The sequence below is a fragment of the Staurois parvus genome, unplaced genomic scaffold, assembly GCF_062004578.1.
Source record: "Staurois parvus isolate SC_StPar_1 unplaced genomic scaffold, SC_StPar_1.0 ptg000151l, whole genome shotgun sequence".
In the NCBI taxonomy this organism is placed as follows: domain Eukaryota; kingdom Metazoa; phylum Chordata; class Amphibia; order Anura; family Ranidae; genus Staurois; species Staurois parvus.
The window spans coordinates 23,691,254-23,743,476 of NW_028317947.1; the positions used below are offsets into that span (position 1 = coordinate 23,691,254).

The 52,223-nt window shown below is 44.8% G+C and overlaps 1 protein-coding gene across 2 annotated transcripts; it reads right to left on the reverse strand.

The window, feature by feature from the left end:
• Nucleotides 1-6,365: 6,365 nt before the first annotated feature.
• MAP3K3 (mitogen-activated protein kinase kinase kinase 3) lies at nucleotides 6,366-47,473 on the reverse strand. 2 transcript variants are annotated; one of them, XM_089674677.1, is made up of 16 exons: nucleotides 47,312-47,473; nucleotides 37,918-38,036; nucleotides 35,052-35,092; nucleotides 29,343-29,442; nucleotides 28,804-28,917; nucleotides 27,843-27,960; nucleotides 27,123-27,256; nucleotides 26,837-26,910; nucleotides 26,680-26,747; nucleotides 26,498-26,590; nucleotides 23,980-24,171; nucleotides 21,946-22,094; nucleotides 18,005-18,136; nucleotides 17,788-17,917; nucleotides 14,501-14,678; nucleotides 6,366-12,666 (listed from the first exon to the last, which is right to left on the reverse strand). In XM_089674677.1, the coding sequence occupies exons 1-16, from the start codon at nucleotides 47,463-47,465 to the stop codon at nucleotides 12,438-12,440; spliced, it is 2,025 nt and encodes a 674-aa protein (XP_089530803.1). In that variant the 5' UTR covers nucleotides 47,466-47,473; the 3' UTR covers nucleotides 6,366-12,437. The 2 variants fall into 2 exon arrangements, with proteins under 2 accessions (XP_089530803.1, XP_089530802.1); XM_089674676.1 differs by having other exon boundaries at nucleotides 26,498-26,593.
• Between the last annotated feature and the right edge of the window lie 4,750 nt (nucleotides 47,474-52,223).

A 52,223-nucleotide genomic window follows, 5' to 3' on the forward strand; every position in this document is an offset into this window, starting at 1 on the left:
TGAGATCCGATTCTGGTGCGGACAAAAAAAAGGGTCCTGCACTGTTTTGATGCGGTGTAATTTGAGCCATATACAAATGTAGGGCTTAAATTGCACCACCCAGAAATTTCATGTGATTTGCACAGGAAGGTGATGTGGTTCCTGTACAAATCACATGCGATGTGCCGCATCGCATCAGTGTGAACCAGTGCTGAAACCCAATTGTAGGAAAAAATGAAATTTAATTAGTGTATTAATGACCTTACTCCTCAGTCTTGATTTGCAGACACCTCTTCCAAAGCCATCCAGCATTGTAATGGATCAAATGCACAATTTCCTTTATGAGCCAAGCTAATTTCCTGCCCTGGAGACCAGACATTTGTTCCTGCTTGTTATCTTCTTGGGCACTGGTCCCCTCACTGACCCTCTGAGCTCTCCTGCCTGTGGAGTCTGGGAGATATGAGAGGACCCAGCCACTAGAAGTGATGCCTCCACTAATAGGAACTGTTCACATCCAAGCAGGCAGTGATGTGAACAGCTGAAGAAAAAAAAAACACATGCAGGAAGTAAACAGAAAAGGAGAATCATCATGTGTGAGTAAAATTGGTATTTTGAGAGTTTTTTGGGATGGGTGAAGAGAGGGAGTTGCTGATATCCTGGAGCTGGGCTTGAAGTAGAACAATGGTTTAATGTTTATTATACACTGCATTATTAGCTCAAATACAGGCTTGTAGCTGCAAAATTAACAAAAAAATATTTGGACGTCTCTTAATTAACACAGTAATTATACATACATACTGGTTTTCAGTAATGGGGAAGGCAATCCCTTAGTGGTGAAAGAGAGGCACAGTAGAGGCTTTCCTGACAAGTAGATGGGAACCTTCCCTAACTGGAATTTAGGGTATGTATACAGAACTGGTTTTCATCTATGTCAGTGATCACATGATTTCCACTGAACGTCTATTAACATTTTTTCTTTCTGATCATGTGCCCAGTCACATACATGATCTCCACAGGGTTCTTCATCTTATCGATCACATGACCGATGCCATGACCAGCTAGGTGACTGCGCACGTGATCTCCACTGGGTTCCTAATCATACTTAATCTTTTTGATCACATGACCAATCATGTGATTCACTGGGTTCCTAATACTTTCTCTTTCCAATCACATGACCGATCATATGACTATGATATCTTTGCAAGTATGTAACCTGTCACATGCCCAATCACGATTGTCAATAGGTTTACAGGACTGGCTGCGTGATTGCAAAGATAACAAGATGTGACTCTTACATGGGAGAGATCATCCTACTGGAGAAATCTAGGTTGGCCTTCTGATTCAAGGAGCACAGTCACCTGTGGGGAGCATTTCCTAATCTATTGTGGAGAGATAAAGATACTACAAGTTTTATAGACTTATGCAGGACATAGACAGGTTGTTTATCGGCCAATATTCACGGCGGTAGTGGGGCAATGCCGTTGGCCGTTTTTCGCGGATCTTCTCGTTTCTTTTTATCGGTCATGCTGGAAAATCCATGAAAAACAGCCGTTTTTCGTGAGCATTGGTGGCAGCATCCATGGTGGCAACGACTGATTTTTCGTTTATCGCCCGACAAACGGCCCGCCTATGGCCACCGAATGTATAGCTTTGGAGATTCCCTGAATCAGACACTTAATAGATTGCTGGGTAAAAGGGGCATGGTACTTCAGTCATTAATGTTTGTATTTTTAGAGTAGAACATACCTGCACAGCCTTTTGTATCCAACAGAAGAGTACAAGTGGACGGGACAATGCATTGTGCATATACAAGGATGTCCATGGCAAGAGTACTAGGTACTATATTAAACAAAAGCTGCAACAATAAAAAGCTCACCTAGATGTGTCATTCATTCTTCTACCATCATGGCAGAGGGACTCAATACACCAGAAATGGGTGCGACATCACCGCCATTGCAGTCCACTGATTCTTCCTTCAACCCCATGACTGAAGGTGCGGACCTGCGGCTGGAGGAATATCAGCAAGAGCATTGCATCCACAACTGCAGTTGCAAGGTTTTACAGACGTAAATACAAAACAATGAATTAATATTCAATATGGGTGCAAGTTCCAAGGAGTTTTTTTTTTTGCAAAAGGCCTTCAAGCATCTTCAAAAACCACACTGTAGTTATAATGTAAAGTACAATCTTAGGCACAAAGCATGCTGGGAAAACAGATGGACTTGTTCAAGGTTCAATTTCCCCCGTAACATTTTTATTGCCCTCTGTTATTTTACACTGGATATTGATCATGGAAGCACCTTTAAGCGGAGCTTCACCCAAAAGGGGAAGTTCCACTTTAAGCCTTTGTCCCCCCACTCCCCATTAAGGATTGGCATCTTTGGGGAGCGGGTACCTAAACTTGACAGATACCTACTTCCACTGATCACCAGTAGAAGCTGTCGTCCTCCCCGTGGTCTTCTGGGACACGTGACAGGTCCCAGAAGACTACGGGGCCATTCAGGAAACGCAGCACTTCTCGCACATGCGCATTGGGCCCCTGGCTGTGAAGCCGCAAGCTGTCACAGCCGGGTGCCCACACTGAAAAGGCCGGCACCAGGAAGAGAAGATGGCTGGTGAAACCAGCAGCGGTGAAGAGACCGAGGGACAGGTAAGTGTCTGTATTTTAAAAGTCAGCAGTTACAGTGTTTGTAGCTGCTGACTTTTATTTTTTTTTTTTTAGGTGGAACTCCGCTTTAAGGTCACAGCTTCATATAAAAGGTTACCATCAAGTGGTAATATAAACAGCTGCAGCAGAGGAGAGGTTTGGTTTTCGTTTTGGATAGAGGGGCGAGGGATTAGAACACCTGTCAAGATCTTACTCCTGGCGGTGCGCCCGTTAGGAAGATTCCCCCTCTCTATTTCTCCTGTTACCATTATCATTGAAAGTAAAAGAAAATCCCACATTTTGGATTTTCCCCAGAAAAGTAATAGAGGGGAAATCTTCCAATGAGGAAATTTTGTTCTGGTGTCCTCAAAGGATTCCTCTAATTTGCAGGAATTTTCTCTCACTTCCTGTTTGGCTATGGGACAGGAAGTGAAGGTGAATCTTCCCAATGGAACACAGATGGAAAAAAAAAAATCTGACAGGGGTTATAACCTTTCCTCTGTCCAAAATGGAAATAAAGTTTTGCCTATAGTTCTACCTGAAGGTAAGGTCCGTTTACAGGTTACCATTTTCTACTATGTCCTGTGCCCATCCCCAGGTTTGAGTATTGCCTGCTCTCTTTTGTTCGGTCTTGAACTCAATACGAAGTCTGGATTGGCACTGTTCTATAACGAAGGGCAATGAATGAACTATTCCACAACTGAATGCCATTTAAAAGAGTGCCGATATAAAAGGTAGACTTCAGCATGTCATATTACCTTCTCACAGTATCCTGCACAGCAGAAATTTGACTGGGAAGGGGATGTCCGCATCATAACTGCACTGCACTTTAGCCTGCTGGTAGCCCTACACAACAGCACAGCTGAATAGAGGGGCTTTCTCCTGCCGCATAGTGTGTCAGGATTGTGTGAATCACAATGGGGACTAAAAAACATCACAGATATGTCATCCTATGTGGATTTCCAGTATGCAGCAGCTCAGCTGTAGCTCTTCAATGAATACCTTTTTTTGGTGTTACTTCTCTTCTTGCACTGCATCTCCTTTTGTAGGCGGTAATGAGCTGCACTGTGCATCACTGCAAAACAAGATCAGGTTAGTGGGATTTTCAGCAACTGTTTTTGATGTGCATGGTAGCATATGTGTCTTGTAATGGCTGTCAGACAAAAAGTGCACAGGAACAAGGAGGACTGAAGGCAATAGGCATTTAAAAAGGAAAGAAAGGTAATTAAAGGGCAACAAATCGTGACCATTAGAGAGGTAGATTGCAACCCTCCTGCACGGTCTTTCAGTCCAGAGCAGCAAAAAGCTGGACCTTGGAAATGAGATAGACAGTACCAGTCAGCAAGGCCCCATCCTGCCCATGCTACCAAACCAAGAGACGCATCCTCTGTGTTAAAAGTGTCGACAGGAGAATCTGGTGGAATCCGAGGGACTTGCGCTGCAGAGAAGATCCCTGGGTCCTGAAAGGGCAATAGGGGTCAGTCAGCTGTAATTACAGGTCCTCAGTCCCATGTTAAGGAAGGATTCAGCAGTTTTCTGCTGCCTAGATGCATATTTCTACTTTGATCTCTGCATTACAGACTACTGACTCCTGCAGTCAGCATTACTTACTCCTTCCCCCTTCACTACTTTCCACTGACTCCTGCACACTCTGCTGAAATCTGCACTACTTTCCTCTGACCCCTGCACACTCTGCACTACTTTCCTCTGACTCCTGCACACTCTGCACTACCTTCCTCTGACTCCTGCACACTCTGCACTACTTTCCTCTGACTCCTGCACACTCTGCCCTTACCTATTACTGACCTCTGCATTACTTATACGGGACCCCTACATCATGTGCTACATACTACTGACCCCCTGCATTCTGTATGACATACTGCGGAGTTCTTCGTTACAACTAATCACAACAATGACAGATATATGGCTGGCTGGTTTTAAAGGGCAATTCCTTTCACATCCTGTTGTGTCTCTGGGAAAGAAAGAAGTAAAGTCTCCCTAACAAGACACCACAAAAAATAGAAAGATTTCATCATTGCGTATTCAAAACCACCAAAAAAAAAAAAAAGGCTGGATGTATACTTTAATTTGCCTGCAAAATAAAAATGCAGAACAAAAATGTTATTTGTTGAGACAGTGAATGTGATGTTGTAATGGGCTGTGCGTTTACTACATAGTGATTGCAACAGAACAGCTTGAACATTACTTCCTATTACGGTTAAAGCTGAACTCCAGACTGACAGGTTCTCCTCCTACACTGAAATTACACATTGTGAGCTCCTCAAATCTCATCCAGCCCTTCCATCCCAGCCTTACTGTCCCTCAGGCTCAGCATGACATAGTATTCTGCATACAAACACCTTGCCTAGGAACACATTTCTGTGTCATTGGATTATTGGGGAATAAACTAAGAAAGAAGGCTATGAAAATACATCATCTCGTAGCAAGGGGCAGCGTAAAGTTTGTAATAGTTGCTGCTACGTGATGGGTGAGACAAACGGGTTTCCTTGGCTTATGAAGGAGGATCTGATCATAGGATGGTACTCTGGGGGAAAACTTACCCACCACTGGTAGAAACCATCACCTGAGATATGTATCATACAATTGTTCATAAATGGAACCTATTGAGACATACCATACCATACGCCTTCTTAGGTTTTCTTGGCTTATGAAGGAGGCACTGATCATAGGATGGTACTCTTTGGGGGAAAACGTACCCACCACTGGTAGAAACCATCATCTGAGATATGTATCATACAATTGTTCATAAATGGAACCTATTGAGACATACCATACCATACGCCTTCTTAAGATGGCTAAACAGGCCCCATCTATGAGTCTGAAAAACCTTTCTATGATGAATTGTAACAATAAATAACATGAGTTGGAAAACAAAGCTTGAACCTGAGCCATGAGACTGTATAGACAAATCCCACCCGTGACACTGAGAAACTGAGGGTTAAAGTAGATGTAAACACAATCAGAAAAATCTCAGATTAGTTTTCACGTTACAGAAATTCCAATATTTGTAATCTGCAGCTTCGATTAAACCTGAAAAACAATTTTGGGCTATTTGCCATCTAAAAATAAAAAAAATACCTCTAATCATGGATGCTGCTTCATTTGGTAAATCTGTTATTTCCATTCATCCTCCCCACAGTACTGTAAGCGGTAAAACGTCGAGCACAGAGACTTGTAAGTTGTGGCTGTAGTATACGGACCACGACTGGTCTCTCATTACACACCTCCTCCATTCAGCAAAAGCAATGTATTATTTTCACTGAATGCAAGGCTTTCTGTGACTGGAGGAAGGGAAAAAAAATCGCCCATCTGCCCCTCCTCTAATGTAGTCCTACCATGTAGGTCCTTGTTCACGCACTTCCTGACAAAGGTCTTCCAGTTATGGTCCTGCATTGTCACCATGTCATATACACACCTGGAGTGTATGTACACAGGAACCGGCTGCAGGAAATCAGAGGCACTGAAATGTAACAAAGGATGAAGAAAGGTGAAAAAAAAGCATTTTAGAAGAAAGAAAAAAAAAAAACACATGAAAATGGTTTAGGATACACAGTGCATTAGCAAATGAAATGTCATCCAGTTTGGGTTTCCATCTACTGCAAAGTCAATGTACCTAATACATCCAGATGACAATACACTGTAATCAGGTCCGTGCCGTTCTTGCACATCAACAAGCCAAATATCTAGATTAGGAAACATCAGGCTGTACAACACAGGATTATATTAATATAAATGACCATTTTATTGTCAATAAAAACAAATAAAAACTGGATACAATGTGAGGGCTCTGCACTGCAAGCCCCAAGTCAGTATATATATATATTTATAGAGATTTATACAGTAAATAGGATATTCCCTTTGGCACAGGTTCCCTCCACATGAAGGAACATAATATATATTCATTTAACAGTTGCACCAGCTTGTAACCCATTCTCTGCCAGGGAGGAATGTCTTGGCAGTCATACCGTTCCACACAACATGGCTGACTTACTTTACATCTCGGAGGGACCTCACCGGGGACGGTTTGTGTGCCCAGAGCCGCCAGGTTCTCCCGTTTCCCTGCATGCTGCAGAAAATGTCTATTTTCTTACGGCAAGCTAATGAGGATTGTCTTTAATACTGTTAGGTTTGTTATAAAGTGACAGGTTCTCTTTGTGCTGTCAGGCAAAAGCTTTCAAAATGAGCAGCAAACTGGATTTAGCTTCTAACTGAAAAGTTTTCATGTTTGTATGGAATGCAGCAACTGTCCGAACCCCCCTTCTCACTTCCCAGCATATACCGAGCCCTTCTGATTGTGCAACAGGGACCGGAGGACCCCGCTAATACTGCTTGTGTAAGAGGCAGGAAACCATCGAACAACGTGAAGAAGAGGGAGGACAGGGAGAGCCAGCCTGCACTGTACAAGGAAAAGACACATTCTGATTGGCTGCAAGAGAACCAGTGTGGAGTCTATAGCTTGTGGCCATGATCATGTAGGAATGCTGACAGCACACGGGTCATGTGCAGGGATACACAATAACCCCTTCCTGCAATCATCCCCCTGAACAATGCCTAGTGCTGACGGGATGGCAACCTTCATCCCTCTGACAGGTATTATTTGATTTCAGGTACTTATATATCACCATCAATTTACATATATATTGTACATTCCCATCAGTCCCTAACCCTCAAGGGGTGTACAATCTAAGGTCCCTAACTTACATTCATACATACACATACTAGGGACAATTTAGACAGAAGCCAATTAACCTATCAGCATGTCTTTGGAGTGTGGGAGGAAACCGGAGTACCCGGAGTAAACCCACGCAGGCACAGGGAGAACATGCAAACTCCAGGCAGGTGATGCCGTGGCTGGGATTCGAACCAACGACCCGAGTACTGCCAGGCGGAAGTGCTAACCATTTAGCCGAAACTGTAAACAACTGTTACCTGTTAGACCTGGCTGTACTGAACCATTTTCACCCCCACATGCAACCAATCCCAAGGAGAGCAGTGCCTGGTATTATGATCACATGTAGGCTAGAGGCTTCATCCACAAAACAGGCCTACAGGTTGCAGCCCAAAGATGGCAAAGCTTCATCTGTTTATTTGGGAAATACAAACATTTTTTATATATATATATAATTTTTTTTTTAGAAACATTATAGCCAAATTAACCAACATGTTGACTCTGCAAGCTTTGGGCATCAATCTGGTCACTGAAACATCCAGAACATTCTGACTTGCTCAGGCAAGTGCTGGTGGTGTATTCCAAACAAGCCATATTGTCTATGGTTTCCAGAACCCATATAACCTAAGAGTTATAATCCTGGGCAAATGATAAAGATGCATAATCCAGAGTTACCGGTCAGTGAGACTGCATGTTAAAAGCAACCAGTACAGGCGGAATTGTCCTGGAAAAAAACAGGCCTGGTCCAGGGGCGGACTGACCATTTGGAAGCTCGGGCACTGCCCAAGGGCCCGGGATCAGTAGGGGGCCCCATGAGATGACCCTGGTACTTTTTTCATAGGCTTTTTTGAGTTTGGCCAAGGACACAGGGGCCCCATGATCCCCTATTGCCCTGGGGGCCCCGTGAGTTGTCAGTCCGCCCCTGGCCTGGTCTCACCTCTCCCTTCCTGAATCTGCAGAGCTCTTTATTGAAGGGAACATCTGCTTATGTATTTCAGTTGTAGTACCTGGGTTTGCGGATGGTTCACTTTTTAAATAATGTATGGAAGGGTTCTCTACTAAAGATATTTCCCCTCATTTCCTATCCAGGCTATTGCTATGAACTGAACTAGTTTCTCTGGAGAATCCTCTAGGGCAGGGGTGGGCAAACTGTGGCCCTCCAGCTGTTGTGGAACTACAAGTCCCATCATGCCTCTGCAAGACATGATGCAACTGTCAGCCTTTCAATGCCTCATGGGACATGTAGTTCTATGACAGATGGAGGGCTGCAGTTGCCCATCACTGCTCTAGTACACAAGTGTCAAACTGGCGGCCCTCCAGCTGTTGTGGTACTACAAGTCCCATCATGCCTCTGCAAGACATGATGCAACAGTCAGCCTTTCAATGCCTCATGGGACATGTAGTTCTATGACAGCTGGAGGGCTGCAGTTGCCCATCACTGCTCTAGTACACAAGTGTCAAACTGGCGGCCCTCCAGCTGTTGTGGAACTACAAGTCCCATCATGCCTCTGCAAGACATGATGCAACTGTCAGCCTTTCAATGCCTCATGGGACATGTAGTTCCATGACAGCTGGAGTGCCACAGTTGCCCACTACTGCTCTAGGGCACGGGTGTCAAACTGGCGGCCCTCCAGCTGTTGCCAAACTACAAGTCCCATGAGGCATTGCAAGATTGCCAGTTACAAGCATGACTCCCAAAGGCAGAGGCATGATGGGACTTGTAATTTTACAACAGCTGGAGGGCCGCCAGTTTGACACCCCTGCTCTAGAGGCTGGGGAATGTGTGGAAAGCTCCTACTGGAAATATCCAAAAGGATATAAGGAAAATGAACTCCAAAAAGGAAAAACAAAGTTTAGTTCACAAAAATGCCTGGGGGTGTCGTCAGGACGGCAAATCTCCCCACTAGCTAACATACCAGCATAAGGATCCGTATTAAACAGATTTTAGCTTAGTCCAATGAGACTGGAAAAGGACAGTCATGTGACTAAAACACAGATCCTTATCCTTGTGTTAGAGCTTTGTGAATTGGGCCTAAAGAACCTAGCAGTCCTCTGCTCTGTCCAATGCATTTGTGTTGCAGCATACAGCTCCCTATCCTGCGTTGTGTGTGCTGTGGGGGGACTCCGGGTGTTAGGACTAAAGGCATGGACAGCAAAGAAAAAAAAGAGCAGCCTGTGAAGCCTACAGCAATCAAACATGCTGTTCCTTCAGTACTACAGACTGCAGAAAATGAATCACTGGTTGCCAACAGCAGCACAGACAGCTATTCTTTCAGGCACTTTCAACTGCCAGCTCTGCATGTATAACGTGCTTTATAGAAGGTGACTACAACAGCGAGCAGATACAACCAGCCAATCTGGGCAGGACATTGCAGGACATCCTCCAGGCTGCTCCTGCATTTACATTTCCTTCCTGGAAGACAGTGTGGAGCAGGGGTGGACTGACAACTCAAGGGGCCCCCGGGCAATAGGGTATCATGGGGCCCCTGTGTCCTTGCCCAAACTCAAAAAAGCCTATGAAAAAGGTCCCAGGAGCATCTCATGGGGCCCCCTACTGACCCCGGGCCCTCGGGCAGTGCCCGAGTTTCCAAATGGTCAGTCCGCCCCTGGTGTGGAGCCTCTTTCTTGCAAAGAACACTAGGTGATAGGAGGAGAACCCGGTCACATCACCTGTCAACATCATGGAACTTTTTTTTTTCCCCCCTCGCCATCCACTAGTCCTCATGCACACGGGACGTTTTTACAGCGGCTGTATTTGGCTTTTGAAGTTTTTTTCTACAGTCAGTAAACCCCCCCAGCATGTTCTCCTATGTGTTCATGCACACAGACTGGAATCAACGTTTTTTGGCTGGAAAAAAAACCTAGAACTAGTGGGCTTCTATAGGACTTTAGCTGTAAAAACGCTCTAACACTAAAAAACGTGGCAAAATGCCGCAAACCCGCATTTTTTGACTTTTTTTGACAATAAAAAATAATTATTTTTTGTTAAAAAAAATGCTACAAAACGCTAGAATGATTGTGGTAAAGATCTGACACTGCTTTACAAAAGGGCCTCTATATGTCCATTATAATACGAGATCCTTAGCTCTGAAAGGCTTGAGGTGCAATCCTCCACATGGACATACAGAAGACATTCTGTAATGCAGCTTGGAATAACACCCCATAAAGTACACCTATTAAAGTCACAAGGCTCTGAGCGCACAGAATGGGATTCAGTACATACACGAGCGCACAGAATGGGATTCAGCACATACATGAGAGCACAGAATGGGATTCAGTACATACACGAGCGCACAGAATGGGATTCAGCACATACATGAGAGCACAGAATGGGATTCAGTACATACATGAGAGCACAGAATGGGATTCAGTACATACACGAGTGCACAGAATGGGATTCAGCACATACACGAGAGCACAGAATGGGATTCAGCACATACACGAGAGCACAGAATGGGATTCAGTACATACACGAGAGCACAGAATGGGATTCAGTACATACACGAGTGCACAGAATAGGATTCAGTACATACACGAGTGCACAGAATGGGATTCAGTACATACACGAGCGCACAGAATGGGATTCAGTACATACTCAGAGCGCACAGAATGGGATTCAGTACATACTCAGAGCGCACAGAATGGGATTCAGTACATACTCAGAGCGCACAGTACATACTTCGAGTGCACAGAATGGGATTCAGTACATAAATCGAGCGCACAGAATGGGATTCAGTACATACACGAGCGCACAGAATGGGATTCAGCACATACACGAGAGCACAGAATGGGATTCAGCACATACACGAGAGCACAGAATGGGATTCAGCACATACACGAGAGCACAGAATGGGATTCAGTACATACTCAGAGCGCACAGAATGGGATTCAGTACATACATGAGAGCACAGAATGGGATTCAGTACATACTCAGAGCGCACAGAATGGGATTCAGTACATACATGAGAGCACAGAATGGGATTCAGTACATACTCAGAGCGCACAGAATGGGATTCAGTACATACTCAGAGCGCACAGAATGGGATTCAGTACATACTCCGAGTGCACAGAATGGCATTCAGTACATACTCAGAGCGCACAGAATGGGATTCAGTACATACTCAGAGCGCACAGAATGGGATTCAGTACATACTCAGAGCGCACAGAATGGGATTCAGTACATACATGAGAGCACAGAATGGGATTCAGTACATACATGAGAGCACAGAATGGGATTCAGTACATACATGAGAGCACAGAATGGGATTCAGTACATACATGAGAGCACAGAATGGGATTCAATACATACATGAGAGCACAGAATGGGATTCAATACATACATGAGAGCACAGAATGGGATTCAATACATACATGAGAGCACAGAATGGGATTCAATACATACATGAGAGCACAGAATGGGATTCAGTACATACTCCGAGTCAGAACACAGTGTGGAAGTTACTTAGTAGGCACTCTAGGCATATCCCTCCAAATGCACACAGGATCATGGCAACAAACTTCGTACAAGCATACTTGGAGTGGAAAGCTGCTTTGGACATTGATTCATGGATTATTAAGACCATTAAATTGCTATTAAATGGGCCTAATAAAATACTCCCTGTATACATGGCAGATGTGAGGACATCTGTGGATAATAAACACATTCAGTAAAGAAGTCAAGCCATGGGGTGGAACTAACCTTTGCAATGTACAACTTCATACATTTGGCTGAAAAGCCCATTCTAACATGGGGCCTATCCCAGGCTACGTGCTCCCTGGCTGAAGAGGTAATAAGGCACCTGTCACGGAAGAGGAAGAGAATTTGGCGCAGTCTGAACTCATCTCTAAGTCATCCCGCGTCGTCCTATTCATCTAGTTCATGTCTGCAACTTTAACCTCAAAAGTCATTTCATCGTTCCAATGAATACATTGTTCTGTCGCTTTAACACTGACGTGGAACCACCCAGACGCTGGATCTGGAACCCGCTCGTCACACAGCATAGGGGTGGAGTAATGATTGTCTTCATTCCTGATTGCACTGCTTTCCCTGACATCAACAGGTCCATCTCTCTGAAGAGTCTCTAGGCTGATGAAGGGAAAAAACGGGAAGCTTGGAGGAAATCAATACGTAAGTTGGGCAAAGGGGTGACGGAGCAGCTCTTCAGCTGACGGCCTTTGCCGTGCCTCCACCAATATCCGCTTTACAAAGTCCCGGCACTGCTCTGATGTGTTCGGAGGAAGCTGAGGGTTGGTTGGCTGGGTGGCGATTTTAAAAATGGCAGCCATGGCTTCGTACTCGGCCCAGGGAGGTTTCTCCGTCAGCATTTCCACCACTGTGCAACCCAAGCTCCTGTACAGTAGGAAGGCACAGGGACAGCAGTTACATTACAGATTCTACTGACAAGTTGCTCATATTTTAACCACTTTTACCCCCTTCCTGTCCAGGCCAATTTTCAGCTTTCAGCGCTATCACACTTTGAATGACAATTGCGCGGTCATGCAACACTGTACCCATATGAATTTTTTTAGCCTTTCTTCGTGCCAGATAAAGCTTTATTTTGGTGGTATTTATTCACCGCTGGGATTTTTATTTTTTTTTTGCTATGTAAATGAAAAAGTCCAAAAATTTTGAAAAAAAGGGTTTTTCTTATAAAATTTTGCAAATAAATATTATTTCATCATAAATCTTGGCCAAAATTTATTCCGTTATCTTTTTATTAAAAAAAAAAATAACCCAAATTAGTTTATAACCAAAAATTATAAATTTTTAAACATTTTTATTTTTTTTATATTATTAATTGTGTTTTTTTTTTTTTATACATACTGTCAACCCTAGCAGTACAGTGTCACCATGGTGACACTGTACTACTTGTGGGGAGTGATGAAGATTTTTTTTTTTTTTTACACCGATTGCTTTTACACCCATAAAGGCTGTAAAATCAATCATTTCTCATTCTCTCTAGCTGCATTCTTGCAGCCATTAAGAAATACTGTGAGAGCTGTGATTGGTCACAGCTTGTCACATGGTACAAAGCTGTTGTGAATATTCTTGTACCATGTGACCTCTGTGATCATTCACAGATGTCACACGTAGTAAGCAATGATGTCACAAGTGACATCTTACTTACTCTGCATGTAATCACTGATTGGCCAATCAGTGATCACATGATCGGGACCTTGCACAGAGGTCCCGTCCGACGATCGGTGTTCCACTGTATCCGGAGGACACAGCGGGCACCGGATCACAGTGCTGCGAGCTCCCAGGGAGTGTGCACAAGCAGGGTGTGGGGAGGCCGTTTATAAACAGCCACCCACCCCTGCACAGCCACCATCCGTTCGTTTATAAACAGCCACCCACCCCTGCACAGCCACCATCCGTTCGTTTATAAACAGCCACCCACCCCTGCACTGCCACCGTCCGGCCGTTTATAAACAGCCACCCACCCCTGCACTGCCACCGTCCGGCCGTTTATAAACAGCCACCCACCCCTGCACTGCCACCGTCCGGCCGTTTATAAACAGCCACCCACCCCTGCACTGCCACCGTCCGTTCGTTTATATACAATGGCCAGACAGAAGTGGTTAAAGTTTCTGCGAAATAAACTTGTGAATGACTATACTGACAACTGTAATGGGTTTCTACAATGCATTACATTAAAAGTGTACCTGTAGTTCAAACATTTTTTGGGAGGAATGTAAGAAGAAAGTTAAAATCCATGTGAGATTTTTTATTGCTGCTTATATTCCCAATGAGATTCACCTTCTCCATTTATCTTGGTGACCACTGTCACCAGGACAGAAAGCGAGGGGAAATCCAAAATTGTACAGTTGTCACTGGAACAGGAGGTGAGGAGAAATCTTCCACTGGGGAATCCTGCTCTGGTGGCAAATGTCTAAGATGGGACCTGCCCTTACTTGAGATTTCCTCTCACGTCCTGTTGGGTCTCCAAGACCAAGACAGGAAGGAAAAGGAAAAATCTCTAAAAGACAGAGACATCAATAAGCAGTGTATGCAGTACACACACTTGCCCTAACCTTCAAGCAGAGGACATACAATCCTGGTCTCCACAGAAGACCACCGTGTGCTGTTCAGGCTACACTAGAAGGGAGAAAGTGACCAGGTAGGACAAGCTCGCTCCCATTTTGAATCAACATGGGGTTGTGTCCAGCGATTCTCTACTTACCAGACATCTGCTTTTCTCCCATAACCCTCCCCGCTGATCACTTCTGGGCTCATCCAGTACGGCGTCCCTGTCACTGAGCGAATTCCCGTTCCTGACATACAGATTGTTTGCAGACGTTTGCTTGCACCAAAGTCACCCAACTTGACGTTCCCTGCAGAGTCTCGTAGGATGTTAGCCCCTGTGGATGAAAAAGTTATATACATAACAGGCAAAAAGCACACCGCAAGTATGGACAGAAATACACAGAAAAGTAGTATGCTGCTACTGTACTCAACTCCCATTGGTTCACAATCAGGGGCGAACTGACAACTCAAGGGGCCTCCGGGCAATAGGAGATCATGGGGCCCCTGTGTGCTCACCTACACTCAAACCACACCCCAAAAAAGCCTATGAAAGGTACCAGGGGCATCTCATGGGGCTCCTTACTGACCCCAGGCCCTCGGGCAGTGCCCGAGTTTCCGAATGGTCAGTCCACCCCTGCTCACAATGTGTAAACACAATTGAAGTTGATGTAAATAATAAGTGAATGATTTATAGTTTTGTAAAGTGTTTCGTATACTAAAAAATTTTCATTTCTTCTAATGAGGTTGTTTTTTTCATCTTTTGCTACATCTCGGTGCTGCCGATTTCCTGCAGCCTCTTTGTAGTCACTTCCTGTCTGCATGCACAACAATAGTGGCTTCATGACATTTTTCAGGGCGGGATTCCTGATGGTGACAACAGTGGACGATGTCAGTTAAAATGTGTACACATAAAACTTCAGCGCAACAAATAACTCCCCAAATTCCTGTGTATACCAGTGCTGCTGACACTGACATGCGTTTCCACACACAAAAGATATGTCATAAAAGAGTATTGCTAATATATTGCTATAACCTCGTATATGAATTAAAACATCCAGACCATGTGATTTTGCAACAATGGTGAATACACTGAATACAACTTGAATGAACTCCTGAGGAAGTCACGCGATGTAACACATAGAGTGGGCCAATGACGTCAAAAAGGAAGTTTACAAGCCGCCATCTTGGAAATTCCTGAACACATTGAAAATACATTATAACAATGTTTTTTACTGTGGTGTCCCAGCAGGACACTTTTAAATGTGAGTGCACTTTGTTTTCTTAATAAATCACGCTATATTTATATATTACACTATGGCAAGTGTTTCTGTTTACATATGTGGAGGATTTGTGGGATAAAGAGGAGACAGCACCGTTTGCAGCAGAGTGAGGAGGAAAGTGGAGTCATCTACACAGTATACCTACCCAGGTTAAAAGGGAAAGGTGGTCCCCCCTCTTCCCCTCTCTTTTCCTTTATCTTCTTTTTATTTCCTTTGTTTAAATTACTGGAATTCTAAATGTTATGATTATTCCGTTTATGCGCAACTACGGTCAAGAAGTCTGTTTACATATGTTGTCATATGGGGGCTCCCTTTGTATTTATGATCTCTTTGCTGGGTTAAAATATATATGCTGACTTACTGTTTTGTTTATTTTATTTCATGTCATTGGAAAATGTTAATAAAGATTGATTATAAAAAAAAAAAAAAAAAAAAAAAAAAAAAAAAAAGGGAAAGGTGGTATTTGACCGATGCAATTTGGGTCATAAAAGGAGGTGAGAGTATATATGTATGTCTCTGGTGGAGGAGCACCTATAGGAATATATGTGGATATAAGCAATAAAGAGCACCTGTATGGGAACAAATTATGAAGGCACGGATCAAACACATTATGAACTTTTAAGTTGTATTCGATGTATTCACTGTTGTTGCATAATCACATGGTCTGGATGCTTTAATTCATATATGAGGTTATAGAGATATATGCGTGGCACTATTTTATGACAATGTCAGTTAAAACGGCCACGTCTCAATCTGAAGCCCATGTGAAAGGGTGGCAATGCAGGAGCACTACTAAGGGACAAAGCGTTTTCACTTTGGAAAAGCAAGTACCATGACACGATCACAAGGTAATACTGCAATGAAAACTGTCACTGAAAAATACTGACAAGGTCTTTTGAACTGACGTTATTATGTTAAAGCTTCTAGAAGAACATTGTGTGATTAAATCAACCTCTCTAGATTCTCCTAAACTCGTCACCCTTTGCTGATAAACTCACAATCACTGCTGCCAGTTGCACCCCCTTTTCTGGGCCCACAAATGATAGCAGTTCTGATAAAATATTTTAAAATGATGGGGATGTTCTTACTGTCCAAAGTGTGGCCCAAAGCAGCCTATGGCCCTTACTCTCACATGTCATCAGCCTTTGGCATGGACAGACACTGAATCATTAATTATGTCATTACACTTTAGCTTGAGGAGCAAGAAGCAAACTGCTGCTAAATTCTGAAGCAACAATTTTTTGTTGTTAACCTCCCTAGCGGTCTGATTATGTCCATATTTCTGTGCTCAAAGCGGTACATTTTTTTGCATGGAAATATGTATTTTTTTTGTAGGCCTGTAATTTTTAGGAATAACTCACTGAAATCTGTCCGAACAAGAGTCTAGTAAACATCCCGGGTATGATAAAATTTGAAACACGAAATCATAAATTAGAATGTAATAAATAATAATATAATAATAATAAATTTAATTCAATAATATAATCAAACCAAAAACACTGAAATTTGAAATAGAGCGCCAAGTTCGCACATTGCGGAGCAAAGTCGCAGAATCGTTTTCAGTGTCTGATGACGAATTTCCCCACGAATCATTATCACTCAATTCTGCAAGTGGTTCTGATTTACTATCGCTGTTCTCTAGCCGGTCTAAAACCGCTTTTGACCTGAAGGGGCGCTTTTTGGACACTTCTCCGGTTCCAGGCAGAAAGAACAGTAAAAATGCAGGCAGCGCACAGGACAGCGCACAGGACAAAGCACTCGGGACAAAATGTATGTGAAATGGTTTGATACAGTAATGTTATACTATGCGATTTTAGTGAATTTAGTGAATGTCACTTTTAAAATTTTCAAATTTCCCGCCAGTTCCGTCCCCCGTACGTCCCGACGTCGCAGGGAATGGAATCCGGTAGACAGATGCCGGCATCGGCCGGAGGACATTGCAGGGGGGACATCGCAGGAGCGCAGGACAAGGTAAGTGAAGAAGAGATCCCGGAGCAACGCTGCAGGGTATTCCTGAGTGTAGCTCGGTGTTACCGCTTGTGGTGCTGAAACTTTACCCCGAGCTACACTCAGGAATACCGCCAGGGAGGTTAATGTAAGCAGAAAATATTTTGCACCTTTACAAGTGCTGTAAATGAAAAAAAAAAAAAAACACAAGAAATACCTTTGATGTCTCTGTGTACAATCATGTTGCTGTGTAGGTAAGACACGCCCTCGAGGATCTGCCGGGTATATCTACGAGTAACATTCTCCGTCAATGCTCCATAGGCTTTCAACTGATCCTTCACTGATCCCTGAGGGATGAAATGTATACTGTAAGATAAAGGGACCACCAAATATTGGAGGACTGATTATTCACTTCTTGTGCTCTGGAAGCTCACCCCAGGCATATACTCCATGAATATAGTCAGGGTCTTCTCCCCTTTGTCCCGTAAACAGCCATAATACTGCACTATCCGATCGTGATGGAGATTCTTGAGCAGCTGAATCTCACACTCCAGAGCACTAACCTCCTGTAAGAGGTGCAGAAAATAGAGTCACACAAAGCAGGTAAAGGAGATCTCCAACAAGAAAGAATAGGTCATTAAAAGAGAAATTGCTGAATACTCTTCCTTCAGTCTGAAGGTATCACCCACAGTAATTCTTTTCTGCCACAAGATGGCACTCTTCTTCTGAGTTGAAGGACGACTAGCATCATTCAACCCATATCCTCTGAGCCCAATCTTGCCATGGATCCACTGCCTAGGGCATCACCATCACTTAGATTGGGCAATGCTACTGAACTATACAGTACCCGCATATCCTTATGTGAGAGCGGTCAGTGCAGGAGTAAGGACCGCTCACCACCACTGAAGAGCATGGACTAGTTGTGTCACTGAACTAACCAGAAGACCCTTGGAGGAAAATATATTATCAGTGAGATTGTTACAGAGATGTAAAATCACCATAACGGACTACAGAAAATCATAACCTGCAAAGTCTATAAATCTCCATTACACACATATTAGAGAGCTTTGTTTTATGTCAAGTTTCCACACAAGAATAATATTGGGTGAAGGTGGGTATAAAGAAGGGGGGGGGGTTAAGTTCCTCTCTTGTATTAAAGGAGGTATAGACTCCAGAGAGAGAGATATCATATTACCCCGGTACAAATCATTAGTAACACCTCATCTGGAATATGCAGTTCAGTTTTGGGCACCAATTCACAAAAAGAACATTGGGGAACTGGAGAACGTGCAGAGGAGGGCAACCAAACTGATTAGAGGTATGGAGGAGATCAGCTATGAAGAAAGATTAGAGGAACTGAATTTATTCTCTCTTGAGAAGAGGAGATTAAGGGGGGATATGATCTCCATGTATAATACATAAGGGGGGATATGATCTCCATGTATAATACATAAGGGGGGATATGATCTCCATGTATAATACATAAGGGGGGGATATGATCACCATGTATAATACATAAGGGGGGATATGATCTCCATGTATAATACATAAGGGGGATAGGATCTCCATGTATAATACATAAGGGGGGGATATGATCTCCATGTATAATACATAAGGGGGGATATGATCACCATGTATAATACATAAGGGGGGATATGATCTCCATGTATAATACATAAGGGGATATGATCTCCATGTATAATACATAAGGGGGGATATGATCACCATGTATAATACATAAGGGGGATATGATCACCATGTATAATACATAAGGGGGGATATGGTCGCCATGTATAATACATAAGGGGGGATATGATCTCCATGAATAATACATAAGGGGGATATGATCTCCATGTATAATACATAAGGGGGGGATATGATCACCATGTATAATACATAAGGGGGGATATGATCTCCATTTATAATACATAAGGGGGGATATGATCTCCATGTATAATACATAAGGGGGATATGATCACCATGTATAATACATAAGGGGGGGATATGATCTCCATGTATAATACATAAGGGGGGGATATGATCTCCATTTATAATACATAAGGGGGGATATGATCTCCATGTATAATACATAAGGGGGGGATATGATCTCCATGTATAATACATAAGGGGGATATGATCACCATGTATAATACATAAGGGGGGATATGATCACCATGTATAATACATAAGGGGGGATATGATCTCCATGTATAATACATAAGGGGATATGATCTCCATGTATAATACATAAGGGGGGATATGATCACCATGTATAATACATAAGGGGGGGATATGATCACCATGTATAATACATAAGGGGGGATATGGTCGCCATGTATAATACATAAGGGGGGATATGATCTCCAGGTATAATACATAAGGGGGGGTATGATCTCCATGTATAATACATAAGGGGGGATATGATCTCCATGTATAATACATAAGGGGGGATATGATCTCCATGTATAATACATAAGGGGGGATATGATCTCTATGTATAATACATAAGGGGGGATATGATCACCATGTATAATACATAAGGGGGGATATGATCTCCATGTATAATACATAAGGGGGGATATGATCTCCATGTATAATACATAAGGGGGGATATGATCACCGTGTATAATACATAAGGGGGGGATATGATCTCCATGGATAATACATAAGGGGGATATGATCTCCATGTATAATACATAAGGGGGGATATGATCACCGTGTATAATACATAAGGGGGATATGATCTCCATGTATAATACATAAGGGGGGATATGATCACCGTGTATAATACATAAGGGGGGATATGATCTCCATGTATAATACATAAGGGGGGGATATGATCTCCATGTATAATACATAAGGGGGGATATGATCTCCATGTATAATACATAAGGGGGGATATGATCACCGTGTATAATACATAAGGGGGGGATATGATCTCCATGGATAATACATAAGGGGGGGATATGATCTCCATGTATAATACATAAGGGGGGGATATGATCTCCATGTATAATACATAAGGGGGATATGATCACCATGTATAATACATAAGGGGGGATATGATCACCGTGTATAATACATAAGGGGGGATATGATCTCCATGTATAATACATAAGGGGGGGATATGATCTCCATGTATAATACATAAGGGGGGGATATGATCTCCATGTATAATACATAAGGGGGGATATGATCACCGTGTATAATACATAAGGGGGGGATATGATCTCCATGTATAATACATAAGGGGGGGATATGATCTCCATGTATAATACATAAGGGGGGGATATGATCACCATGTATAATACATAAGGGGGGATATGATCACCATGTATAATACATAAGGGGGGATATGATCACCATGTATAATACATAAGGGGGGATATGATCTCCATGTATAATACATAAGGTGATATGATCTCCATGTATAATACATAAGGGGGGATATGATCACCATGTATAATACATAAGGGGGGGATATGATCACCATGTATAATACATAAGGGGGGATATGGTCTCCATGTATAATACATAAGGGGGGATATGATCTCCATGTATAATACATAAGGGGGGATATGATCTCCATGTATAATACATAAGGGGGGATATGATCTCCATGTATAATACATAAGGGGGGATATGATCACCATGTATAATACATAAGGGGGGGATATGATCACCATGTATAATACATAAGGGGGGATATGATCTCCATGTATAATACATAAGGGGGGATAAGATCTCCATGTATAATACATAAGGGGGGATATGATCTCCATGTATAATACATAAGGGGGGATATGATCTCCATGTATAATACATAAGGGGGGTATGATCTCCATGTATAATACATAAGGGGGGATATGATCTCCATGTATAATACATAAGGGGGGATATGATCACCATGTATAATACATAAGGGGGGATATGATCTCCATGTATAATACATAAGGGGGGATATGATCTCCATGTATAATACATAAGGGGGGATATGGTCTCCATGTATAATACATAAGGGGGGGATATGATCTCCATGTATAAATACATCAGTGGTTCATTTAGTGAACTCGGTGTAGAGTTATTCACCCTGAGGTCATCACAGAGGACAAGGGGGCGCTCTTTACGTCTGGAGGAAAAGAAATTTAATCTCCAAACGCGGAAAGGTTTCTTCACAGTAAGAGCTGTGAAAATGTGGAATAGACTCCCTCAAAAGTTGGTTCTGGCCAGCTCAGTGGATTGCTTTAAAAAAGTCCTCGCGTGCTCTCAGCACATACGTATTTTCTAATTGCACACAAATATGCGGGCGGTCGGCGTCAATGGGTTAACAGAACATGAATTTAGTAAACGGAAGGCAGGAAAGTACTTTATTGACCTTGCTGGTTTCAGGGCTGTCCGGATCAAACTGGACCTGTTTTGCTGCCAGTTCCCGTCCTGTGTCCACGTCATAACACAGATAAACACGACCAAACGCTCCCTGTCCCAGCAGCTTACCCCGACGCCAGTTTATGGGGGCACTTGGAGCTGGAGAAGCAAAAAAATGAAATGGTATTAAAAAACACTGTATGTGTACAGTACGTCTGCAGACAAAATTTATTAGAAGTTAGAGATAAAAGAACACAGTGACATGTATGATCTGCACATACTTTCTGGCTTTCAACTGATCAGTTATACAGAGAGATCTCATCTCTTCCCTCCCTCATCTTAAAGTGTATTTCCACTTTTGCATCCAAATTGGAAAAACACCAACTTTAACATTTCTTCAATGTTCCCATTCATATTGCACAACCTTAACCCTTTTGCAAAGTTATTTTTTACATTTTTATAAGCCTCCTAAGTGATAGCAATTTCCTGTGACAGATATCAGGGGCCCAGGGGTCTTTGGAAGGGATCAGGCAGCCACTGAACCATGGGATACCTTCCATCTGAAAGCTGGCCTGCGAAGGTTACACATTTCACAAGTGTGCATGTATAAAACTCTCCGCTGCTGCTGATGTATTACATTGGTGGCTGTTCAAGGTAGTAAAAATATTGTAAAATGAATGTTGTAAACTAGACGTGTGCATTACATGTCTGTCCTGACAAAGCGTTAAACATCTCAAGGTTTGGGTGGTACATTGTATGTTAAAGCACTGTTATACCAATCTGCCCCGAAATCTAACTCACCCCCTGCAAGTTATTCTGAATAATTCACACTGCCTACAGAGCGCTGTGTATAATCCTGCTTCAAAACATAGAAGTAAAATGGGAAGAAATAGTTTTCAAACTATTTTTAGGTATGATGTGCAAATAGAACACAAATACATAGTGTGGGATCTCAAATATGGCTGCAAGGTGCACATACATTTTAACCACTTCAATACCAGGCACTTATACCCCCTTCCTGCCCAGGCCAATTTTCAGCTTGCAGCGCTGTCGTGCTTAGAATGACAATTGTGCAGTCATGCAACACTGTAACCATATGAAATTTTATCTTTTTTTTTTCAAAATAGAGCTTTCTTTTGGTGGTATTTAAACACCACCAAGTTTTTTATTGTTTGTTACGTAAAACAAAAAACACCTGAAACTTTTGAATAAAAAAAACAAACAAAAAAAAAACAAAACACACTTTTCTCTGTTTCTGTTACAGAAATAATGTTGATATTTCTTCATAAATTTAGGCCAAAATGTATTCTGCTACATTTCTTAGGTGAAAATAATTGAATTTGTATTTTTTTTCCCCAAATGTTTCTATCATTTTTTTTTATTAAATTTTTTTTTACCATTTTATTTTTTAGCACACTGTGACCAAAGCAATACAGTGTTACCATAGTAACACTGAACTACTCTGGGCAAGTGATCAGGATTTTTTTTTTTATTTAACACATCATGATTGCTAATACCTATGTATTTCATTGATATTGCAATCATTGTTACTGAATGAAACTGATTCATTCAGTTTTTTGTTGTGATTAGCGGTGATTGGGCAAAGCTGATCACATGATACAGATGGGCTGTGATTGGCCCTGTCTGTATCATGTGACTGCCGTGACCAGTCACAGCTAACAACATAATTGTATACAATGGATGGCATGACAGGAAGCCATCCATTGTATACAATTGCCATGTGATCTGCTGTGATTGGTCACAGCGGTCACATGACACTGGCAGCGGACAGTGTAGTGATATGTCATCGGCTGTGTCCCGTGGACACAGCTGGTGACAGATCTCGCCGCTGCGCGGCCCTGTGAGCGGCTCTTTTTGACAGGACATCATATGTCGTCCAGTCACAAAACGGCAAATGTCCCGCCCGGCCGTCAATCTGATATAGGCCGGGCGAGAAGATGTTAAAAAAATACTGTCATGAAGGACCTACGGAAGGGATGAGACACAACAGTTTAGACAGCCCTACTAGAGAGCAGTGCCTTACATTTTGTGGCTATGTTCCTCTCTGGTACACTCAGTGTATTTTCGCTGTCTGCACTGCGCAGTCGGTTTCGGGTTTCTAGGTACTGTACAGTTAAACCCAGGTTCTCCCCATTGGTACTTAATGAGCGACTGGATGGCACAAGGGTGAAGAGATTGCCTTGAGGTCGCCTAATCCGTGGGAACGTTCTGCGGCCTGAAGGATAAAAGAAAAGAACAAAAACAAAAGAATGAGACACTGAATCTCACGTATGGACTGCATACATGGGAATTTGCAGCAGAATGGCTTTTCTCATAAATACAAGTCAATGAAAACAAGAAGGTTGAGGAAGCTTTCAAGAAGATCTTAACCACCTCTGAGCTAAAATACAAACTGAATACAATTGAAAAAGAGTGCTGTATGTACCCATCTACCAGCTGAGGGATATTCCTCATGCGCTTCTGCCTGCCCTAGAAGTTCAATCCGCTACTATTCCTGTCTCTGTAGCTGCTGCCATTTTCATCTAATGTTAGTACTACACTTCAGACTAAAAAACATGCAGGCCACAGTGTTCCCTGGTGGCAACCACACCCATGCATACTGGAGCAAGAGAGGGAAGTTGCACATCAAATGACTATACCAAGTGGCCACACACCAAACTATTCTAAATTCAGAATAAAGTGAACTTATCACTCTGTCCATTCAGGGAAAAGTAACAGGCTTTTTAATTATAGCCCACTCCCTCTGCTATTCATATTGTAAGCTCCCTTACTGCGCTATTTCTCTATGGGAGCCCTGAGGAAAAAGGTTTGTGTAAGCTCAGCGTCAGAGCTTTACCCAGAGCTAAGACCTTCCACCCTTCCCCATGTGACCATGCTCAGTCATTGTACTGAGCAATGCATCATGGGAGGAAGGAGTGATGGTCACATGCTCCCCCTACATACTCAGACATATCAGTATGTTCAAGGACCCCTATGGAGAATAGGGAAGGTGGGCATTAGTAGCAGAGACTTTAACCTCCCTGGAGGTCTGATTATGTTAATACTTTTGACCGTCAAAGCGGTACATTGTTTTTTATTGTAGGCCTGTAATTCTTAGGAATAGCTCACTTAAATCTGTCCAAACAAGAGTCTAGTAAACATCCCGGGTATGATAAAGTTTGAAACACTAAATCATAAATTGTAATATAATAAAAAATTATAAATAATTATAAAAATAATATAATAATATATTTAATTCAATAATGTAATCAAACCAAAACCACTGAAATGTGAAATAGAAGCACCAAGTTCGCACATCACTGAGCTCAGTTGCAGAATCGCCGTTTTCAATGTCTGATGAGGAATTTCCCCACGAATCACTATTGCTCAATTCTGCAAGCGGTTCTAATTTACTATCGCTGTTTTCTAGTCGGTCTAAAACCGCTTTTGACCTAAAGGGACGCTTTTTGGATGCCATGGACGTTCTCAAATTTCCAGGCAGAAAGAACGGTAAAAGTGCAGGCAGGGCGCCAGACAAAGCACTAGGGACAACATTTAGGTGAAATGGTTTGATACAGTAATGTAACCCTAACAGATTACAATGTATTGTGTGTATGTCATGTTTTTACTTTTTTGAATCTCCCGCCTTTTCTGCCCCCCTACGTCCTGACACTTGCAGGGAAGAGAACCCGGAAGATGGATGCTGGCATCAGCTGGAGGACATCGGGGGATCGAAGGACAAGATAAATTACACTACAGTCTAATCCCAAGTCTGGTTCGGTGCTTTTGGTGCTGAAAATTAACGCCAAGCCACACTCGGGATTACCGCTAGGAAGGTTAAAGGAGAACGTGATAACTTCACAAAGCAAAGGCAAAGTGACAGGTTTACTTTTGTGACAATGTGCACCTTTTTAAACCTTAGGAGCAGCTGCTGTGTTTCCTTAATACAGTAATACTACTTGATGCCTGCAGTCACTTTTTTGCAACCTTAAAACGAATTGTACCAATCAAAATTTGCATTCATTTTTAATACAAATATGCCAATGTAACAACTCCCAGCTCAAGAGGAAAGAAAAAAAATACTTCGACATTACCTGGCAGTACGGAAGCTGCCATTGATGACTTGTTTTTCAAGGTGCCATCATCCTGGCTTCTCTACTACTATGACGAGTCCCTGACCCGCAAAAAGTATTTGCATTTCAGGGGCCCAATACTGGCTGCATGCTTGCTGTGGGTCAGGGACTTACTGTACCAAGTTGTGAAGCTAGGAGGATAACGCCTTCAAAAACGAGCCATTAATGGCAGCTCGCATACTAACACATAACATCTCAGCTCTGGGATGTTTTGCTGGACAAACGCAGTCACAGCGGAATAATACTGTGAACACTGGAAAAAAAAAAGAAACCTAGCTCTAAAACCACAGAAACGTAACCTGTAAAGACTCTGGACTGCCTGGGAAAACAGGATTCAAAAACCTTCAGTAGCCCTCGTCAGGGATGTGCCTACTACAATTTTGGTGCAGGGCCTTGACCATAACCCGAGTCTGGGGTCATAGCACTTACCATCATTGTAATCTTTATGGTGAATGGATACATGATATCTTCGAGGGTATGTTCCTCCCTTTCCTGCTTTATCGTAGAACTGGTTCTCTCGATCTGCTATGGAAGAAATAAAGCATCAGTCAGCTGTCAGAGTGTCATCTCTTTGTGAGAAGATGGCTGAACACAAAGCTTTATTTTTGTACCTGAGAAATCTTGCCTGTTATCTGGATAGCTCTGAGCCCGGGACATCCGAGACTTTCTGAAGGAAGGACTTTGAGGAAACACACAAAAAATAAGTCAATACAACACTGGGGCAGGAATCTGTACATAATCAGGACAGCACAGAACACAACCAATTACCTGTCCTCTGACTGATCTAAAGATTGGCAACTCCCAGATATGGAATTCTCTGTACTACTCAGTGGATCCAACATCTGTATTTGAAATACAACAAAGGATGAAGATTACAATGAGAAAGACCAAGCCAGTGTATTGTGCTACTAAATGCAGCTGTTAAGAAGAAGCATCAGATGCAAGATATTTTCTCGAAAACCACCAAACCACATACACAGATAGCCACTTCCATCTAGGGATTCCTACAAAAGGTATTTTGTGAAGAAACAATTCATGCAATCTCCACACTTACACATTGGTCACTGGTCTCAGGGATGAACTCTCCCTCGCTGTTAATGCTAGTATAAGATCCCTGCCGAGCTATCCTCTGCTGCCTCTCTGGGACATAACCGGGAGGTGGAGAGCTGCGGCCTGCATTCTGTGAACCTGAGAGTAAAGAAGGTTTTAAAAAAAAAAAAAAAAGATTAAAAACAAAACAAAAAACAGATCATCATACATATATGATGCTGAATCTGAGACATATCAGAGGAACTACAGACTGCTGTAAAGCTGATTGAAAAAAAAAAAAAACCTGCATAATTGTTTCTCACCCTGGCCTTTTTTAGTTCCACTGACAGGAATAAAGACAAAAAGTGCAGTTATTGTACCCCCTCCAGGCCCCTCCTTGTAGCCCTTTAACTGGGTCTTTATGCTGGGGGACAGGATGGACTTCCTGATCATGTGATCACTGTGACTGGCTACCACGGTGCACACATGATGGGGAGCCCATCCCTTGAGATCCTGTTAATAAAAAAGATGAAACGCCGTCTCTGACTACTTGATCACTGCGCTGGGAGTGCACTTTCAGCACAGAAACTTTGGCCACCAAGGACGCATATGTGTGGCCCACCCTTTATGCCACCGTACATATTAGATTACTTGGTCAGCAAGACGTTAAAGAGATTTCTCAGGTTTGTGACAACATATTTAACACCATGATGTGAGGACCATGACAAAAGATCTCATGACTTACTGACAGACAGGTGACGGCTGCGGGACTCCGCAGGGTGGTAAGCCGTGTTAACATCTCCCAAAGACTGTGAAGCCTTTATCCGCACTTGTTTCTGCGGCCCAGAATGTGGTGATGATGACTGCAAAAAAGGACATGCGTTAATATTTGCTGACTGCTCCTATAACTCTTATGATCGCACATATGAGAGGTCCTACCTTCTAGGACAGCCTTTCTCCACCAGGGTGCCCAAGCACCCTGGAGTGCCTTGAGGTTCCTTCAGGGGTGCCTTGGCAAAATGTCTAAAAATTGCTCAAAACCTGTATACAACCCAGCAGGTGTAACAAGCCGGCCTTTTAATTACACAAAGCCACAGGTTTTTATTGTGCGCCTTTTACCCGCCGGCGTCCTGACAACCAATGACATCATCAGTTGATAAGGAGGATGTCAGTTGCCTGCACAGCATCCTAGTTTGACCCTCCCCCACCCCTCTCCATCAGTGCTGAGGTCACATTAGCTCAGTGATTGAGAAAAACTGAGGGAGAAGAGAAACACTGGAATACTAGTCAGTACCAGTGTGCAAAAGTGTATTTGCTTTGGAAGAATAAATAATCTCTAATGTTGGGTGTACTGGATGTGTGGATATTTCTGCGTTATATAAAACTATTAGAATTGTTTTTCACATTTTAGAATGGGGTGCCCATTTAAAACTGTGGACAATCTTCAGGTATCCTATTTCAGAATGGGGTGCCTGAAGACTGTCCATAACTTTAAAGGGTACCCCAGGACTGTCCATAATTTTAAAGGGTGCCTTGACTGAAAAAAGGTTGAAAAACACTGGTCTGGAGTTCAACTTTATAAGGGGAAAAAAACATTAGCCTAAATTACAAAACACATGAAATCTTTGATAATGCCAGAGATTATTATAAAATGATCCTTTGGTTGAAAAAAAAACCAAAAAAAAAACAAATGATATAGGTCTTACATTGTTCTTGTCATGAGAGATGAGGAGAATACGAAGACTTTTCATGCTGGAGCTGCGATCCAAGAGATCCACAGCTTTGTCTAGGTCATCCTGACTTCTGAGGGGGATAGAAAGCTGCAAAAAGACAGAAAGGTCAGATCCAGCACAACATGGTATATCCAGATCCTAAAACAATATGGAATAACCAGCATAACATGGAAAACATGCCGTTCTATTCCTGTGAACTGCAGAAGAACACAAACCACACTTCATGAAGTACGTTCTAATTACTGACATTATTCCCAGTCTGCTACCAATTGAATGGCTAGGTAGGAGGGCAGAGGGTGTATAGTGCACCATTGTTACCAGGAGGAAATACTGAACATTTATGAAAATCAGATCTTCTCAAGTTTATTGCACTCTGTCTCTGCAACATCTAAGGCTCACAATAAATGAATGAGGGAAACATACAAGAATTCTGAGGTCTAGCTGGCTGGAACAATTGCACTGTCTCCTGACATTGGGGGGGGGTCTGATGTTTACACTGGCAGTGCTCTCACCTCATTGTTCATGTAATGAAGGTCCATCTGCTGGCCAAACACCATCTTCACTTTCTGTTCTACATCTTCAAACTTCACAGGACGAGGAAACTGCAGGATCCTGGAAGAATAATGTCCAACATGAGAACTTCAGAAAGATAAACCCAGGAGAAGGCCTTTTCCACTGCTTCTCCATTTACATACAATGCTATTACACAGGAAAGGTCAGTACAGGAGAGGGAAGACGGTGATAAAACACAACTACACAACTGACGCTCCATCCATTGGTACATTTCTACAAAACTATATTGGAAATGAGCAAAAACAGAGCTGCTGCCCGCCACAACCATTAACGTGATGTCTAATATTTAACCCTTTCACTGCCACGGCTGTAAAGCCTGGTACACACCACTATTTTTTTTTTTTTCATTCAACCAAGGAGGCTGAACGAAAAAAAAACCTGACAGCTCAGGAGGAACCGCTGCACTAAACTATCCGATGTTAGTGCAGCGATCTCCCCCGCTGTGCTATTGTGTTCTGACAGGGGGGGATGGCTCCTCTGCCAGAACACTCTGGTCAGCGCTCTCAGCCATTGGGAGCCGATCAGCAGTCCTTCTTTGGTCATGCTCCATTCAGTCGGCTTTTGTCGGACAGTCTGCAATACACACGGGGGCCTAATGTTATTTACTTTATTTATTTCAGGTACTTGTATAGCGCCATCAATTTACGCAGCACTTTACATATATATTGTAGATTCACATCAGTCCCTAACCCTCAAGGGGCGTACAATCTAAGGTCCTTAACTCACATTCATACATACATATACTAGAGCCAATTTAGACAGGATCCAATTCACCTACCAGCATGTCTTTGGAGTGTGGGAGGAAACCGGAGTACCCGGAGGAAACCCATGCAGGCACAGGGAGAACATGCAAACTCCAGGCAGGAGGTGCCGTGGTTGGGATTCGAACCAATGACCCTAGTACTGCCAGGCGGAAGTGCTAACCATTTAGCCACTGTGCTGTCTGGTTTCTATTGAACCGGCCGATGCCACCCGATATTCAGCCCGTGTGTACTAGGCTTGTCACTGAGTTGCCCTGTTGCAGGTGTTTCTCCTGTAACCCTTAAGCCTAGTACACATGGGCCAAATGTCGGGTGGCATCGGCCGTTTCAATAGAAACCAGCCCATGTGTATGGCAGCAGGGGCGGCTTCTGTCAAAGGGGCATTACTGAAAAATGTCTGCATGGACATATGGCTGCAAGTGCGCACCTAACGGGCCTTCAAAACAAAAATATACCATAGGTCGTGCTCCAACCCTCGACGCCATGGACTGACAACCCACCGCCGGCCCAACAGCACCATTCTCCGCAGGGGCCGACACCCACCTGACCCAGCACACGAGTGAGAAAATTACCCAGGCGCAGAGAGGCCACACCCCAGCTCCACTAACGTGTCTCCGTCACCAGGAGGGACCCACGCGGAAACAGGACCGGAACTGTCCCCCCCGCCCTGCTCAAAGTGCCGCAAGCCAGATAGAATAACACGCAAACTGGCATCTGTCCCCAAATTGGCGGTAGCAACATCCGCCCCGTGGGGGGCAGAGTCCCCACCCACATAAGTAACGGACACCGCAAAAACCAAAAGAGGGAACGACACAGAAAGCGAAGAATATGGAACAAAAAACTCACCAGGCATGAATGGCAAACAAACTCAAAACAACAAACTCACACGTGTCCCACAAGACTACAGGGAGGGGGGGGGGGGGGGGGGGGGGGAGGACAACTTCTGCTTCCGATCACCTAGGCGATCGCAGCGGAAGTGGGAGAGGGTACCTGTCAATTTCGGGTACCCGCTCCCCAAAGGTGCCAATCCTTAATGGGGAGCGGGGGACTAATCTTTAAAGGGGAACTTCCCCTTTTGGGTGGAACTCCGCTTTAACGTCTTACGCATTCCCACAAATGTCATGAATAACACCCATATTTTGCCTATGTGTATTTCCTATGGTTGTCAGCTCCATCTAGTGGCCAAAATGTGGTATCTTTTTAATTGAAATGTTTCATGAAAAGCCACTAGATGGAGCTGCTGATCATAGGAAATACACATATTAGGCAAAATACATTGATGGTTTGTGACAACCCTGTGAATGTTTGAGCCAATAACACAGCAATTTTTTTTTTTAAATAGCCCCTAAAAGTTCATTTGCCAGCCACTATTTGGCCCAGGAAAGGAAAAAAAAAAAATGATACTGCTGATGAGCAAGCATCAACTAGATGTGAGGAACTGCACAACAGTTCATTTGTACTTGTGTTACATATACATTAGCTCTTTATTTCAGAGTGACAGGCCAACTCCAGAGTGATGACTCTTTTATGATCTTTGTATTAGCGTCAATTCCTCATCCCCGTAAAACATGAAGTATTCCCATCCAACTAAGTAACATGAGCGGTGTTCCTCCGGAGACACAACAGTCTGGATGCTTGCAGCCCTCGCCTGACACCAAGTTTCAGCCAGAATATTGCTGGCAGGTCCGTACAGTTTTTATCTAAAAGCCTTTCGCTGGACATCATCAACCATTCAGAAGTCTGATTAAGCCAACAACAGACACATTTCTCCGAAAGCGGAGGAAACCACATGGGACACTCCTCTACTATCCAGGGCACAGAAACCTCCAGTGTCTGCATTCACTCAGCTGAACTCTCCACCTCTAATAGGAAAGGCTCCACTCAGGTCTACATGGTCAGACAGAGAGGCCCAAGCCAGAAACAGGGAGCGATCCCTGGGCTATAAATCCTTCCTGCTCTGTCCTCAGCGATCTTACATTCTTGTGGTCAGATCTGGCAGCCACAGAGAAGCCGCGAGGCCACTTCCCGACTCCTGTCTGCAAATGTAAACCCCGTAAAAGGAGGGAAAGTCAGGTTAGAGATAGACGTGAGCCAGGGCCGGTTCACAATCAGGCCATTCATAATAACATGGGACTGGATTGGTTCTTGGACTGCGTGCGATTTGTTTTTTCTTCTAATTATATCACCGCCTCCCCACTTCTTCTTGTACATATGAATCCAAGGAAGTAATAAAATGGAATCACCAGCAAGCAGACCCCACACGAAGCAGTATTTACACCTATGCCCTGTGGTGTGGAGTCTGACTGTGAGGACCAGTTATTCCGTAATACAGCAAACGGCGTTAGGACAGGCTGCAGGTGCTCCGAGGTCAGAGGCAGAAGAGGAAACCATACATGACACAAGAGGAAACAGGAATCCCTGATTTCAATATGTCACATGGTAACCAGCAGCCCACAGCACATCTGCCTCCTAGAAAGCACTGCCATGTACACATTTGTTCCATAGTCAAGGACTAGAACCCTGACAACTGGGATCTGGTTCCTGGAGTAACAGACATGAAAAAGAAATATGTCCCTTATGATATGCTGTAAATGCAAAGACATTTTCTTCCTTTGCTCTCAGCCTCTATGTGTTTTGACAAGAAAATCTTTGGCAAATTCACAGTAGCATCAACAATAATCCACTTCAGCAGCTCTGCTCCCTCCTCCAGCAGTGACTCGGCAGCTCAGCTCCTCCTGCTCCCTCCTCCAGCAGTGATTCAGCAGCTCAGCTCCTCCTGCTCCCTCCTCAGGCAGTGATTCTGCAGCTCAGCTCCTCCTGCTCCCTCCTCAGGCAGTGATTCGGCAGCTCAGCTCCTCCTGCTCCCTCCTCAGGCAGTGATTCGGCAGCTCAGCTCCTGCTGCTCCCTCCTCCGGCAGTGATTCGGCAGTGATTCGGCAGCTCAGCTCCTGCTGCTCCCTCCTCCGGCAGTGATTCGGCAGCTCAGCTCCTGCTGCTCCCTCCTCCGGCAGTGATTTGGCAGCTCAGCTCCTCCTTCTCCCTCCTTCGGCAGTGACTCTGCATCTCAGCTTCTCCTGCTCCCTCCTCCAGCAGTGACTCTGCATCTCAGCTTCTCCTGCTCCCTCCTCCAGCAGTGACTCGGCAGCTCAGCTCCTCCTGCTCCCTCCTCCAGCAGTGACTCGGCAGCTCAGCTCCTCCTGCTCCCTCCTCAGGCAGTGACTCGGCAGCTCAGCTTCTCCTGCTCCCTTCTCCAGCAGTGACTCGGCAGCTCAGCTTCTCCTGCTCCTTCCTGCAGCAGTGACTCGACAGCTCAGCTCCTCCTGCTCCCTCCTCCAGCAGTGACTCGGCAGCTGAGCTCCTCCTGCTCCCCTCTCCCAGAAGTGACTCGGCAGCTCAGCTCTTCCTGCTCCCCTCTCCCAGAAGTGACTCAGCAGCTCAGCTACCTCCTGCTCCCCTCTCCCAGAAGTGACTCGGCTCCTACTGCTCCCCTCTCCCAGAAGTGACTCAGCTCCTACTGCTCCCCTCTCCCAGAAGTGACTCAGCTCCTACTGCTCCCCTCTCCCAGAAGTGACTCAGCTCCTACTGCTCCCCTCTCCCAGAAGTGACTCAGCTCCTACTGCTCCCCTCTCCCAGAAGTGACTTAGCTCCTACTGCTTCTCTCTCCCAGAAGTGACTCAGCTTTTACTGCTCCCCTCTTCCAGAAGTAACTCAGCAGCTCAGCTCCTCCTGCTCCCCTCTCCCAGAAGTGACTCAGCAGCTCAGCTCCTCCTGCACTCCTCTCCCAGAAGTGACTCTGCAGCTCAGTGACCTCCTGCTCCCCTATCCCAGAAGTGACTCTGCAGCTCAGCTCCTCCTGCTTTCCTCTCCCAGAAGTGACTTGGCAGCTCAGCGACCTCCTGCTCCCCCTATCCCAGAAGTGACTCAGCAGCTCAGATCCTCCTGCTTCCCTCTCCCAGAAGTGACTTCGCAGCTCAGCGACCTCCTGCTGTCCCAGAAGTGACTCAGCAGCTCAGCTCCTACTGCTCCCCTCCCCCAGCAGTGACTCGGCAGCTCAGCTACCTCCTGCTCCCCTATCCCAGAAGTGACTCAGCAGCTCAGCTCCTCCTGCTTCCCTCTCCCAGAAGTGACTCTGCAGCTCAGCGACCTCCTGTTCCCCTATCCCAGAAGTGACTCTGCAGCTCAGCTCCTACGGCTCCCCTCTCCCAGAAGTGACTCAGCAGCTCAGCGACCTCCTGCTCCCCTATCCCAGAAGTGACTCAGCAGCTCAGCTCCTCCTGCTTCCCTCTCCCAGAAGTGACTTGGCAGCTCAGCGACCTCCTGCTGTCCCAGAAGTGACTCAGCAGCTCAGCTCCTACTGCTCCCCTCCCCCAGCAGTGACTCAGCAGCTCAGCTACCTCCTGCTCCCCTCCCCCAGCAGTGACTCAGCAGCTCAGCTACCTCCTGCTCCCCTATCCCAGAAGTGACTCAGCAGCTCAGCTCCTCCTGCTCCCATCCTCCAGAAGTGACTCAGCAGCTCAGCTTTCCTGCTCTCCTCTCCCAATTCTCACTCAGCAACTCAGCCTGCAGTTTTTGTAGCGGCCGACTTTTAATTTCAGAAAACCGACTGGAGTGCCTCTTTAAAATGACAACATGGCATGTCCAATTTACCTCTAAGACTGAAACCCTCTAATCTTCAATGTCTTAAAACTGTGAATATCAACCTAGTCCATTACAATTTTCCATCCCCAGCTACCAGATCCAGTGCGTGAATCTGATTGCTACATAACTGATCATATTATTAACATAGTCAACAACAGCAAACTCTGCCCCTGTGTGAACTGGATATCAATGCTTTGATATGTCCTGGCATGATAAACATCACAACTGTTTCATTGTAATTGCACTCACCGCCTCTCTCCGCTGTGTTCAAACTTTATTCGCACGTCATTCTGCAACAGAGACATACAATTAATAGAGACTTTCACGGTTTTCACATAACAAAAAAAAAAAAAAAAAAAAAAAGAGCCACAATTTGGATATTCTAATTTATTTCAGCAAATATTTATCAAGTATCAACTGGTATGTTACCTATATTTTACCTACCGGTTAAAATGTGTATTTCCTTCACACTGCAAAGCATTAAAAAAGGCGTTTCAGAATCACTAATGGATATATTTAAAAAGCAGTGAAGGTGACATTCACTGACGGTGGACCTTCCTGGTGCAATGTGTTTTAAATTACAATGACTGATTCAACCTCAGTGAATGTGACATTCACTACTCTAGAAATATGCTCCTATAAGTGATTTTGAGAATTTTACAAACTAATGTATTTCTGTTGTTTAGATGCTTTTGTTTGCATACAATAAAATAAAACAAAAAACACCTAAAAATAAAAACACACCAAATCCTTGAAAACGCATATAATAAAAAAGATGTGAACAGACAGACTCTTGTTGCCTTTATTAGAGATGACCAAACAGCAGAAAAGTTATACCAAGTGTGGTTTGACTGAACGTTTTAACAAAAACTCGGGAACCACTGAAATTTGGAAATTCCCAACAGGAAGTTCCACTGAAATCAATGAATATCTAAATCAGGCTAACAGAAGTGTGTATTACAGAGCAGCAGAATGGTTTGGGGAGCTCCTGGCAGCCATGCAGCTCAGGAGATGATGGGGTCAAAAAACATATGAGTTGCTTCTACCAGGGATACCAAGATAGAAGTCCTGGTGGCACTGGCAGGCAAGCGAAGGGTGCTAAGAAGAAAATAAGGAGATGCAGATATAAAATGCAGGAACAGCCTTTAGAACCTCCCTCTCAGGTGGTGAAAAATAACACTGACACTTGGATTCATTCCAAGATATCCAACTTCAAGCCATTCTTGGGGATGCTACAAAAAAAAAAAGTGGCTGACTCGGTGGCCTTCTCTGTCTTTTTCTGCCATCACTTTTCTATGTTTCTATTCTCTGGGGAAAAGAAAATACTACCTCACACTGGGGCTGCCCCTGCATAGTAAGACTTACATGCTCGTTTATGTCTATGGTACCGGAAAAGGCAGTTTATTACCAGATTCCTGCTCATGGACTGTCTCTTGTTTCCTGTGCAAGGCTATGGATGTGCATTTAAAGGAAAACTAAAAACCTGAAAGGGATTATAACCTTCCCATGCTCCATCCAGAATGAGAAAATACGTTTTGCCTTTATTTTGCCTTCTGCGCCCCGCTGAGGGACTTCCCTTCACTTCCTGTGTCATAGCCAAAACAGGAAGTGAAAAGAAATTCCTACAAAGTGAGGGAAATTCCCAGCTATCACCAGGATCTGCAGATCCTAGTGTCCTCACCAGAAGATTGCCCCTTTATTGTTCTAGGATTCTCTTTTACTTTTACCATCGATTTTAGTGGTCACCAGGACAAATAGAGAGCGAAGACTCTTCCTAATGCAGGGGTGTCCAAACTATGGCCCTCCAGGTGTTGAGGGCTACAGTTACTGGACGTTAAGCCACCGCTGGTGGCCATCCTGAATATTATATGGTCCGTGATCTTTTCTATTGATTGTACCTGTCCACACCTGTTTTGTTAATAAACTAGCCTACAGTATCACACTATGTGGTGTCCCTTATTGGGCTCTCTTTACTGAGAGCCTTCATCCGCAGAACCTGCACCATAGGGAACCCTGGAAGGTGATACGTGTCTGAGCACCCTATCCTAGACGTGACCAGAAGGTGTACAGGATCCTGACCGTTACGAGGATGCAGATGACCTGATTTATACCTGGTGAACAGGCATATCTCAAAGGCGTATTATTTACGCACTTCTGGTGAGTGCGCAATCTATTTATTTCACCTCTTATCTGCCACCTCGGATCAAGTCCTCCACGCACCTATTTTAAGGATCACATCAGATCCTCACGTGGGCTTTATATTTTGGGACATTTTATCCAATAGTCACCATTGGTGACATGAGTTACTGCACTTTATACGGATATACCATCCACTAATTATTTTATGGTTGTATTGTATATTATATTTCTTTTACTTAGCGCTTCACCTATATCTATATGACTTTTTGGAAGGTTTGATTTGGTTGCCTTTTTGGTGTCCTAGCAGCTATCCCCCACTTCTCAGATAACGCTCGTATTGTCCTTTTATCTTTTAGGTGTTGAGGAACTGCAAGTCCTATGAGGCCTTGCAAGGCACTGACATCCACAGGCAAGACACCCAAAGGCAGAGGCATGATGGGACCTGTAGTACTTCAACAGCTGGAGGGCCATAGTTTGGACAACCCTGCCCTAAAGGGAACACAGACAGCAAAAAAAAAAACCTGACATGTTCTAATCCTTCTTAACTCTATCCAAAAAAAAAAGTTTTGCTATGAGGTATACTTTTACCTTTGCAGTGCGGGAGCAGCGCTACCACAAGGAAGGATTTTTAAACTTTTCCCCAGAGTTTAGCTTTCACAAAAGTTGATACAAATCTAATATCATGTGCATTTCGGGGTCAACTCCTGTAGGGCTAGAGGAAAAGGCTAAATAGCATACTACAAACAAAGAATTAAAAAACTGATCAAGCACAGAGTAAAAAATAAATAAATAATAAAAAAGGGCCCCCGCTATGTAGGCACACCACTCAGGGGGCAGGGTTTTAGGAAAGGGGGCCTGGCTCTGCCATAGCATATCCCGAGGTGAATGAACTTCTAACACTCTGAATACTCCCTTTGTACATGGCCTCACAATTCTCTACTCCAGGGAGCTCAGATTTCAGGCGACAGAGTTGTACCTGTTTGTTGGGTTGATTGCTGGCTTTGGTCTTCACCTCAATCACGGGCGTTCGATGGCGATTGCCTAGCTGCAGGGCGACCAAGTCCTTCATGATGGATTTAAGAACCTCCTGCTCATCTGTTAGAAGGCAGAAAACAGAAAATTCAGCCTAGTTACATGACCAAGTACTACAAACATTAATTATGGGATCAAATGCAGATAAATGGAATTCCTCTGAAAAATAGTGTGTTTCCTTGGCCTAGGCACTTCTGCTCTATAACCACATCTCTCTATACCTGCAGGGGTGTGGAAATGAAAAAAAAAAAAAACAAACAAAAAAAACCTACTTGTCCAATGGACTAAATCAGGGTCCCAATCTACTGGTTACATTTTTTATTTTTTTTTTTAAAGCAGAGGCCCTAGAGAATAAAAATTTGTGGGTGTTGCATTTTTTTTTATGTCACATGGTATTTGCGCTGCAGCTTTTCAAATGCAATTTTAAAAAATACACACTTGAATCTTAATGCAAAAAAAAACAAACAAAAACTTTTTGGCAAAATATAAAAGACGATGTTACAATGAGTAACCACATACCAAACATGTTACGCTTTAAAACTGCGCACACTTGTGCAGTGGCGACAAATGATGTAAATTTTACTAACCATAGGCGATGCTTTAAAAGCCTTTACAGGTTACCACTTTAGAGTTACACAGGAGGTCTGGTGCTAGAATTACTGCCCATGATCGGATGTTGGTGGTGATACCTCGCATGTGTGGAGTGATCGTTGTTTGCGTTCATGTGGGACCATTTGCCTTTATGATCGTGCCCGGGGGGGGTTGGACAGAGGATGCTTTAAAATGCTGGATACTGGTATAGGCTGGCATTATTAAAGATGAGCAAGTTGGACCTTTTCGGGTTGAAGATGGACTCAAAATCAACTCCCAAACTTACTGTCCGTTTTTAGAAGACACTTTCTTCAAGCAGTGGTACAGGAAAAAGTCTGCATCTTTCAAGACCATGATATTTATACAGGACAATGCTCCATCACATGCATCAAAGTACTCCACTGCATGGCTAACCAGTAAAGGCCATAAAGATGAAAGAATAACAACATGTCCCCCTTCCTCACCTGACCTAAACCCTATTGGGAACTTATGGGCCCTTCTTAACTGGGAGATTTATTGTGAAGGAAAACAGTACACCTCTCTGAACAGTGTCTGGGAGGCTGTGGCTGCTGCTGCACAAAACGTTGACCGTCAACAGATCAAGAAACTGACAGACTCCATGAATGGAAGGCTTATGACTGTTATTGAAAAGAAGGGTGGCTATATTGGTCACTGTTGTTTTTTTGTAATGTATATTTGTAAATTTTGAGTTAGTTTATTATTCTCACTGTCACAGATGAAAATAAACAAGTGAGATGGGAACATTTTTGTTTTTCATTTAGTTGCACGATAATTGTGCACACACAGATATTCTCCTAAGAAAGCCAAAACCTCACTTTTACTTTCTTAAATATTCAGATTTATTAACATTTTCAATTGACCGAGAGCGCTGTAGATGTTCAATAATGAAATTAATGCTCAAAAGTACAACTTGCCTAATAATTGTGCACACAGTGTAGAAAGGGGCAACTTTGACACGAGGAAGTAAAACCCTGCAACTACCAAGATGGCCGCCTTCACACAGAAAACAGGGCAGAACAAGGCATGGTAAGCCGGAGAAAAGATCAGATCCAGAGAGCAATACTGGTGACTAGTCCTTTGCCTGCCTTTTTGGGTACAGCTTCCACAGTACAGGTATTCTTTATTCGGGGCCATCAATTTACGTAGCACTTTACATACATTATATATATATATATATATATATATATATATATAGTACATTCACATCAGTCCCTAACCCTCAGGGGGCATACAATCTAAGGTCCCTAACTCACATTCATACATACACATACTAGGGACAATTTAGAGAGGAGCCAATTAACCTACCAGCATGTCTTTGGAGTATGGGTGTAAGGGATTTCCGGCAAGAAGAACTGCAATCGGGAACGCGCATGCACATAGGAATTCCCGCAGGAGAATTGCCGGTTGTGCGCATGCGCGCAGGAACGCGCGATTGCGCACATGACGACGAAGATTGGCGCCAGACGGCCCATTTAAGGAGTGCCTCAGCTCAGGTTCAGTGCTGACTGGTCTTCAGCTCCCCCCGTGTTCTGCTTGTTCCTGTACGATTCCTCCGTTTCCAACCCGGCTTGTTCCTGACCCGACTCCGATTACTCTCCTGCTACCGGTTCCTGACTTTGGCTCTGCTCCTGACCTTGGCTTTTCCTTCTGATTCTGTACCGCACTGCCCAACTGTTGATAACCCTGGCTATCCCATGACTCTGCTCCAGTCTCTTGTCCTCACTACCTACCTTGCTCTGCTGCACGTCTGGCAATCCACAGAACCTGCTCTGTTTATTATTACGGTGTCCAAATCAGAGGATGCTCTGCCTACCAAGCTCATCATCTGCAAGAGCTGCAAGCAACAACCACTGGCGCTCTTGTCCCCCTGGTCCCTAGACTCCCTCTGTTTCAACATCAGCGGGGTCAGGGCTAGTGACACAAGTGAGGCCGACCTCGTCAATTCAGTCTCCCATCTGGTACGTGACAGTGGGAGGAAACCGGAGTACCCGGAGGAAACCCACGCAGGCACAGGGAGAACAAGCAAACTCCAAGCAGGTGGTGCCGTGGTTGGGATTCGAACCAACGACCCTAGTACTGCCAGGTGGAAGCGCTAACCATTTAGCCATGAATGAAACAGGAGGACCCATCGCACACAGCAACTTACATTGCCTCTTTCGTATTCTCATTATAACCTGACAGGGTGCTATGGAAAGATCTTGCTCTGTATAGATTAGACACGATAAATCCAATACAAACCCAAAAGTCTAAAATGATCTCTTCTAAAGCAAAGTTCCTACCTAATGTAGGGGTTGGCAACCTCAGCACTCCAGCTGTGGTGAAACTACAAATCCCATCATGCCTCTGCGAGTCCTGCCTTTGGGTCTTGCTATGCTCCATAGGACTTGTAGTTCCACAACAGCCGGCGTGCTGAGGTTGCCTAGCCCTGACCTACAGCCTCCAAGCACCATCATTGTATCCAGTGAAAATCTAGGACTCAACACACAATGAAATGAGATACTCAACTGGTGGCCAACCAAAACTACCTGCAATAAATCCGATTGATAGAGGCTCTGACAAACTCTGAGACAGAAGACTTACCAGCCATGTAAATGCGGCTCTACAGAAAAGTGACACTTCTGAATGTCACACCGGTTTACCTAGTCCCTCACGAAAAATGGAACAAATGGAATTGGGAAGACTTGTATTGTTATAACAAGTGCCAAATGTCAGAGGATTCCAGTTCATACAGTTCCAAATGGATGTGACAAAGAACAGGGGAAGGAAGTGGCACAGGCGAGGGAAATTTCAGGCCTCGCTCAGCTGCAAGCAATGTCTACACTGGGAAATACAACGTGTGGGCACATCGGGAGGGTTTACTAAAGCCAAATAGGCAGTTCACAAGAAGAATTTTCCCAGAGCTCAGTGAATGAGGTGAAGCTCTGCTTGTATTACAGGTACTGATATAGTGCCGTCAATTTACATATATTGTACATTCACATCAGTCCCTAACCCTCAAGGGGTGTACAATCTAAGGTCCCTAACTCACATTTATACATACACATACTAGGGCCAATTTAGACAGGAGCCAATTCACCTACCAGCATGTCTTTGGAGTGTGGGAGGAAACCAGAGTACCCGGAGGAAACCCATGCAGGCACAGGGAGAACATGCAAACTCCAGGCAGGTGGTGCCGTGGTTGGGATTCGAACCAATGACCCGAGTACTGCCAGGCGGAAGTGCTAACCATTTAGGCGTTGTGCTGCCCAGTCCCTAACCCTCAAGGGGTGTACAATCTAAGGTCCCTAACTTACAGTCATACATACATATACTAGGGACAATTTAGACAGGAGCCAATTAACCTACCAGCATGTCTTTGGAGTGAAACCGGAGTACCCAGAGGAAACCCACGCAGGCACAGGAAACTTCAGGCAGGTGGTGCCGTGGCTGGGATTCAAACTCAAGACTCTAGTACTGCCAGGCGGAAGTGCTAACCATTTAGCCACTGTGCTCTCTACTGACTTTGATCATTCACAGGTAACAAAAATGGTGAGATGGTCTGGGGTATAAAACATATCAAGAGCGACTTCAGGAACTTAACATGTACAGTCTGGAAAGAAGGGAAAGGGGAGACATGATTGAAACCTCTAAATACATCAAGGAGGGTGAATAAGGTTCAGGAGGGAAGTATTTCCAACATGAAATCAAAATTAAGAACACGGGGACATGACCTTAAACTAACTGGAGGAAAGTTCAAAACTAATCTCAGAAAGTACTATTTTACTGAAAGAGTAGTTGATGCTTGGAATAAACGTCCAGCAGAGGTAGTGAGCCAGTCAGCAGTAAATAGCTTCAAACATGCGTGGGACAAGCCTAGATCTATACAATCTAAGGTAAAATGGTTAGCGCTTCCACCTGGCAGTACTCGGGTCGTTGGTTCAAATCCCAACCACGGCACCATCTGACTGGAGTTTGCATGTTCTCCCTGTGCGTTGGTTTCCTCCGGGTACTCCGGTTTCCTCCAACACTCCAAAGACATGCTGGTAGGTGAATTGGCTCCTGTCTAAATTGTCCCTAGTATGTGTATGTATGAATGTGAATTAGGGACCTTAGATTGTACGCCCCTTATACACCGTATACCCCTGTACACCACTAAATAACTACAACTAGGGCCGAGATCTACAGATCACTAAATAACTACAACTAGGGCCGAGATCTACAGATCACTAAATAACTACAACTAGGGCCGAGATCTACAGATCACTAAATAACTACAACTAGGGCCGAGATCTACAGATCACTAAATAACTACAACTAGGGCCGAGATCTACAGATTACTAAATAACTACAACTAGGGCCGAGATCTACAGATCACTAAATAACTACAACTAGCTGCCAGTGCACAGCATAGTGCCAGGGTGGAAGCTGTCAGTGCCGAAAGGCTCTGTAAATTGAGCAATCATGACAGAAGTGTCACACAGGTTACAGTAATACACAGTGCACATATTGCTGTCAGTGCAGAAAGCAGTGTTCCACACGGCAGTGCTGTGCACACTGTCAGATGAATGTATTGGTTCAGAGTAGGATGTCCTGCACAGACCTGTTAGAGAAGAGCACAGATTACCACACAGTCCTGTAGAGTCCTGCAAGAAAAGAGCCGCATCCAACAGAGCACAGTCCACACAGTGCAGTGTCCTACCCAGGAGAAAAGTGCACTCTGAACACTTTACACCAGTGCTCTCCAAACTGCAGCCCTTTGCTTGTCTTTATCTCTTGCCCACAGAGCACTATTCCTCTCACTGATACCAAAGATGGGACACCATTCCTCTCACTGACACCATTGATGGGGCACCATTCCTCTCACTGACACCAAAGATAGGACACCATTCCTCTCACTGACACCAAATATGGGACACCATTCCTCTCACTGACACCAAAGATGGGACACCATTCCTCTCACTGACACCAAAGATGGGACACTATTCCTCTCACTGACACCAAAGATGGGACACTATTCCTCTCACTGACACCAAATATGGGACACCATTCCTCTCACTGACACCAAAGATGGGACACCATTCCTCACAATGACACCAAATATGGGACACCATTCCTCTCACTGACACCAAAGATAGGACACCATTCCTCTCACTGACACCAAAGATGGGACACCATTCCTCTCACTGACACCAAAGATGGGACACCATTCCTCTCACTGACACCAAAGATGGGACACCATTCCTCTCACTGACACCAAAGATAGGACACCATTCTTCACACTGACACCAAAGATAGGACACTATTCCTCACAATGACACCAAAGATAGGACACTATTCCTCACAATGACACCAAAGATGGGACACTATCGTATTTTTTTTATTTCAATAGAATTTTTTTAAATCAAATTTTAATAAAATGCTTTTGGAGTAAAAATCTATCTTAAGATAGTATTCTATTTAGATACATTAATAATTTAGTTTAATAATTTAGTTTAGTGCATAGAACACATGACTGAACTAACTTGTCAGTGTAATTGGCCCCCCACAGTACACAACCCTCTCAGTACACAGCACTATACTCAGTGTCAGTACATAGCTGTATAATGCTGAGCTCAGTGTCAGTACAGTGTCGGTGTCGTGTACAGCGGGAGTACAGTGTCGGTGTCATGTACAGTGTCGTGTATAGTGGGAGTACAGTGTCGGTGTCATGTACAGCAGGAGTGTAGTGTCGGTGTCATGTACAGCGGGAGTAGTGTCGGTGTCATGTACAGTGTCGTGTACAGTGTCGGTGTCGTACAGTGGGAGTACAGTGTTGGTGCCATAAAGTGTCGGTGCCGCGCACAGTGGGAGTAGTGTCGGTGCCGCGCACAGTGGGAGTAGTGTCGGTGCCGCGCACAGTGGGAGTGCGCAGTCGGTGCCGCGCACAGTGGGAGTGCGCAGTCGGTGCCGCGCACAGTGGGAGTGCGCAGTCGGTGCTGTGTAGTGTCTGTGTCGTGCACAGTGGTAGTGCACAGTCGGTGCCGTGTAGTGTCGGTGTCCTGCACAGTGGGAGTGCACAGTCGGTGCCGTGTAGTGTCGGTGTCGTGCAGTGCACAGTGGGAGTACACAGTCGGTGCTGTGTAGTGTCGATGTCGTGCACAGTGGGAGTACACAGTCGGTGCTGTGTAGTGTCCGTGTCCTGCACAGTGGGAGTACACAGTCGGTGCCGTGTAGTGTCGGTGTCCTGCACAGTGGGAGTACACAGTCCATACCGTGTAGTGTTGGTGCCGTGCACAGTGAGAGTACACAGTCGGTGCCATATAGTGTCGGTGTCGTGCACAGTGGGAGCACACAGTCGGTGTCGTGCACAGTGGGAGTACACAGTCCGTACCGTGTAGTGTCGGTGCCGTGCACAGTAGGAGTACACAGTCAGTGCCGTGTAGTGTCGGTGCTGTGCACAGTGGGAGTACACAGTCGGTGCCGTGCACAGTCCGTACCGTGTAGTGTCGGTGCCGTGCACAGTAGGAGTACACAGTCGGTGTCGTGTAGTGTCGGTGCCATGCACAGTGGGAGTACACAGTCGGTGCCGTGTAGTGTCGGTGCCGTGCACAGTGGGAGCACACAGTCGGTGTCGTGTAGTGTCGGTGTCGTGCAGAGTGGGAGTACACAGTCCGTACCGCGTAGTGTCGGTGCCGTGCACAGTAGGAGTACACAGTCGGTGCCGTGTAGTGTTGGTGCCGTGCACAGTGGGAGTACACAGTTCGTACCGTGTAGTGTCGGTGCCGTGCACAGTAGGAGTACAAAGTCGGTGCCGTGTAGTGTGGGTGCCATGCACAGTGGGAGTACACAGTTCGTACCGTGTAGTGTCGGTGCCGTGCACAGTAGGAGTACAAAGTCGGTGCCGTGTAGTGTGGGTGCCGTGCACAGTGGGAGTACACAGTCCGTACCGTGTAGTGTCGGTGCCGTGCACAGTGTGAGTACACAGTCGGTGTCGTGTAGTGTCGGTGTCGTGCACAGTGGGATTACACAGTCGGTGTCGTGTAGTGTCGGTGTCGTGCACAGTGGGATTACACAGTCGGTGTCGTGTAGTGTCGGTGTCCTGCACAGTTGGAGTACACAGTCGGTGCCCTGTAGTGTCGGTGTCATGCACAGTGGGAGTACACAGTCGGTGCCCTGTAGTGTCGGTGTTGTGCACAGTGGGAGTACACAGTCGGTGTCGTGTAGTGTCGGTGTCGTGCACAGTGGGAGTACACAGTCGGTGCCCTGTAGTGTCGGTGTCGTGCACAGTGGGAGTACACAGTCGGTGTCGTGTAGTGTCGGTGTCGTGCACAGTTGGAGTACACAGTCGGTGCCCTGTAGTGTCGGTGTCATGCACAGTGGGATTACACAGTCGGTGCCGTGTAGTGTCGGTGTCCTGCACAGTGGGAGTACACAGTCGGTGTCGTGTAGTGTCGGTGTCGTGCACAGTTGGAGTACACAGTCGGTGTCGTGTAGTGTCGGTGTCGTGCACAGTTGGAGTACACAGTCGGTACCGTGTAGTGTCGGTGTCGTGCACAGTTGGAGTACACAGTCGGTGTCGTGTAGTGTCGGTGCCCTGCACAGTGGGAGTACACAGTCGGTGTCGTGTAGTGTCGGTGCCCTGCACAGTGGGAGTACACAGTCGGTGCCGTGTAGTGTCGGTGTCGTGCACAGTGGGATTACACAGTCGGTGCCGTGTAGTGTCGGTGTCATGCACAGTGGGAGTACACAGTCGGTGTCGTGTAGTGTCGGTGTCGTGCACAGTTGGAGTACACAGTCGGTGTCGTGTAGTGTCGGTGCCCTACACAGTGGGAGTACACAGTCCGTACCGTGTAGTGTCGGTGTCGTGCACAGTGGGATTACACAGTCAGTGTCGTGTAGTGTCGGTGTCCTGCACAGTTGGAGTACACAGTCGGTGTCCTGTAGTGTCGGTGTCGTGCACAGTTGGAGTACACAGTCGGTGTCCTGCACAGTGGGAGTACACAGTCGGTGTCGTGTAGTGTCGGTGTCGTGCACAGTTGGAGTACACAGTCTGTGTCGTGTAGTGTCGGTGTCGTGCACAGTTGGAGTACACAGTCTGTGTCGTGTAGTGTCGGTGTCGTGCACAGTTGGAGTACACAGTCGGTGTCGTGTAGTGTCGGTGCCCTGCACAGTGGGAGTACACAGTCCGTACCGTGTAGTGTCGGTGTCGTGCACAGTGGGATTACACAGTCGGTGTCGTGTAGTGTCGGTGTCCTGCACAGTTGGAGTACACAGTCGGTGTCCTGTAGTGTCGGTGTCGTGCACAGTTGGAGTACACAGTCGGTGTCGTGTAGTGTCGGTGTCCTGCACAGTTGGAGTACACAGTCGGTGTCCTGTAGTGTCGGTGTCGTGCACAGTTGGAGTACACAGTCGGTGTCCTGCACAGTGGGAGTACACAGTCGGTGTCGTGTAGTGTCGGTGTCCTGCACAGTGGGAGTACACAGTCGGTGTCGTGTAGTGTCGGTGTCCTGCACAGTGGGAGTACACAGTCGGTGTTGTGCACAGTCCGTACCGTGTAGTGTTGGTGCCCTGCACAGTTGGAGTACACAGTTGGAGTACACAGTCGGTGTCGTGTAGTGTCAGTGCCGTGCACAGTTGGAGTACACAGTCGGTGCCGTGCACAGTTGGAGTACACAGTCGGTGTCGTGTAGTGTCAGTGCCGTGCACAGTGGGAGTACACAGTCGGTGTCGTGTGGAGCGCTGTGCTCGGCGTTGCTCCCGGCACTCACCCATATTGGCGGTGTGGGTGTGTCTCCGTCCTCCCTCTCTCCCCCGGACCCGGCCTGCTCTCCGTTCCTCGTCCTCCCCTGTCAGCCCGCGGGCGGCTCCGGTCACCTCATATCCGGGTCTCCTCGTTCTTCGGGCTCTCCAGGCCTCACGCATGCGCAGACCCCTACTTCACACCGGTAGGCAGAGCTGTCAGTCATCTGAGGGCGGGACAAGCGGTGTCCAATAAGAGGACGTCAGTGTACGTGAACAGAACGTCCTGACGCACTGGCAATTTCCCTGACAGCTGTCTCAGGCCATGGGAGGAGTCTGGGTTACTATGGGAATAACAAAGCAATAGCAGCCTGCAGGAGGTCGTTTGTTTACACAGTGTGTGCCCTCCTCCTCCCCACACAGCAGATGTACAGTTGTGCTCAAAAGTTTGCCTCCCCCGACAGAAATTGTGCCATTGATATTACAAATATGACTGATCATGCCAAAAAATGCTTTTATTGAAGGATGATGAGCATATGAAGCCATTTATTATCAAATAGTTGTTTGGCTCATTTTTAACCTTCTCCCACCCGCCATATAGCGTAATGAGGGGCACAAGGAGGTTCTCTCGTTCTGGGAGGACGTCATATGACGTCCTCCCATTCTCACCGCGCATGCGTGGCTCCGGGAGCGTGCAGTGCGGCGATCGGTGGTGTGCTGTTTCCCTTGGACACAGCACATCACCGATCAATGAAAAGAGCCAAAGATTTCGGCTCGGTCATGTGATCAGCTGTGTCCAATCACAGCTGATCTCATGTAAACAGGGAAATGCCGGTTATGGGCATTTCTCTCCTCTTGCGCTGTCACGCTGCCAGAGGAGAGGAGAGCCGGAAATCGGCATTCCGCGGAGGAACATGTACACTGATCATCAGGGCACTGCTGATCAGTGTGCCCTGATGATCAGTGTAGCCCCAGCAGTGCCACCTGTCAGTGTACATCAGTGCCAGATATCAGTGCCTACCTGTGCACATCAATGCCACATAGTGCCTACCAGTGCTCATCAATGCTACATATCACTGCCCATATGAGCTGCCTTTCAGTGTCACCTATCTGTGCCAGTCAGTGCCGCCTATCAGTGCCAGTCAGTACCGCCTATCAGTGCAACCTAACAGTCCCAGTCAGTGCCACCTATCAGTGCCCGTCAGTATTACCTATCAGTGCCATATATGAGTGTTACCTTTCAGTGCCCATCAGTGATGCCTGTCAATGCCCATCAGTGCCACCTATCAGTGCCCATCACTGCAGCCTCATTAGTGCATTTCAGTGAAGGAGAAAAATCACTTATTTACAAAATTTTAAAACATAAACGAAGAAAAAAACAATTTTTTTCCCAAAAATTTTCAGTGGTTTTTGGTTTGTTTAGCAAAAAATAAAAAACCCAGAGGTGATTAATTACAACCAAAATAAAGCTCTGTCACAAAAAAATGATAAAATTTCATATGGGTACAGTGATGCATGACCGCGCAATTGTCATTCAAAGCGCAACAATGCTGAAAGCTGAAAACTGGCCTGGGCAGGAAGGGGGTATAAGTGCCCTGTAGGCGAGGGGTTAAATCATAAGGATAACAGAAATCACCCGAATGGCCCGGAACAAAATTTTACATCCCCTGGAATGTTTGGCCTTGGTACAGACACACAAGGTGACACACACAGGTTAAAATACCAATTAGAGGTTAATGTCCCACATCTGTGGCTTTTTAGCCGCTTCCATATCGGGCACTTTTACCCCCTTCTTGCCCAGGCCAATTTTCAGGTTTCAGCGCTCTCACACTTTGAATGACAATTGTGCGGTCACACAACATTGTACCCAAACTAAAATGTTATCATTTTCTTCACATAACTAGCGCTTTCTTTGGGGGTTTTTATTTTTTGCTAAATTAACAAAAAAAGACCAAAAATTTTGAAAAAAAATACACATTTGTTTCTGTTATAAAAGTTTGCAAATAAATAATTGTTCTTCATAAATTTAGGCCAAGATGTATTCTACTACATGTCTTTGGTGAAAATAACCCAAATTAGTGTTTATTATTTAATTGTAGGAAAGTTATAGAGTTCACAAATTATGGGATATATCTGAAAATTGATCAATCCTGAAGTACTGACGGCCAATCTGATTTCTTGAGGTCCAAGAATGTCAGAACAGTACAGATATTCCCCAAATGACCCCCTTTTTGCAAAGTAGACAGACCAACGTATTTCATAAGAGGCATGGCGAGTTTTTTGAAGTTTTTTGTCATAATTTTTGGTAATGAAGTAAAAAAAAGGATTTGCACTATTTTTTATTTTTTTTTTACATACTGTCGCCAGTGCAGTACAGCACCATCATATAACTGGCATGGCGGTGATCAGGGACACTGACTGGTGACAGTACGAAAAAAAATAACTTTTTTTATTATTTTTTATTACATTTTTTTAAGATTTGTTTTTCATATTTCACTATGACCAAAGTAGTATAATGTTATCATAGTAACATTGTACTACTTTGAGGAAGTGATCTATATATATATATATATATATATATATATATATATATATATATTTTTTTTTTTTTTTTTTTTACACAATTTGCTTATAGCAAATAATTACTTTGCTATAAGCAAGCATTTACCTGAATGACATCGATTCATTCAGGATTGTTTTTTTTCTTAACACAGTTGGGCTGTGATTGGCCCAGCTTGTGCATGTGATCGCTGTGACCATTCACAGCTAGCCACACTTGTATACAATGGATGGCATGACAGGAAGCCATCCATTGTATACAACTGTCATGTGACCTGCTGTGATTGGTCACAGCAGGTCACATGGTACCGGCAATGGGGCCGGTACTCAGATCTGTCATCGGCCGTGTCTGAGGTACACGGCCGGTGACAGATCACGCCGCTGCGCAGCTCTGCGAGCATGCAAACTGCGCATGCCTGAAAGGACGCCATATGGCGGCCACCCGTAGAGACAAGGTGTTTTGCCAGCCTCCATCTGGCCATAGGCATTGCATTTAGTGTCAGTGTATAAATAGTCAATTAGTTTGTTAGCTCTGACATGGAAGCACTGACTAGGCTAGATACTGAGCCATGGGGAGCAGAAAAGTTCTACGTAACAAGGTAATGGAACGCTATAAAGATGGAAAAGGACATAAAAAGATGTCCAAAGCGTTGAATATGCCAGGATTACTAATAAACTGGAACAGGCAGAATCTAGAGCAGCTGCGCAGAAGAACCAATAAGCTATGAGCTTCAGCTTGTTCAGTTGGAGCCAAACTCAACGATTTTACTGCTTCTAAAAACAGTTCCATTCAAGGCATGCTGTGATCGATAACTGTCACAGCTGCTTGTGCTCTTAACTCAACCGTCAGGTCACCAAATGGCTGGCATAACTGATCACATGTTCAGTGCCATGGTTGTTGCAAATCAAACAGAGGCCAAGATGGCAGCTTCCTTGGCGAGGGTTTAGTTCCACTGCAAGAAGCTGATTGGCGCAGTGCACAGTTGCTCCAGTTTTGATACATTCCTATTATTGTATATTAAAAAAAATATAGTATGGGGAATAAAATCCGTTAATGGACTTCAGCCACTTTTCACAGCTGGGTTCACACCTGCATCGCTTTTAAAGCACGCTAACACGATGCACAGGCAGGAGATATAGTAAGTGTAGGGGGTCATGGGAAGTGGGTAAGAAACCACTCTATTACCACCTTGGGTGTACATTGGTTCTCGATGGAACATTATATACAAGATTTTTTTTTTTTTGAAAAGGTATGATTTGATTTTACGTTCCTGCACATCTTTGGATGATGCTGTTTATTGACCTTTTTTTATTCCAATTCAACTTTTCACTTCAATTTTTTTGTCTATTATATATTTAATGTATATTTTTGCACTTTGTTTTCTGTTTAGCGCAACACATTTTTTTAAAATTTTTATTTGCATCCACTAGAAGGGATATCTTCAGGTTCATCTTTTTTGCTTAAAGGTTTTTCCCTTCATAAATGTTTTGTTTTTATGCACGATTTTAATTCAAATATTCATTTTGCATTATTGGGTATAAAGCCTAGTACAGCAGAATGTCAGGCGGAATCGGCCGGTTCAAAAGAAACTGGCTGACATTCGTTCTGTGTGTACGGCAGCCAGTTCGACCGCCTTCTGTTAAAGGGGCATGACTGAAAAAATGTCTGCCGATCGGCTCCTGATCAGCGCTGACTGGAGTGATCTGGCGGGGGGGCATCCCCTGTGAGAACACAATAGCACAGTAGGAAAGATCGCTCTACTAACATTGGGTAGTTAGTACAGCAACGACTCCTAAGCTGTCAGTTTTTTTTTTCGTTCAGCCCGCTGGGTTGAACAAATAAAAAAAAAAAAAAAAATAGTATTGTGTACTAGACTTAAAGCTGAGCTCCACCCAAAAGGGGAAGTTCCGTTTTAAGCCTTTGTCCCCCACTCCCCATTAAGGATTGGCACCTTTGGGAAGTGGGTACCCGAATTTGACAGGTACCCGCTCACACTGCAATCACCTAGGCCAGTGGTCGGCAAGCCGCGGCTCGCGAGCCACATGCGGCTCTTTACACGTTTTAATGCGGCTCTTCTGTGTGCCGGGCGCCCGCTCCCCTCCCTCCTCTCGGGCGGCCGCCCCAAAAGTCAGGACTCTGCAGCTAGCGCAGCAATGGGCAAACTACGGCCCGCGGAGCGTGGCAAACATTGGCTGTCAGGATGTAGGCGGGGCAGCCAGGATGTAGGCGGGGCAGCGTGAGGAACTCCTCTCCTCTCACAGTCCGCCCTGAAGACCGAACGGCGCGGGAACACGGCGAGAGGAACGCGCGGAGCAAAGGTAAGTGAATTGACACAATATGGGGAATGAATTACTATATGGGGGATGAATTACTATAGGGGG

What these genes read in the sequence shown, in the direction of transcription:
- MAP3K3 (XM_089674676.1), bottom strand. Translation starts at nt 47,465, where the DNA reads ATGCGTGAGGCCTGGAGAGCCCGAAGAACGAGGAGACCCGGATATGAG. An exon ending in TCTCTCATGACAAGAACAAT is followed by an intron (nt 27,961 to 28,803) that starts GTAAGACCTATA and finishes CCTTTTTTGCAG; the next exon opens with TCATCATCACCACATTCTGG. An exon ending in TTAGATCAGTCAGAGGACAG is followed by an intron (nt 26,748 to 26,836) that starts GTAATTGGTTGT and finishes GTTTCCTCAAAG; the next exon opens with TCCTTCCTTCAGAAAGTCTC.